Source organism: Solanum dulcamara, chromosome 12, assembly GCF_947179165.1.
Source record: "Solanum dulcamara chromosome 12, daSolDulc1.2, whole genome shotgun sequence".
NCBI classification, from domain to species: domain Eukaryota; kingdom Viridiplantae; phylum Streptophyta; class Magnoliopsida; order Solanales; family Solanaceae; genus Solanum; species Solanum dulcamara.
The window spans coordinates 3,887,603-3,938,377 of record NC_077248.1 but is presented as its reverse complement, the minus strand read 5'-3'; the positions used below and the strand labels follow the sequence as shown (position 1 = coordinate 3,938,377).

At 33.4% G+C, this 50,775-nt stretch overlaps 5 protein-coding genes and 1 pseudogene across 8 annotated transcripts; 2 read left to right on the top strand and 4 right to left on the bottom strand.

Moving 5' to 3' along the window:
• Positions 1-5,250: 5,250 nt before the first annotated feature.
• Positions 5,251-13,172, bottom strand: LOC129877202 (rhomboid-like protein 15). Of its 2 annotated transcripts, XM_055952687.1 has the most exons (13): positions 12,991-13,155; positions 10,690-10,855; positions 8,997-9,300; positions 8,714-8,746; positions 8,528-8,619; positions 8,291-8,364; positions 7,211-7,305; positions 7,050-7,128; positions 6,452-6,621; positions 5,940-5,991; positions 5,806-5,862; positions 5,598-5,672; positions 5,251-5,515 (listed from the first exon to the last, which is right to left on the bottom strand). In XM_055952687.1, exons 1-13 carry the CDS (start codon positions 13,012-13,014, stop codon positions 5,510-5,512), a joined length of 1,227 nt encoding a protein of 408 aa, XP_055808662.1. In that variant the 5' UTR covers positions 13,015-13,155; the 3' UTR covers positions 5,251-5,509. The 2 variants fall into 2 exon arrangements, with proteins under 2 accessions (XP_055808662.1, XP_055808663.1); XM_055952688.1 differs by lacking the exons at positions 5,251-5,515; positions 5,598-5,672 and having other exon boundaries at positions 5,800-5,862; positions 5,940-6,020; positions 12,991-13,172.
• A 926-nt stretch (positions 13,173-14,098) lies between these two features.
• LOC129876300 (uncharacterized) lies at positions 14,099-17,408 on the bottom strand. The gene is made up of 4 exons (XM_055951698.1): positions 17,046-17,408; positions 15,685-15,843; positions 14,766-14,847; positions 14,099-14,428 (listed from the first exon to the last, which is right to left on the bottom strand). Exons 1-4 carry the CDS (start codon positions 17,358-17,360, stop codon positions 14,280-14,282), a joined length of 705 nt encoding a protein of 234 aa, XP_055807673.1. The 5' UTR covers positions 17,361-17,408; the 3' UTR covers positions 14,099-14,279.
• A 723-nt stretch (positions 17,409-18,131) lies between these two features.
• On the bottom strand, positions 18,132-27,803 carry LOC129876512 (syntaxin-132). The gene is made up of 13 exons (XM_055951966.1): positions 27,560-27,803; positions 24,658-24,777; positions 24,448-24,504; positions 22,519-22,567; positions 21,707-21,795; positions 21,552-21,625; positions 20,867-20,909; positions 20,728-20,788; positions 20,597-20,622; positions 20,417-20,494; positions 19,199-19,279; positions 18,685-18,750; positions 18,132-18,597 (listed from the first exon to the last, which is right to left on the bottom strand). The coding sequence occupies exons 1-13, from the start codon at positions 27,575-27,577 to the stop codon at positions 18,424-18,426; spliced, it is 936 nt and encodes a 311-aa protein (XP_055807941.1). The 5' UTR covers positions 27,578-27,803; the 3' UTR covers positions 18,132-18,423.
• Positions 27,804-29,040: 1,237 nt separating this feature from the next.
• Positions 29,041-33,376, top strand: LOC129875899 (uncharacterized). 3 transcript variants are annotated; one of them, XM_055951133.1, is made up of 2 exons: positions 29,041-29,341; positions 31,751-33,376. In XM_055951133.1, the coding sequence occupies exon 2, from the start codon at positions 31,843-31,845 to the stop codon at positions 33,187-33,189; it is 1,347 nt and encodes a 448-aa protein (XP_055807108.1). In that variant the 5' UTR covers positions 29,041-29,341; positions 31,751-31,842; the 3' UTR covers positions 33,190-33,376. The 3 variants fall into 3 exon arrangements, with proteins under 3 accessions (XP_055807108.1, XP_055807109.1, XP_055807110.1); XM_055951134.1 differs by having other exon boundaries at positions 29,325-29,455; XM_055951135.1 differs by lacking the exon at positions 29,041-29,341 and adding an exon at positions 29,879-31,012.
• Positions 33,377-35,645: 2,269 nt separating this feature from the next.
• Positions 35,646-38,339, top strand: LOC129877643 (tropinone reductase 1). Its single transcript, XM_055953165.1, has 5 exons — positions 35,646-35,856; positions 36,147-36,354; positions 36,460-36,676; positions 37,382-37,494; positions 38,015-38,339. Exons 1-5 carry the CDS (start codon positions 35,783-35,785, stop codon positions 38,192-38,194), a joined length of 792 nt encoding a protein of 263 aa, XP_055809140.1. The 5' UTR covers positions 35,646-35,782; the 3' UTR covers positions 38,195-38,339.
• Positions 38,340-43,032: 4,693 nt separating this feature from the next.
• Positions 43,033-48,100, bottom strand: LOC129876844 (CENP-B homolog protein 2-like; annotated as a pseudogene).
• Between the last annotated feature and the right edge of the window lie 2,675 nt (positions 48,101-50,775).

Below are 50,775 nucleotides of genomic sequence, written 5' to 3'. Positions count from 1 at the left end.
ACTCAGGTGTTATCTGCATAGGGAGCAACTCAATGCGACGAAAAGACTACTTGCACTTATTTGTGTTGGATTGGGTACTGTATTTGGGACGATTGTGGTTTGTGGACATTGAAGATAGTTTGACGACCTATCTTGCCTTCTGTTTTCTGATTCGAGTAGGGGTTGTGGTTACCCCTTAAATGGGCTCTATGAACGTACTTTGAATTTGTCGCGGTTGGGTGTGGGGTGGGGTTATCTATTCGACTCCAATGAGATCATTAGATGATTGGGTAGCTAGGAGATAATGGGGGACTTGCATAAATATCATCAAGGGATGTGTGGGATCCTTCCATTTTTAATTAGAGGTCACGGGTACTTGGTCTGGCTTGTTTGCCCTACGCAATTGGCGTTTCAAAAGATGAAATACTCTCTTGTAGTAAGATGAGGTCCTTTCATTTAATTGCACCTATAGTTAGTACTATTTTCTATTTTTTGATGGGGAGTAAAAACCCTCATCATCATAGAAATAAACAGACCATTAACTTATTATAAAGCTTCCATTGCGAATAGCACATCCGGTTTGCATTTCCTTTCCCATGTGATTTGCATATTCTATTCTAATTTTATTTTCTAAATATGATTTGGCATCGATCCCTTTCCAACCAAGTGGATTATTCTCTCCTTGTGGAGTCCAAGAATCAATTTATAATATACACGTATGGTCATTGAACTTTACATATTTTATCAACAAACTCACAAAACTGAATAATGAAGTAAAAGATTCCTTATTCCAAGTTGAACATATCATAATTCTGTTTTTCTTTAAATACGTTAAACTGTACATTATATAACAACTAATTAATACATCTCCAATATATTGTCTGATAAAATAATTATCAATAAGCAAATAATTGAATATCTTGAGATGCTTGTAAGCCCCGTTCAGTCAGTTAGTCTAGTTAACTAGACCACGTGAATAACTGTTTTATCAGCAAACTGGGCTTTTCTGGGTTTTATCCTCGGGACGTCCCGTAGACCCACAGGATGACTGCCTGGATGATTTAGGGGCTTCTTACTTTATACATGCATTGGTCACATATGCATTGCATCACCCTGTCTTATATGTCTGTCTGTGATTGATTTGGATTAGTATGCCGAGTATCCTTTATTATTATTTTACCATCTGTAGTGACCGGTATATTATATTTTAGCTGTTAAATTGTATTTTAGCCATATGGTGTTATATATATATATTGTCTTTTAGCTGATCTCGATTGACCTATAATGTTTATTGGGTGTTTTGGTACTCATACTACAATTCTACATCTTGTTATGATGTAATTCCTAGTATGAGCCACCCTCGTTGAGCACCAGATCTCCTGTGGTTGTTGCAGACTAGGATGGTGGTGAGTTCTTGGCGTCCAAAGACTTGCTTCTTTTTCCTCTTTTGTACTGTCTTGTATTTTGTATTTTGATTAGACAGTTATGTTGTATATAGTCCTTTCTGTACTTAGATGCTCTTGTATCAGTGACATTAGGTTCGGAGTTAGATTTTCTTGTATAGTTTTGTCTTTATCGATTATTTTTGGGTTAGTTTTTTATATTTTGTATAGTATTGCCTATCTATGTTTTGGGTGCTACCCTATATCTCAATTTATGCTTTAGCTTATTTCTTTCTTGTTGCTTTTTGTCTTCCGCTTTGGATTTTCTCTTGCCCAGTGGAGGTTTAAAGTAGGCGTCATCATGGCCGATTTTGAATTATGACACGCTTTTTTTTCAAAATCTTTACAGGAACCCTCCGTAATGATTTGAGGGGACAATAGTATAGCCACACCATTTTTTAGCATTTAGGAGTCACTCAACAAGAATTAGGCGATTTTCTCAATTTTTCGTGTGTGTTAGTCAATAAATCTTTTGGTGATATGATTTTCGGGTACTTTTTTTTCCAAAATCCTTACAAGGCCCTCCGTAATGGCCTCGAGAACAATACATATAGCCTCACTATGATCCACTTTTATTAGAATTTAGGAGCCATTCAACAAAAAATAGGCGATTTTCTCATTTTTTTCATGTGTTAGTCATTGAATTTTTTGGTGATATGATTTTCTAACATTGTTTTTCAAAAACTTTTATAAGATCCTCTATAATGACCTAAAGGAACAATATTTATAGTCTCACCATTATCCACACCTTTTTTAGCATTTAGGGGCTACTCAACAAGAGTTAGGCGATTTTCTCAGTTTTTCATATGTGTTAGTCAATGAATATTTTGGTTATATGATTTTTAGATCTTTTTTTCCCAAAATTTTAAAAGACCCTCTGTGATGACCTAGGAAATAATACGTATAGCCTTACCATGATCCACGTCTTCTTTTAGTATTTAAGGGCAACTCAAAAGAAATTAGATGATTTTCTCAATTTTTCATGTATGTTAGCCAATGAATTTTTTGGTAACATGATTTTCGGACACTTTTTTTTCAAAATATTTAGAGGACCCTCTGTAATGACCTAGTGGAATAGCACGTATAGCCTCACCATGATCCACGCCATATTTTAGCATTTAGGGGCCACTCAACAAGAGGCCACTCAACAAGAATTAAGTGATTTTCTCAATTTTCGTGTGTTAGTTAATGAATTTTTTTGGTGATATGGTTTTTGAACCTTTTTTTTTCAAAATTTTTACAAGACCCTCGTAATTACTTGAGGGAACAGAACGGATAGCTTCACCATGATCCACGTCATTCTTTTTGCATTAAAGGGTCACTCAACATGAATGAGACAATTTTCTTTGTTTTTCGTATATATTAGTAAATGAAATTTCGGTAATATATTTTTTGAGAACTTTTTTTTCAAAATTCTTACGATACCCTCCGTAATGATCTGGTGAACAGTACGTATAACCTCACCATGATACACACCATTATTTTTAGTATTTAGAGGGCCACTCAATATATATTAAGCGATTTTCTCAATTTTTCGTCTGTGTTAATCAATGAATTTTCTAGTGATGTGATTTTTGAATACTTTTTTTTCAAAATATTTACAATACCCTCTGTAATTACCTAAGGAAAAAATACGTATAGCCTCACCATGATCCACATAGTTTTTTTGCATTTACGGACCTCTCAACATGAATTAAACGATTTTCATAATTTATTTTGTGTGTTAGTCGATGAATTTTTTGGTGACATGATTTTCAAACACTTTTTTTATCAAAACTTTTACAGGACCCTCTATAATGACCTGGGAGAATAATATGTATAGCTTCACCATAATCCACATCATTTTATTTAGCATTTAGGGCCACTCAAAAGGAATTAGGCGATTTTCTCAGTTTTTTATGTTTATTAATCATGAATTTTTTGGTGATATAATTTTCGAATGCTTTTTTTCAAAAACATATACATGACAATTCGTAATAATCTAGGGTAATAATATGTATGACCTCATCATGATCCAAACCAATATTTAAGCATTTAAGGGTTATTCTAGAGGAATTAGGTGTTTTCTTAATTTTTAGTCTATGTTATCAATTTTTTGGTGATGTAGTTTTCAGGTATTTTTTAATCAAAACTTTTACAAAACCCTCTATAATGACTCAGGAGAACAGTACGTATAGCCATACTATAATTCATGCCATTTTATTTAGCATTTAGGGTCACTCAACAAGAATTAGGCGATTTCTCAATTTTTCGTGTGTATTAGTTAATGAATTTTTTGATGATATAATTTTCAGACACTTTATTTCAAAAACATATACATGACTCTTCGTAATAACCCAGGGTAACAATACGTATGACCTCATCATGATTCAAGCCATTTTTTAAGTTTAAGGACCACTCAACAGGAATTAAGCGATTTTCTCAATTTTTTGTGTGTTAAGTCAATAAATTTTTCGGTGATATAATTTTCGGGCATTTTTTTCCGAAACCTTTACATGACCCTCCATAATGACCTTCGAACAATCTGTATAGCATCACCAGGTCATTATGAAAGGTCCTGTAAAGTTTTTGAAAAAAATTGTCTGAAAGTCGATCTACCAAAAAAATTCATTGATTAACACACAAAATAACTGATAAAATTGCCTAATTACTTAAAAGTGCCCCCTAAATGCTAAAAAAATAGTGTAGATCATGGCAAAGCTATAGTACTATTTTTCAGTTCATTAAGGAGGGTTCTGTAAAAGTTTTAGAATAAAAGAGCCTGAAATGTGTAATAAAAAAATATGTTATTAACAAAGTCGCAAAACTAAATGTGTAATCAAAAAATAATGAAGTAAAAGATTCCTTATTCCAATTTTAAAATCTCGTAATTCTGTTTTTCTCCAAATATGTTAAACACAAGTATATTATATAACAACTAATTAATATATCTCCAATATATATAGTCTATCAAAATAATTATGAATAAGCAAATAATTGACATGTGCTAAAAAAAATAACCACATGATTGTAAGCCCCGTTCTGTTAGACCACGTGAATAACTGTTTTATCGGCCAATTGAGCTTCTTCTGGGCTGGAATCATAGGGGCTCCACCTCGTCTCAGCCCAATCCCACAGACTCCCAAAGCCCATGAAGCATAACTCATTTCTGAGCCCGCATCTCTGCGGATATGGGCCCGGGGACTTTCCTGGGCCTTACCCATCCAGAAGATGTGTAACAGCCCATTCACGACATCATGTGATCCAATTGTTTAGACTAAACACGAGATTTACATATTAAGAGCAGGAAAATAGTTTAACACACGATGTGGGAGGGAAACATGAGATTATGTTTAATTTCAACATTTGCTCAAGAATTTATCGAAAACGGCCTCTTTTATCTTCAGATGGTAGGAGAAAGACTGAATAAACGCCACCCTATACATGTGGATATGTTATTGTATACATGGTAAAGTGAGAAGCTAGGATTTAGGAAGAGAATCCACCAACACAGAAATTTTCTTTGCATTAAGTATTTATTCTCTTCTCAATAAATCCGTCATTTACAGGTTCAAAACTCGTGATGTAGGATCTATATAATCTTACAATAACAACATACTCAGTATACAGTAGACAGTATCTTTTGCTGCGTGGAACCAAAACCCCGAGGGCTCATTTAGCAGTGGTTTTAGTCTACTACTATAACTCCTAGTCAGTGACAACATTAAAGCATCTTATTCTCGGACAAGATAAAATTGCTCTTGTAATGTACAACTAGCAGCGTTGAAACTGCTTTCTAGACCAAAAACTTGAGGAAACGAGAATAACTACAGGTCAAGGAGGGAAAGAATGATAAAATGATTCATTGATATTGCAGCATCTAAGATCACAAAGGTAGTTATACAATTAATCTGTTTTACGTGGTTCAGGCTTAACACACAAAGGCTTTCTTTCTCTCTAAAAATTGTGTAAATTTGCTGTCAAAATATATACAACGAAAAAGAAGAAGAAAACAACCAAGGCTCAAGCAGTCAGATCATTAGTGTTTGCAGAGCCTCGGCTTTTTGAGTCAAATGTTGATCATGTATATCCGATGATTGCATTATATATTAACCCTGCATATTAGGCATTTGAAAAAACCGTTAAGAACAATTAGCCCCTTTATGACTGGAGGTGATAACACCCGAAAAGAAGTACCTGTTGGCTCATTAAAATTTCCACAGCAACATTCAAGTCTCCTTCAGCTGCTGCTAATGCAACTTCTACTTGTGTCTGAGAAATCAAAATTGTTAGCACATCCATGAGCCAGAAGTCAATTTGCAAGCTAAATCTCAGAAAGCTGTGATAACTGATAAGAATTGTGTTCCTCGAATTATAAGGACATGATGCATTCAAACAACTGTACCTTCTCAAAACCCATTGCAACAAGTTTCTGAATCTCTTCATCTGAGGGAATGGAAGCCTATATTCAAAGATAATTTTAGCATTAACGATGGTAAACATAAACACTTAGCAAGTGTCAAAGTTCAGGTCATATACCTGCTGTCCTAGTGGTCTGGTAGCTGTGGTAGTAGTATCTACTTCTGATAGTCTGAGTTGTCACACAGAATCAAAATATAACTGTGTTTAGAGCAAATCACAGACATCAAGCTCTTAAGTTTTAACAATAAAGTTGAGCTATCAAGCTCGACTCACAATAAGAATGCCTGGTAAATATGGTAATTGGAGGCTCTACTTTGATCAAAATAGAAATCAGAAAATCAAGAAGAAACTATACAGTGTAAAAAAGAATTGTAATTCCGTGAACGCATGAATAAAATCCAGCTTTTCCTATCTGTAGCGATATAACTTAAATTTGGTTACTGGATCAACCAATTTAAACACCTTGTTTTCCAGCTAATCATTCAATTGGAAAGCAGTCTATGTAAGGCAGCAGCACGTGAAAATGTAATTAGAAACAGATCTTAGTGCACTGACCAATGATTTAGACAAATACAAAATCGATATGATTATCAACAATTTAGCATGTAACAAGAGTCAGTTTCTAGCACCTTCCAGCTAAGCTCCGCTCTCCACCTATTGTAGCTGTAGGTGAAATACGCTCAGGGCTGCTGCTACCATCCAGGAGCCTAGCCTGTAACGTTGAATCATGATTTCCGGTGGTGGTCTGGGAACTCAGAGTTCTTCCTCTCCCAGGAAACCTGCTATCATCTGTCACCGGCTGCAATTTGAACGAATTAACAACTTAAGAGACTTTTAACTACTTCATTATAATCCATGATTTTTGTTCTTATTTATACATTAGGCCACACAGACAAGAGAACTAGGTAAGTAGCGACTATTAAGCAGTTGTGTAGTTGGGAATTCTTCAATACATATGCGAGACTCATCAATACACAGATATAAAATGACAGTAATTTCCCCTTGTTCACAACCCATTGTAGATCAAGCTCAATTGCAGCTTTATCTACTCTACTTGAGAAGAAAAGAAATTTCTTTTTTTTGATAAGGTAATAAATTGCATTGAAGGCATCAAGGAGATGCAAAACTTGCAGAGCAATACTAAAAGAAAAGACGATGTTAGCTCTGCTGACAAGAAAAGGAAGACATGATAGCCTCTCAACTCTTTCTAGGTAAGATCAGTCATACCTGAGCAGAGAGAGAGCTCTCTCTCTGTGGCATCCACGAAGAAAGGTTCTCCCAAATATTTCCAGAAAGCACTCCACTTCTGAAAGGAAGAACCGTCACTATTTTTTCACATGCTCAGATTAAATCAGTAAGATTTGACTAAAGTAAAGAACAAGATCCACCTGGAGGTCACTGTTTGATTTGAATGTGTGGGTAGGTATCCTGCACCATTACCACCAGTGCACATAATAAACTTTGGTCTCCTCACACAAGTTGACTGCCCAGAAGATAGGAATATATAAGTATTTTGCAAATTTCACTATGTTATTCAAACCAAACATATGAAATTGAGAGGTGGGCAAGGGTTTTGATGTGCCTTAGAGAAAGCATGGCTCAACCACTAAAAATGTATTATATGATGATCTGAACTTACAATATTAAAATACGATGAACAAAAACAATTTCTCTTTTGTTCAAGTTAAATGCACATAACCCAAAGGGCGCAGAGTTACACAATTCATCAAAAGGGAGCAAAGATACACCATTCAATTTTTGGTTAATGGGCACATGCAAATGCCTTAAAAATTTTATTTCTTTTCTACAGCTATAAAATGTACTGCTTGCGCAGTTTGTTATTTTCTGGTCTTCTCTTATCAACTTATAGGGTTCTTGTACACTCTTGGGTGTTATTCCAGTCAGAGTTTACACTTACCAATTGAGAAAAGAATGAACCAGAGAAATAATATGGCCTATTTAAACACTTGCTTTGGGGATTTCAGAGTAGAGAACATATAGCATCAGTATAAGGACTTTTAAAAGAAGCAGAATCTACTTAACGATGTAGTCATCTCCTAGGACAAATAACCCGGGGCAGCAGCAGAAAAGAGAGGCGATGATTTCTTGTATTAACTAAAACACAACCGCTTTATCCTTTCTCTTGGTTAACACCACAGACCAGTTTGGATTAAAACATTCATCCCCTCCCCATGATGCCTATTAGTGGTGTCTCTGTTTGTGACCATTACGATGCGAATGCCTTGATCATAAGCTTAACTTGTTCTTTGTCCTCTTTAAGAATTAATTGTCTACAAAATGCCAACAAAACAAGGTGGGAAGTTGACATCAATGAAAAGAAGCAAACACGCAAGCCAGGTCAATCAGAAGGGTGATGCTCACGTCACTTTATACCTCAAAGTTGAACACATAAGTGGTCCAATAAGAAATATCGGAATATCTTGATATCGTTTCTTAGGAGAACTTACTAGCCAAGTGGAAGATTCAATAGCCGAGAAGAAAGAAGTCCCAGGTATTAAGACATTGAACAATCCATATGTATCTGGTACCATCAAGAAAAGAGAAGGAAAAAAGAATAAAATTATAAATTGGCGATCACAAATAAAGATATAAAGATCGTGCGCATAATTATCATGATACCACAAATGACATGGAATAGAATTTAGGAAACTTCAAGAGGGTCCAGCATGGTGGAAGTAACTTACATGCAAATCCAGACAAAATACCACAAAGATGTCCAAGTAAGGAGACATTAGTCATAACAAGCTGAAATACCACCAGTAAGATCAATGCATACCTAGTGAAAAAATAATCAAAACATTATAGCATAAGATGCACACAATACAAAACATAAAAAAAAACTTACAATTATTGGAACGAAAAATAGTTACCATTTAGCAGGCACATTAAAAAGCCCAAACACACTGCAAAAAGAACAGGTAAACTCACATTAGCAAACACATGATTCCAACAACTAATAATTGATCTAATGTAACCATTCACATCTAATGTCAAACAGTTTTTTTGCGAATCTATCTGTGCTCATATATGACATACATATACAAGATCATTGATTTATAAAAGGAATTCCAAAACTGTACAAAGGGAAGGGAATGAGGAAAAATAATAATTTAAGAAGAGGAAATCAGATCCAAAAACAGGAAAGCAACAAACCTTCTAGTTTGGGCCCCACTTAGACTTGTCTCCATCACAATCATTGAAAATAAGATCCCTGAGAAACCTATAGCACACTCATCCATAAAGTATGGATAAAAATGAAAGGGATTATGGGCAACCAACAATGCTATAAGAAGATGGAGTAAGGCATTGCTAACGGCCAACAGAACAATTATATATAACAGGCGCACAGATCCCATAATCCTCTCCAGCTCTGAACCCAAAGGGACCAAAGCCAACATATTAAATAGAACATGCAGTAGAGAACCATGAAACAGAATTGAGGTGAAAATCCTGTAAACTGCAACAGAAACACAAAATTAAAATCAGTGTCAACAAAAAAAGGAGTGCAAAGTTATGCTACATATGACAAGGAAAGAAATGATATCAAAATTATAGCCCCACAAAAGATTTTAATGCACTACAGAGAAAGCAAATCAAAGTTGAATTATATGATTCATCAATAATGGATGACAAATAAGAGAGTCATTACAATGGTTATGTATCATGAGTTGGAAACTGAGAAAGAAAGATAGCTCTTTCCATAGGACAAGATTTTCAATCGGATGCTAATCAGCTCAAGGCAATGTGTGCTATGTGGACCCAAACATGTCATTGAGATGCTATAAGAAAGTCTTAAACTATGCATAGTAAGTCAAAAAAGTTATACGGTTCATCCCAAACGAATAAAGAAAGTAAACCTCGCATCATAATCCCATCTGATCAATTGTTCAAATATAGTTGTTCTTCTTCTTTTTTGACAAATGTTCAAATATAGCTGTTCTTTACAAACTTAACAATGCTTCTTAAATTGTTGATAAAAAAATGCTTCTTAAATTACTCTACATAGTTTATGTAGTAGTATATAATTTGTGTCTAGCCTAGACTGCTACACAATTTTAAACATCATGTTTTAACAGCAATTCTCTCAAGCACAACTGACGAGACCTAAGAGTAAGAACTTGAAACGAACTTTAACTCCCATTTAACTTTAGTGACGAGCATAACTAGATATATTCCAAATCCTCATATGAATACCCAAGTTCCTCACTTCCTCTGCTATATATATTCTAAATATTTAATTCCCATTTTTGTGCCTCGTCCTGGGAAACGTACTAGGTCCCTTCTCATAGTCATAGAACTAACAAATAGCACCCATAAAATTTACAAGTTAGGGTACCCTAGAAGGATACCAGTTAAAACTAGGTGCAACTAGCCTTAAATAGTATCTAACTCCTCAATCAGTGTTTGCCAATTAACCTATCAAAAGTATGCTGCAAAGGTTTAATGGTGTCTTTCTGAAATTGAAGTATGCACGTGGCAAATGCATGAGAAGAGATGAGTAAAATTACATGAAAGAGTAAGGTGCCAAAGTCTTTAACAGAAAGTGAATAACTAAAGAAATTGATCAATTGATAGGAAGAAAGTTAATCCTACTCAAATAACCACCCGAGCCCCATTGCTTCCCCCCACCCCATAAAGAACTCATCAATGATACTAAGCAATAACAATGTATAATTATCCTCAAATAGTTGATAAGATTCCATCAAATTTATATTTCAGCTAAGAATAGATTAGTTTGAGTGCAGGAAGAATTTCTTCTTAACAGGCACATTTTAATGTATGAGAGACTATATAGTACACCTTGTTTTTTTAGGGAGAAAAAACAGCACTATAATTGAACCTATACCTTGAAATCGAGAAATTACAGCAAATGGCCAGAAGCATACTTCAGCAAACGAGTCATACCCAACCAAAAGGCAAACCAAGTAAATTATCCCACAAACAGCCACTACTGCAGATGTAAGGATAGGAATTCCTTCCCACCACTGTCCCATTCTTGTCTGTAATCCCGCCTACAAACAAATTGGAACAAGTGAGAGTCAACATAAAAGCTACTTTTCCCAGAGATTCTTGTCTTGCTTTTAATGTCTAAGCTAGACATTATGCAGCATTAAGAAATATGTGCCATTTAAATTGTTTGATACGGATTTAAGCCTTGGAAACAGTCTCTGGCAGAAATACAAGGTAAGGTTGCGCACAATAGGCCCTTGTGGTCGGGCCCTTCCCCATACCCTGCGCATAGCGGGAGCTAGTGCACCGGGATGTAGGAATTTGTAGAGTACAAGTTCTTTTTTTTCTCTCCCTTCATCATAGAAAGACCCTTCAAATGGCTAAACTAAGAAAACAATCTCTTTATTTGCTTCTTATCGGAAGAATATAAAACTAAAACGGTGTTTCTGATAACTCGGGTAGTCCTAGATCTTAATATCACTCTTTGCTTCAGAATGACACTTAAAAACAGAGAGCTAAAAGGCAGTTTTGAACAAAGGAAAAGATAGGCAACTCGTAATTAAAAGAACAGACTGAATGGAAAAGAAAATTATCACTGGCGAATCTATTACTATAATGAATCACTTACAGGAATAAATGTAAACAAATACAAGAGGAATAACAATTCTCCAAAAGAGATATAAAGCTCATTGTTGTTACAGCCTTGCAGTGACATAATCATTTATATCACTACAAGAAAATAAAGAACAGTGCAGTTATTTAATAAAATTTTCAGGAGAACTTTTGTAACAACATCTGAAATTGATCGTACTAGCTGAGGTGTAAGTTTAAAAGCTTTATGCAATAGAAGGAGAGGAACTTTTCTGCTTTTCCACAATCATTACAGATCTTCCTTACTGGAAATCAATACATATTCATTCAAAAATCACAATAATTTCCAACAGTATCATCATACTACATGGCATGTGTTGCAGTTGCATACAAGTCAACAGAATACTCCCATTTCCCAAATATAGTCCCTCAAATAAATGACATGACCAAAGATTCAGATTTCAAAAATCAAGCATTTTCACTAAATCTTTAAAACCCCAATACTTCTCTAACTTTCCCATCATGAAAATCCCATATAATTTCCAAATGAAGCTTAAAAATAACCTCAATTTACTCTATTTCTCCAAAAATGCATGATCAGAGTTCAGAATACAAAAAACAAGCATTTTCACAATATCTTTAAACCCCCCCTACTTTTCTAACTTTCCCATCATGAAAATCCCATGCAGTTTCCAAATGAAGCTTAAAAAAAACCTCAAATTACTCAATTTCTCCATAAATGACATGATCAGAGAATCAGAATTAAAAAAATCAAGCATTTCCACTACACCCACTACTTTTCTAACTTTCCCATCACGAAAATCCCATACAATTTTCAAATGAAGCTTAAAATACCACTTCAATTTCCTCTATTTCTCCATAAATGACATGATCAGAGAATCAGAATAAAAAATCAAGCATTTCCACTACACCCACTACTTTTCTAACTTCCCCATCGTGAAAATCCCTCTAATTTTCAAACGAAGCTAAAAAAATAACCTCAGTTTACTCTATATCTCCATAAGTGACATGATCAGAGATTCAGAATCAAAGATCAAGCAATTCCACTACACCCACTACTTTTCTAACTTTCCCATCATGAAAATTCCATATAATTTCCAAATGAAGCTAAAAAAAAAACCTCAATTTACTCTATTTCTCCATAAACAACATGATCAGAGATTCAGAATAAAAAATCAAGCATTTCCACTACACCCACTACTTTTCTAACTTTCCCATCATGAACATCCCATATAATTTCCAAATGAAGCTAAAAGACAACCTCAATTTACTCTATTTCTCCAAAAATGACATGATCAAAGATTCAGAATTCAACGCATTTTCACTACTTTTCTAACTTTCCCATCATGGAAATCCCCATAATTTCCAAATGAAGCTAAAAAATTACCTCAATTTACTCTATTTATCAATAAACAACATGATCAAAGATTCAGAATTCAAAAATCAAGCATTTTCACAACATCTTTAAAACCTCACTAAATTTCCAACTTCAATCAGAACCCTAGCATCTACATTTGCATTTCGATACACACAATATGAACAATTTGTAGATCTAAGTATAGTAATGATTAGCAAAAAACAATACCTCAGAAACAATATTTGGTCTCATTTTCGCTAAATTTTCTCTTTTCTTTCGAGATTTCCAATTTGAACGTTTTTTTTCCTTCTTCTTCAGGTAGAGTGTGGAAAACTCAAGACTCCTGGTTTCCGGATCGGGTCTTTTGATAAAATGTCCGGCCCGGATGCATTTATAGCAACCCGTTACTAAAAAATGTTATTATTGAAAAATATTTCAAGATAATCAGACATGACTATTATTTTTATATGGTTAATTTTCACTACTAGATTTTTGTGAGGCCGCTAGAATATTGGTAATTTTATCTTTTTTGAATATTGTGTTTATAATATTTTGAAGTCAAATATGATTATCATCTACTGAAGCTTTTCATTATTTTTGCAATAATTTAGATACGAAAACTTGTATATGTTGTACTCTATTATGTCCTTATTTCTTAATTATATTTTCTTTTGAGAAAATAAAGTAAATCACCTTCCCTTTAAGTTTTCTATTTACTTAAAATTTGGGAATAAAGATATATCGACTTGCAGAAACATGATGATTTGAAGCTGTTATTTGTATATTGTCGAAATTTTGCAAAAAAACAATAGATTTGGCGTTAGACAAGCGGAACAATTGAAGAGTCATACTTGTTTAATTGTTTGCAAATTTTACCTTAATGAAAAATCATAGTTGTGTTGTTCAAATGTCTACAAATTTTGCTGGAAGGGCAAGCCTTGCATGTGATTTTCCATTATTCACATTGTATGGGTGAAAGAAAATGTGTATATGTGGCGGAACGAAGGATTAACACATGGCACATGTGATGAACCAAAGGATGTATTCACGAAGGACTAACTTTGAGCCAGGTCTTGATTGTTTATTCCATTTTGTCAGTTTAAGTATTGGAATGGGAGTTCAGATATTCAGTTTAAGTATTGAAATGAGAGTTACAGATATTTTATGGAATGGTCGGTTCAAAAGTGTGTCCAGTAAAGCTCAATCTCGCTTTGTTATCGGGATCACAGGGTGGTCATGATCAGAAAAAAGGCAGGAGCTTATAGCTCGAAGACAGGAAAGAACTCGTGTCTTGATGATACTGCAAAAGGAAGAAACGAGTAACTCAACGCGAAACTAGAATACATACAACAATATAATCATTCTAATAATATTTTTTGCTCTTTTAGGTATGTTTAGGTAACTGAAGAGGGATTAGAGATAATATTTCATGAAAGGATGAATAACTTTGAAGTATGTTCGAAAAAACTTCAATCACAAACCAATGTCAACCTACAGATTCTTTGGAGAAGCATTTGTTACGCTTGCTCCCAGCCACCTAGCCTTGTCCCTGGGTCATAGTTTGTAAACAGTCGAAATTCATTGCCTAGTTTGCTGGAGTGATCTGGCCTAAAAGCGCATGGACGCAAACCCAAGAGCTCTGAAGCCCTACGACTTTGCACTTCACCTGCATGTACAAAAAAGAAAGTGAAATAACATTCAAGGCATATTTACTGTGGTTATTTTCAAGACAGGATATCCTTCTTCACTTTCTCCACTCTCCTTTCTTTTCTTCAGTAGATTTTTCTTTTAATAAAAAAACTCCTTGTTTTGCTTAGGAGGCGGCTGAAAGTCGATAAAACTTGCTGCTAACTCATTTGATAGTTTCGACTTAAATAAAATTAGAAAGCAGCTTCATGTAAACCATGAAGAATGAAGACAGGCAGAGATAACTGGATTCAATGACCCATTAACACGATGAACGACCGGAGAGAAGGTCGTAAAGGATAAAATTCAGTATGTACCTGTGAGTAAAAGCAAGTATGCTTGTCCTGGTCTCGTGAGAAAAGAAATTGTTTTAGTAACTTTCTCTAAGCATTCCTGACTCTGAAATTATTAAAAAAAAAGAAAAGAGAGAAGATATTTGAATAAATCATAGCATAAATGTCAAAGTTGCACAAGACAATTAATGACAATGATGTGATTGAATCACTTTCATAGCATTCCCGACTCTGAAACATAAAAGAAAAAAAGCGTTTCTTTTATCCTCAGCATAAGAGAGAGAGAGAAACCTTAATGCTTAGAGGTAATCCACGCAGACATTTGAAATTCAGATTAAAAAACACAAAACAAAGTCTCATAAAGATAACAATAATGTTAATGGGCATTTATTTTTTATAACGAATGTTTATGAGCATTTTTCAACTAAATATTAAGATATCCCCATTGCACTGTAGAATAACAAACCAGAAAAATGAACAATCAAGGCTGCATAGAAGTTTCTCATTAATAGAAACCCATGGAAACTCGAAAGAACACATGAGGTTAATAGGTTAATTCTTATGATAGAAGAGAGAGTAACATTTGAAATTAAGATGACCAAATTTCGAGAAGGAAAGGAAAGGGCAAGAATAAGGTTCACTTAAAAACTTGCATGCCAGACTATGAAACAGTCGAGATTTGGGATACTTTCATGCAAACTGTGCATTTTTTCCATATATCATCCCATCCAAAGGTGAGAAGCCCATAATTAAGCAATGGATGATCTAAGCCTATAGGCAAAATTCTGAATATAAGAGGAAAATTTATTTTTAGATATCTCTCAAGTATATGGGGAACTTCAGAAATCAAAATAGTCACAAGTAAAAATGAAATATAGCAAAAAAGTATACTCCTTAATAATCATAGAACCAACTTCAGTATACAGCATATATCAGCTCTCACCAGGTAAGGAGGATCTGCAACAATTATTGGATATGAGTGTTTCATTGAAGAAGGAAGATCTTCTGGTAGGTTGTAGTCATAGAATGTGAACTCACTTCCATACTGTTTAAACCGTTTGTCATACTCAAGAATTTGTGCTGGTACATTAGGGTCAATTTTCTGAGACCGCATGCACAAAACAAAGTATTAGAAGTTGGAAAATATAGTTCACCATGAATAACTAAAGAACAGATAAACAATTGAGTACACTTTAAGTTCCAAACTAAAGCGACAACCTGGCAATGGGCTTTGAACCTACTAACTAACTTTGAAAAAGAAGAACAACATAAAATTGGAGACAGAAGCTACCATAGAGAAAAGTGATGAATTGTGCTATGCTTTAGTCTTGCTAACTTTCCAAGTTTAAGTTTAAAATTACGTTATCAGAACAAAACAAAAGTTACTTAAAGTAGCCCTTGAGGAGAGGAAAATGTAAGAAAAATGTTGCTTCACAAGTACTTTTAGTAGTGCAATAACCTGTTTGAAAGAATATGACACAAATCATAAATTTCTTATATAATCCGCAATTGAACTTGCAAATAATTTACAGACACACATGAAGATGAAATAGAGATACAAATAGAACCCCAAGGGAATATAGAAGAATGTACACAGAATAATTCAACGAAAGCTTTTGAAAAGAATTTGCGTTTCTCATGTGGTTATTGCTTTTGCATGCTACCTCCCTGCAGCGGTGAAATAATTTAACAACCGTGATTGGTTTTAAAACAAACCAACTGCTTTTGGAACCGGCTAAACTCAGACAAATGCACAAATCCACATCGAGAGAATAAAACACACAACATAGGACATTTATAGATGACATGACAGCTCCGCCTACCATGACTCTTTTCTGGACAACAAATAGGCAAAACAAAGATAATGAACACGCTCTGATACTACAAATATTAATGAACTCTCTACCTAGAAATATCTCTGATGCTATATATGTTGGGTAACAAACTATCTCTCTCTCTTTTCGTCAAATTTATTCCCTGTTAACATCTTTTTCTCATATTGAAAATCCAGCTTATTGTAACCTTCCATCAGACAGAAATCCAATCAATTTCTCACAGTTCCCTCACTCAATCAATTAAGCATATGTTAGTACCTCTGTTTCAACAACTAATTTAATCTGAAATGGTAAGTGTAAAGCTTCAACAACTAATTTTCGATTATCATTATAAGGATAAAAGGATGCAATTTTTGTTAGTTTTTGAAGGAAACAAAAGTAATTTGTTTTAACATCTATACATAAGGAACAGAAAGTTCTAAATTATACAAGTTTGACAACTAAAATACACTCAATTAAAACAGCTTACCTTGAGGTAAGCGTAAAGTGTAGGGCAGGCAATGCAAGCAACCGCCGGCGAATCAATCGACCGGCAGAGATTAAGGACTTCATTAGCGACGGTTTCAGCTGTTTCGCGGTTATACCAGAACTGGCTTAGCCGCCAATCCTCCGACACCAGGGCCACGTCATCCTCCGCCGCAGCTGACGTAGCTTCCTCTACTGCTCGGTTCTGCTCGGCGAGGAACTCTTTCAGTGCTTCAAGAGCGTTAGAGCTTAGCGTCGGAGTTTCGTCGTCGGCCGGCAAAACGACGTCGTGATGTACGGTGTCTTTCACTGTCTCCATTTTGGTGTGAAAAAGTGTAGCGTTTGTTAAACCCTCGCGAAATCGCGGTTTACGACATTTTTCCCACTTCACAGAAATTGGAAATTACACATAACCCCTCGAAGTATGAATACTATACATTTAAACCCTCTTGAATTGAAACTAATCACTTCAATTACATCCAAACAATAACAACATACTCAATGTATTTCCACAAGTGCAGTATGGAGAGGATGGGTGTACGTAGACTTTGCGTGTATAGACGCTCAAGAAAATCAATTTTTTTTCGGGAAAAGTAGACTTCAATTACAACCAAAGTTACATAAATTTGAAAAATACACATTCTAGGTGAAGGGTAGAATAAAGAGAAGGTATAATTGGAATTTCATTCCACTTTTTTGTTTGCCGAGGGAGATATAGAATGGAGTTCTTCATGATGTTTGAAATAGAGGAATAAAAAAGAACTTTCTCTATGCCCTCCTTTTTTATAGTCAAGTGACTTTCAGCTCCTCATTTTGAGACACTATGGTTTAGGGATCGATCCCGATAACAAAACATTTTGGTTTTTTTTCCTTTTCTCTGACGATTTCACTTCTATAACATTTGATAACATGTTTTTTTATTTGATAGATCAACAAATATTATATTAATAATTACTAAGGCGGTGTCAGTACATATAACTCTGTTAATAACACACGGGATGTTTATACAACTCTGTTTAAACTTTAAATCTTGAATAGTCATCTACCAAGTTTGGTTACATTGTATATACCACAATATATTCTTGGTACATTTGAAAAGAAAACAAGTCAAATAAAAAAAACATTTCAAAAACATTGGAGTCCATTACAATATGCGACAATTGTATTTTTCCAGTCCAAAGAAGTGTTCTCCCAATTCCAACCAGGTAAACATCTAGATTATAAAGAACAGATTACATATTTCAATCACACTTCAAACTATATATAGAGGCAAGTCCCAAGGTTCAACATGTACAAAGCCAAGAAATATCATAATGAATAGCATGTGCAGTGATAGTATACATTATGTATCTATGCATTGCTCATGGGGGAGTATTAATAAGCTAAGCACCCTTGTTACTATTCCATGGCTTAAGCACGCCAACGACGATGATTGCAACAATTATGAGGAGAATCATGATGGCAAAGCACATCCATTTTCTTGAATTCCTTTGTAGTTTCTTTGCCTTTTGTAGAGCAGTATTCCCTGATTGCACATGGTCTACAGCAGTTGAAACCTGAAAATTCGGGTTGTTGACGATGAGGGAAACGTAAACATAACCATACCCAAATGCCAATTTTATATCTTAAGAACATATCAGTACCTGTGATTCTATATTATCAAGCATGTCTCCTTGAGCATCAACCAACACTGCTATGTCCATGAATATCTGCATTACAGAATAGAACAAAATTTATAACCACACATCATTGTGTCTCTTTTCCTCTTCTCTACCAGGAACTCATTCAATCATGGTATCGTTACTTATGCATGTCCCCCTCCCCAAAGAACTCTATATGCACGTGCAGAGACACATAAGAGCACACAAACACACACAAATATGCAGAGAGAGAGAGACCCTTTATTTGTCATATTTTCAGTTGGCATCAGGTTAGAGGTGATTAAGCCAAAGTCATCAACATACCTAGGACGAACCAGATTATGTTTAGTTCTCTGAACTTAAATCTAGTCCACGATTAGAAGATAAAAACGAAGGGAAAATTCTTTATGTTGTTGTCAATGAATTTTTTGTCCTTTCTCTCCACTTCTTCCATTGATATTTTCCAAGGAAATCTTGGCTACTACTTCCTTTCCCAGTCGAACGGAGTATATAGTACCTGTTGCAACTCAAGAAGCTTCCTCTCTAATTCTCTGACTGCATCATGGCGCTCTTGAATTTCAGCTAGTGTGCCCATTATCTGCAAGACGCCAACATTGAGAAACAACATATTATATTGCTGATTACTAAAGTTTCAAGTGCCACACTAGCAGCTAGCAATATTATAAATGTACATGAGCTGATTTATCTCACAAAAGGAAAGTTTGCATGTAATATTATTTAATTGAAAATGAAGAGAGAGAAACAAAAGATCAGGTGATGAGGGATAATTTTCGTTCTATATTTCTCTTCTGAGCTAATTCCCCTGCTATTTGCTCTCTTCTGAACACGATTCCAATATGTTGCGTAATTCACTTTTTCTGATGGGTCATCGTATGCTACACTACTTCAAGGGCAAGCCACTGCTCAAGCATTAGCAGTAGCAGCTTGCGGATTATAGAGATCTTTGTCAACTTGGCCACATCCAGCTAACAACAGTAAGGATTACAATGAATCTCAATTATTTGATGGTGGTTTCTAACGAGTGGGAAGGAGCTGAGAACTTCTACTATTGTGTTGATAAAAGCAGGGATATGGCATTGGCATTTGAAAGAAAGGGAATATATAATGGAATAAAAACAACACAACGTTAAACAAGAGCTGTTTGCAAGATGTTATAATGGTCACAAGATACTACAGCCACCTAACATAGGCAAGAGGCTTCCTTTAGCTCTATCTTTTACCTATTCGTAAACCCTCGACAGTGCCTAGGAGCTTGAAATATAAGTCTCACTCATCTGGAATAGTCATTTCCCACCTTCCATTCCATTTAGATCTATAAATGTATCGAAAACTCAAGTATATGCAAGCAACAACTTCTGACATGGTCAAAAATGTCGCGAGGAGACAAAGATAAGGCACCATGGGCTTCAATGTATGTGATTAAAACAAACCTATCAAAATATTGAGTTGCATGTTAAAGAACTGAAATAAAACAACACTAAGGGGAATAGGATGGCCAGTGGCCCAAATTCATGTTAAGGGGCCAGGGGGAATGCCAAATTGTCCACAGAAATTTAAACTGTATACAAGAATGGATTTTTAAATCTAAGAAAAAATAACTCAAGCATTGAGATTTGATCCTATGAGCTATGCGAAAAGGCTATAACCTAGTACTAGGACATAAGGTTATTCAACGTTAATGAAAGGAAGAAGTTGTGAAAATCGTTGAGCATACCTGTCCTCGCCCTTGTTGCTGAATAGCTTTCTGGAATATCTGTTCACTGTCCCCTGTCTCTATCAACCTATCAATTGTCTGAAGGCGAAAATAGAGGGAAACCAGAAAACAGATGAACAGTTAGAAGATATCCAAATGAATCTTAAGTTTCAATAATTCACAAGAACTACCAAGCTTTACCTCTTCATCAGCTCGATTACCCGTCACTGTCAACCACATAAAAGAGATATAAGAAAAAAGGAATAGCAATTAGAATCTGTTTTATAACATTACACTCCACATAGAAATTTCAAACTCAAAAGCTTTGGCACCTGTGAATACTCGCCTTTCAACAACCTCACGATATTCATGGTGGATGTTTTCTCTTAAAGTCTGCAAGCATTTTAATCAACTGAACCTAAGAGCAACCAAAACCTAGAGAAAAAATCATTCTTAATGCAGCTGATGTACCTGAAACTCAGCCATTTTATCTTTGAACTTCTTTTTCAAGGAACTGCAAGCATAGATAACAAGTCAAGTGAGGACTATAGGTATATCAAGATAAGTATTAAGAATGCACAACAATGAATGAGGGGAAGACTAAGGAGAGATCAATAAACCCTTCATCTATCAACTTCTCTGATACATTAAGCATTGACAAATCAGAAGCTACTAACTCTAAAGTTTTCCACATGTGTGCTTATAATAACTAAGTAAAGGTTAGTATAATTTTAATACCTTCATGATTTGATAAGGTGGTGTTTATACAAGGAACGGGGATTAAAGCACTCCTCCGCTAATGTATTACTAAGAGGAGGCAACACACTAACAATATTCTGCTGCCCACAATCAAGTTCACCAGAAACCATACAACCCCTAGCAGAATCATTATTTACTCTCTTAATCGGTACAAAATTCGAGAATTCAAACTTCATTTACTAGGAAGACATAATACCAACTCTAATTTTGATTCAACCACGCTATCCCAAATTCTTCTGCTTTGCCTGCCACAGCATAGTGTCCATATACGCCATAGCCAACCAGTATGAGCATCTCTTTTAAATAAGTTATTTTGAGATCTCAAAATAACAATTGTGTGACAAAATTACAAAAAAATAACTATCAGAGGAACAAAGGAGAAAAATGAGAAAATTACACTGTTGTTGCTGTTCTTGATCTGTCAACAGCTGATCCTTTACCACATCCTGGTTTGTTTCTATTGGCTAGATTCTGCAGGAGAACAAACAATACATCAAAAACAGAGAGATAACAGAAGGACTGACTGTAAGAGACGCATTTAATATTACTCACTTCTTTATCAAGTTCCTCAATTTTTGATTTGATTAATCGAGCTATTTTCCCGACTTCATCAACATCTTTTTCCATTCGCTGCTTAATTGCTGCAGGTTACAATTTTATCATTAACAAATACCTACTTAGAAATAATAGCAAACACATTATGAAAATCAACAGCAACAATCAACCAAAAAATGACTTCTCCAAGGAAAGAGAAATCTTACTCAGTGCAACATACTCCTATTTCACTTGTTATCTTTAATTTGCTACATTTGTAAAATAAAAAATAAACAAATAATAATGTGTTTGCTAAAGTTTTACGCCAACATTCTACATGCTTCTTCATTTCTTTCAACATTCCAAATTTAAGGTTTGAGCACTAATCCACTATCAAATTGCTTTAGGACATGCTCTTATCAGATTATTCATCTGTCCACTACATGTTAAAAGTCCGCATGTTATTTCACACAGACTTCTGATGAGAGTTTAGACAATATATTGTTTAAACTAGCTGGCAAACATTCAGAGAATACACGTTACTTTCTGTTTTGGTAAGAGTAGAAAAGATAAATTGTGCATTTATAGTAGACCAAGGATAATTGACCTATTTCTACAAAATTCTGGAAATCTACCTGCAGGATACCGTAAGAACATATAATACTCTCTCTTACATAATCTGATTATCTTGCAGTGCCTTTTTTCCGAAAGACAAGGTTTCATAACATGGTTAGAGTGAGTATCTACTATGAATCCACAATACCATAATCATGCAAATCAAGTGGCTACATCACTTGCTAAAGGATTATAACTGCAAGAAGATGGATTACCTTTCATAGCAGCAGCTTTTGTAACAGCCTTTGATTCCTCATGAGCATCCTGTGAAAAGAACGGGAAAAGCTATTCAGTATTTACGTATTACCTAGAACTTCAAGAAACAAATGGTTGTGCAGATTTTCTAAGCTCATTTGGCTTAGGTATATTGTGCTAAATAACCTAAAAAATGTGCTATAGTTCTTAAATAAACCACATGAACCCCTAAGTTAGGGTGGCCCTGGAGATCAGGAGAACAGAAATTCCCTACAAGGTGAATTACTTCACATGGCTTTTGGCAAAGAAGGCAGTCTTGACACATGAGAACTTGAACAAGAGGAAATTCAATCTATGTTCCAGATGCTATCTATGTGAAGAACAGGTGGAGACTGTCAACCATCTCTTTTTACACTGCAAATGGACAGATCAATTGTGGCAGATGTTCATCTACAAGAGGAAGATCAAGTGGACAAAGCCTGGGAGAATTATAGAAGTCCTACAATGCTGGAACATGGATGGAAATGCAGGAAAAAAGGAGAAGAGATGGAGGATTGTCCCAGCTTGCATTGGTGGCCAATTTGGAAGGAAAGGAATCAAAGATGTTTTGAAGGAAAACAGGACAATATTCAGAAGATAAAGATAAACTGCCTGGGGATTTACTATTTTTGGTTTAAGCAAATAGTGATAGGAGATACTGAAAACGTGTTTAATGTTATTGACTGGCTGTAACCAGAAGATCTTAGGAATGATGTAAGTAAAACTTTTTGAATGGGGACTACACTTTGATGTAGTTTACCTGTGGATATATAGAAGTAAATGTTAACTTTCTCAAAAAATATGAACCCCTAAGTTAGTTGAAGTACACATATTGAGAGAAAAATATAAACTATAGAGGGGACATATGGAAGAGCATTCTAGTAACGTAGAGGAACACAAATTGTCTCTCAGAACTTCACTATATTACTAAACAGTTAAAAGGTCAAAATGATGGGCAACCAATTATCTCTTTAGACAAAATGCTGTTACTAAATCTAAACATAGTGAACTAGTGGAAATGATGTTGTGAGAGTCTGAGAGATGACAACTAATATCTGCTAAAACATCGCATGAAACTATGCAAGACATGCACTTCAAAATATCGATTCTTCAAACTGTAGAAGTTTGTTGGAATACTAATCCAAAAAAAAAAAGGAAGATCATCAGAATTGAAATCGGGTGGTCAATAGGAAGGAAGTGACACATTAAGCACATTAGAACTTCACTGACTCTGATATAGATATGTAAATCCGAAAGCCCCTAAACTGAAAGGGAAAACTTAAAATTTTTAGAATGTAACACATTTGCGCACTTGGTCATCACATCGAGAACTGCAAATTTTAAAACGAAATCTCTGCATGTGAAAGTCGGACCTTGTAGCAGAAAGACGTGAAATTAAACCAAGAGGTTTGTACACAAAGTGAAGAATAAAATAAGTCACTTTAGAACTGCATAGATATCGAAACATATCCCATAAAACATAGAAATAAACCAAACTCATAAAAGAGACAGGGGCATGTGTTGCTCAAAGAATGAGCAAGTTGTAAGAGATAGAAGTAGTATCTCTGAGACACTAAAGAAAAAGAAAAATCAACCTCACACAGTTCCCCATTTAGAGCCCTGAATCATATACCAACATCATAATAAGAAAATTTCCCCATATTTTTAGACCCCATCCCTATGTAGAATTGGCAAAAGAAAGACAAAAAGTCTGGGCGAACAATCTTTTTCTATTTGTCCTTGTATATCCATCATCTAGGTGAAGATCGGGAGGTAAAAAGGGAAAATCTGAAGTACTCTAATACACTTTCAAGGAAAATAGGTGCCACTCCGTTGCAGATTTCTAATGGAAACTGAACCTTCCTAAGAAAAAAGGGTTGTCCAGAAGAAAAAAAGAAAGACATTTTTACCTGAAGCTTCTGGAGTAGTTCGTTCAGTCTTTCATACTGTTTCTCAATTTGTTGAACCTAGCAAACAAAGAAAGTAGGGGCAAGAAATGGAGGAAGTGAGAAACCTTCATGAGATCAACTTCAGAACATGCAGCGAAAGTAATTGAAGGAGAGGGACAATCATGGTATTATTATTCCAATGCAAAAAAAGTATAAAGATTATCCAAAAACCTTTTTAAAGAAATCATCGAGGCCTAGCTCCCCAGAATTCATTGGTATTTGTGTTCCCATTTCAACATCTCCATTTCTATCATTTTGATGCCTTGGGGCATCAAAATTATCAAAATCATCCTACAAGAGAAATCAAGTTATTGTCAAATGAAAAATGATTTTTTTTGCTTTTCAACAAGTGCAGCAACATCCTTAAAGGATTTACTAACACCGATATAAGTCAGAGAAATTAAAAACCTGGTAACACTAAATATAGCACTAATAATATACTAAACTCTTCGAGAAGTCAAGCAATACAGACATTGAATATCTTCTGAAATCATTAGTAAAGAAACAAAAGTACTCCCAGGATAATCAGTTTAGTAGATAAATGGCAAGACAAAGGCCAATTGTACATACATCTTATATTACATGAAGAAACTCCAGGTCCAAAGACAGTTGGCCCATGACAAGCAATACTCATCGGCCGTAGCTATTAGAGTTTTACATACTTAATTGAGAAGGATAAGAATTATATCATGTTGCCATACCAAACAATCATAAAGAACATACTATTTCTTAAGTGACAATTTCAACAATAAATCACATAACCATATCAGCTATTTGATTCAAGTTTCCAGCACAAAGGAGGATCTGAGTAGTGCTTGCCGCAAACGTTAGCACTTCTGCACAAGTTCCCTTAACACTCTTTCATCTATTATGATGGAGATTGAGATAGTAATAATGACACCCTATAAGCATTTTTCTCTTTTTTACTTTAGCAAAGGTGTTTGACTAAGCACCAATTTGTTAGAGACCACAATGGCAAGCTAAATGTTGCTAACAACAACAACATACCCAGTGAAATTCCACAAGTGGTGTCTGAGGAGGGTAGGATGTACGCAAACTAAATGTTGCTAAAAGGTGTAAAAACAGCTTATAGTGTGGAAATTCTTGGGTGGAAAATATGCCATGGAGAGGAGTCTGTTTAGCCGGCTCCAATGCATACTTCAAGTGTGGCAAGACAGGCCACCATGCTAGAGATTGTAGAGGAGGTGGTGGCATTAGGCCTCAAGGCCAAATTGCTCATCGTCAACAAGTTCAAGGTGGTGTTACCTCCTAATATCTAAGCATACCAAGAAAATCTGTTAAATATTTGCATGGAGAAAGTATGGACACTTAACAGGGAAACGATTGAGAGCAGTGGTTCCTGAAGGAGAAGATCATGCTAAAGTTTGAGCCTTTTCCCCACTCCATAACAGGGACAATGACAACACTCAGACATCATCTTTGACAGTGAAGCCTAAGATCATTTCTCACCTTGTTGTATTGTTTTGAAACAGCATGTAATAAATGAGCTATTTATATAAAGTTTTTCTCTTTCTTATGAAAATATTTATGAATATTTTTTGCATACAAATCCTTAATAAGCAATAAAAATTCCAGGAACTTGGTCTCCTTCACTTCCTCTTACCCTTACAGCAGTAGTTTTAAAACCACCTTCATCATATAAGCAAAGGAAGACCAAGATGCAGTTTATTTAAAAACACCTGTCATGATCCAAATGTCATTTTCTGCATCTCGTTTTCATTCCTATCTTATCCTTACAGCAGTAGTTTTAAAACCACATTCATTATAGTGGCAAAGGAAGACCAAGAATGCAGTTTTTCTTTAAACATCTGTCATGATCCAAATGTCATTTTCTGCATTTCCTTTTCATTCCTATCATATCCATCATCTAGAAGGTGTCAAGAATACTCAATAATATACAACTATACACTGCAAAAACCTTCTTTTTCTTAATCAAATGAAGAAGAGACATGGAAAATTGGATAATGACATACAAATATTTGACCAGTTGAGCTATGAAAGCAGTGAAATTAGGGAAAACACAAAAAAGCTCAACAAGTTTTTTTCTTTTTCCATTACTTTGTAATTATCAGCTGCTGCGCAGTAAAAAATGTTAAATTGGATACAATGATAAATAAAAGTTGATCCGTTCAGCTATGAAATCAGGTATATACGGGAAAATCCAGAAAATGGTCAACTAGGTTTGCTCTTTCCTCATTTCAGCTGTCATACGGATTAACAAAAAGGTAAATTGGTTATAGTGACCAAAAAAATATGGCCCATTGAGCTGTGAAAGTAGTGAAACATTGAAAATACAAAAAGAGTCAACAAGTTTTGTTCTTTTCCAATTTTTTTGAGTACCTATCGACATTTTTAAAAAGTCGGAGCAATATAGATCTCAGCAATGAAAGCAGTGAGCCATGAAAAAATCCAAAAGGGGAGCAAGTTTTATCCTTTTTCCCATTTCTGTGTATTTCTCAGCTTCCATCCAGATAATAAAAAATGGTAAAGTGGTCATCATGACAACTAAAATTTGACTCTTTAAGCAATGAAAGCAGTAAAACATGGAAAAAAAACAAAAGGGGTCGACAAGTTTCGTTCTTTTTTGCCGTTCTTTTGTATTTCTCAGCTGCCATCCAGATTAAAAAAACATGGTAAAGTGGTTATCATAAAAATTCAAATTTGACCCTTTGAGCAGTGAAACATGAAGAAATCCAAAAGGGGTCAGCAAGTTTTATTCTTTTTCCCATTTCTTTGTATTTCTCAGCTGCCATCCAGATCAAAAAAATGAAAGCAGTAAAACACGGAAAAATCCAAAAGGGGTCGGCAGGTTTCATTCTTTTCCCCATTTCTTTGAATATCTCAGCTGCCATCCAGATCAAGAAAATGGTAAAGCAGCCATCATGACAACTAAAAATCGACTCTTTAAGCAATGAAAGCAGTAAAACAAGGGGAAAAAATCCTAAAGGGTCGACAAGTTCTGTTCTTTTTTCCCCCATTTCTTTGTAATTTTCAGCTGCCAAATACAGATCAAGAAAATGTAGATATACAAAGAAGAGGAAGGGAAACTTACATTTAAAAGGTCGTTCATTTTGGAGAAAAATGAGAGATCTTATGGATTCTTGGCGCTCTCTCTCTCTTCTCCCCGTCGTTTTTGTTTCTCTGTAAGTTTCTGCTTCGATCCCTTGAAGAATTTTTAGAGAGAGAGAGGCAGGCAGAGAGGAAGAGAGAGAAAGAGACAGCAATATGAAAGAATGTGCTTTGCTGTTGCAACAGCGTGTGAGAGAGAGAGAGAGAAATCAGTGACACAGCGTGAAGGGAGGTTTCTTTTCTTCAAACTTTAATTCAAACATTCTTTTATTATTTCTTCTCAATAAATTATGAATTAAAACTATCTTTCAATTTTTTATTATAATTTGATCTAAAAAGAATTATTATTATTTTAAATAAATAATATTAAAATACAACATTCATAATATCATTAAGAATATTTTTCATTTCTTTTCTTCAAATAAGAACTTTTATTCCTATAGATAAAATATGATTTACGTATAGCGTGCTTAATTAAATTCAAAAAATTAATTGATAGTTAATTCATAAGGGATGAATTATCAAATTCGTATAAGTAAATTATCAATTCGTTTCTTAATTTAATGTGGAATTTTAGTCCATTATAAATTTCTCTTTCGTGTTTGGTCAGATTAGAAGTGATATTACTTGATTCGGTTTGTTTTTGTTTAGTTCAAATTGGGAGTGCTTATGGATTGATTCGGTATAATTTTATACATTATCGATTTTTAATTTATAAACAAGCTATAATAATAATCAAATCAATAAAATATTTGTTATTGAATTTTTTTATTTAGTTTTTAATCAGTTTTTTATTTAGCTGATAAGACAAATACTCCTTTATTTTATTATTTATTTATTTATTTTGTTTTCCATTCTCGGAGTTTAAAATAGTTTTGGTTTTAAAAAGAAAGAGCATTTTCATATTTTATCTGTTGCACTACAACCTTTACACCTTATTCTTAGGAGTGTTGTTATTCATTATATTGTATTGTATTTTTTATTTAAATATAATTTTTTTATTGTTATTAAATTATATTATATTATATTATTTAAATTCATTATTAGATAATGATAAAAAATCTTATTTTATATAACGATCAATTTAATGTTATCACGTCGTTATTTTAATATTTCTCTTATTTTGTCTTTACTTATTATTTATTAATTTTATTTTATAATTTATTTTATTTTTTTATAGTAGCTCTACTCATATCTTATTATTTATTTTTTATAAATTTATCATTTAAATTATGAATATAAAATATTATATAATAATAAAAAATAATATAATCTATCTAAAAATTATATAATACTATATAATAGAATACCATACTATATAAGCGAAGATTTTTTCCATACCCAATTTAAACCAACCCTATAGTGTATTCATTTTTTAGTGTAAAATGCAATGGTGAATCGCAATTTTCTCTAATCAAATCAACACACGGTCACCACGTGTCCACACACAGATAACATTGATGACACTTGTAGCAGCTTCTTCTTCCCCTCTCTTTCTTACAGTACATCCCCTTTGATCCCTTTAACCAAAAGAAATTCCTTTTTTTTTTCAAACGAAATTTATCTCTCACATCTACCGACACTTTAAAGTCTATATTCAATTTCCCCGTGTTACGTTCAATACGCGGTTTATAGATCCTATTTTTTTCTATAAATAAATTCTCAAATTTCTGGATTTGTTCTAATATCCAGAACATATCTATTTCTTCATTGTTCATATTGGGCACAGAGGTTCTTGGAGTTTTTTTGCTGTTTACTGAAAAGGGTAAGTTTTATTTTTTGATTATCTCACTTGGGTGTTGTTTAGATTGTGTAAAAGTTGGTTCCTTTATAATCTTTTATTGGGTCTCTTGGAGTTTTTTGCTGTTTACTGAAAAGGGTGAGTTTTATTTTTTGATTATCTCATTTGGGTGTAGTTTATATTGTGTAAAAGTTGGTTCTTTTTTGCTAAGTACATCTTTTATTGGGTTTCTTGGAGTTTTTTTGATGCTTATTGAAAAGTGTAAGTTTTATTTTTTGATGATCTCACTTGGGTGTTGTTTATATTGTGTAAAAGTTGGTTCCTTTTGCTGCGTTTATATCATATTTTGTTGGGTGTCTTGTTTATTCTTCTAATTTGTGATTGATAGTTTTGTTCTATTAAAGAGTTTGAGATTGTTGTATGGAAATATACATTGGGTGGGGGTGGGGGTGGGGGTGGGGGTGGGATTTCAATCAATTTTGAGGATTCATTTTGTTGTTTATGTGATGTTAATTTGGGATTAATAATCTATATTAGAATTCTAATCCCTCCTCACTTCCCCTTTTAAATAAAGAATGAAATCTGTATTGGGTATATTGTTTGTCATGTCAGTATCGCTTTCCTCTTTCTATGCAAGAATTTTAAGTACCATTTTGATTGATTGTGATCATACAGTAAGTCAACTCCCTTATTATCCTATTCTTTGATTGTATCAGTATCTGACTACCTGTTACTTCCTTTGTTTCAGTCTTCATAGTATTTGTTGTGCTATTGTTCTTTTCTCCAGTTCTGTTTTTTCATCATGGCTCTTCATTACTGTATTCCATCCTCTCGCTTTGATATGTTTTACTTGAGCCGAGGGTCTATGGAAACCTCTCTACCTGCACAGGGTAGGGATAAGGTTTGCGTGCACACCACTCTCCCCAGATTTCCTTGTGGGATTATACTGGGTACGATGTCGTTGTTGTTGTTGTTGTGATCATCCATTGAGTTTCTGTATCCTCATGAAGAGTACATGAAAAAGAAAAAAGAAATTAGGAAACAAAAAAGCCTACTTTTTTCTTGTTTCTGCCTTGTGATAAAATTGGGGTAGTTGTGATTGTATTCTATATTGTGTGGATTCATCATAAATTTACTAGTTATGCACTGACTGTCAACCTACCGCAACCCTCTTCCTTTATACGGGCTTGGAATTGGCAATGTTAGCAATCTCACAGGCCGAGTGTGTTCCTGTTGTTGCGGTCCTGTGGATTAGAATAAATGGTAATCTATATTGTCGCTACCTTGTGTGTAATAACAGTTTAAAGTGGAATGAGGTTCCTAAATAATCAGTGACATCTCTGAGTTAGAATCTTACAGTTGCTATTATGGCTTCTCTGCATCTGAATTTGGTGTTAGGGGAAACATGCTATGTAGTGATTTAAATCATAGTCTTTTTATAGCTAATGAAGTTCACTGATTATCTCTAGTATGGTACGGAAAGAGTGAAAAAGTAGATAAACTACAGTTAGGTGCGGCTTGGGGAGAACAAGAAATGCTCAAAATGAATTAGAAGCTGAAAGTCTAAAGTGGCGCGGAATTTATAAATGCAGGAAAAGGATAGAGAAAGTGTTCCACTGAAGTAATATTTTTGGAGTCAGGTTTACAGAAAAAGATGGGGTCTATATCCACCATCATGGTTCTTTTCTTTTATAAGTATGTGTTAGTTTCATCTAGTGGATCACTACTGCCTATTTACTGTAATTTCATTTGGTCGACTTCCCTTCGATATTTGGCGTTGATCTAAATATGATTTGACAAATTTTAATAGTTCAGTTGCCTTCCCATGTGATTGTAACTCATAGGTAGTGTGTCTATACACAAAACTGCCATTGAATTGGGTGAACATCCTTACGAGAGACGATGTTGTGTTTCATTAGGTTTAAACGGGATCTTAAATTGAGTTGGGGGGAATCTGTCTTATGTAGTGAATCAAACCATAGTTTCTTTACAGCCTACAGGTAATAAAGTTCGCTGGTTATATCTTAGTATGATACGAGAAGAACGAAAAAGAAGAAAAATACAGTTTAAGTGGGGTTATGTAGTAGAAATGCTGAAAAATAGTAAGAAGCTGAAAGTATAAAATGGCTTGAAATAAGAATAGAGGATATGTTTCAGCGAGATCTTTTTTCGAGTCAAGTTATGGAGTCCTTATCCTCCACCATGGTTCTTTTCTTCTGTAGATGTGTGGAAGTTAACCATATATGAATTTATTTGGTTATGTCACCCAACTTCCGCCGGTACCTTGTTCACTGCAGCCTGTGAAAACATTGTTCTACATTAATTTTAGGAAAATCTTCCGTGCTGGCGATATTGTCTTTCTACCTAATGTTTTTTTATTTAACATTAAAATAATGACTTATTGTTTTCTTAATTTTGATATCTCCTTCTCAGATATCTCAGAGAAATTGAAGGCACATTGACACGCGGACAATTTTGGATAGGAAGCAGAAACAACTGTTATTACCAGGAAAGAAGAAGAAAAGATGGAAAAGGAAGAACAACATCTCAAAGTCGAGAAAGACAGAGAAAAGTCTGGTGATTTGGAGGAGAAAAAGAAGAAAGACAAAAAGGATAAAGAACAAAATAATGAGAGCGAGGAGTTGGAGGATGAAAAAGAAGATGAAACAAAAAATGTAAAAGAGAAGAAAGACAAGAAGGAAAAAAAAGAGAAGAAGGATAAAGAAAAGAAAGACAAGAGCAAAGAGAAGTCGGAGGAAGAAACCAAGGAAGAGAAGGATGATGAAGATGGGGAGAGGAAGGCTCTCAAGACGGTTAAGAAAGAGAAAAAGGGAAAAGTGAAGAGTGAAGAGGAGTCGGAGGAAGAAAAGGGTGATGAAAAAGTTGAGAAGAAACTCAAGATAGTTAAGATTGAGAAAAAAGAAAAAGAGAAGAAAGACAAGAGCAAAGAGGTGTCAGAGGAAGAAAAAGTGGAGAAGATAGTTAAGATAGATAAAAAGGAAAAAGAGAAGAAAGACAAGAGAAAAGAGGAGTCGGAGAAAGAAACGGATGACGAAAAAGGGGACAAGAAACACAAGAAGGAAAAGAAAGAGAAAAAGAACAAAGAAGAGAAAGAGAAGATCAAAGAGGAGTCGGAAGAAGAAATAGAGGAAGAGAAGGATAACGAAAAAGGAAAGAAGGAGGATAAAGAGAAGAAATACAAGAAAAAAGAGGTGTCGGATAAAGAAAATGAGAGCCAAGAAGATGAAGAAGAGAACGATGAAAAAGGTGTAAGGAAAGATAAAGAGAAGAAACACAATAAGGAAAAGAAAGATAAAAAGGATAAAGGAAAGAAAGATAAGAGCAAACAGTCGGAGAAAGAAGACAAGAAAGAGAAGAAAAAGGATAAAGAGAAGAAAGACAAGAGCAAAGAGGTATCAGACGAAGAGAAGGATGATGAAGGAGGCAAGAAGAAGGATAAAGAAAAGAAAGTCCAGAGCAAAGAGGAGTCACATGAAGAAGACAAGAAAGACAAGGTAAATGCAGCTGAAGTCACCACACGAGAGATAAAAGTTGAGGAACACAAGAAAGTATCCGATGATGAAGCAAAAGAGAAAAGTAAAAGCAAGGAGAAGAAGGGGAAGGAAGGTAAAGATGAGAAACAAAAGGATTCAAAAAAAGATAAAGCTGAGAAGAAGAGAAAACTTGAGGACAAGTATAAAAGCAAAGATTTAGGTAAGTTGAAATCCCAGTTGGATAAGATCAATGCCAAACTGGAAGCACTTCAGCAGAAAAAAGCAGACATCCTGAAGACAATAAAAGAAACAGAGGATAAGAACCTAGCAGTGGTTGAGAGTCCCAAAGATGCAGAACCGAAGGCACACAGCGTGTAGTGGCTCAACAGTGCGGTATATTTTCATAATAGCCTTACCTATACTTATAAATCGGTTATGTATCCTTTTTCTCCCACTGTCATGTAGAAATGTATCATCTTTGTCTCAAATAAGTTAAAACTAGAGATGATATTTGTATTAAGTTTTCATAAATTTTGACATTTTTGCAAATAATCTTTCTTAACAATTTCTCACTTTCTTCTCCTATCTTTGCTCATTCTCTACATTCACTGGGCAAGGTTAAGGCTACGTGCACACCATCCTCTCTAAACTTTACTTGTGCGATTACATCCAGATGTTGTTATTGTTGTCCTCGGATCTTGCTTTATGGTCGTTGGTCCCATTGCAGCTACAAACTAAGCAAGTAAAGTGTTGATGAGTCTGTCTCATTCCCAAGTAAAATTGTATTAAATGGTGGCACGTATGGGGTGGCTTAGTGGTCAATGTAGGTGGTATATAGTAGATTTGAGAATAATGAGGTTTTAAGATCAAATTTCAGTAGGAATAAAAAATACTAGGCGATTTTTTCTTATATATTCTAGCTTTGGTGGACAGGGTTCTGGCAGGAGCTGATGAAAGGTGGTAAGTATTACGTGGAATTAGTCGAGCTCGAATGCCACAGTTATTAAAATGAAATAGTATTAAATGTTAAAATTGGAAATTAGTGAACTATGTTTAAGAAGGTTTGCTCTTCAGCTACCAAAAGAAATGCTTTCTGCAAGTTTTCTAGGTGAAGAAGTTGAAAGAGGAATTGTTGTGGCAGCAGTAATAGTTCACTAAAAGATGGGACTTGGGAGTTCGGTTGCACGAACTTTTTAAAAATATTGCCGTATTCATATTGGATTCTATAAAAAATGCATTACTTATTCGATAATTGGGAGAAACGATAATTGGGAGAAATAAAAGTAGATATAAACAAACGCAGTGAGATCCTAATTTTAACTGCAAACACAAAAATATGGATTTATAGTTTCACTGTACTGTGAAGTCTCAGGAGATTATTTTTGATCCAGCTACCATTCTGCTTATGGAACATTTGGTGCGCTCACAGTAAAAATAATTTTTTATTTTTTTAAATTTCATATCAAATTAAAATAAGCCAAATAAATAAATTAATATATATATTGAAGATGATTTTTTTCCTAACCAAATTATTCCAACGGGCTATTGAAAGATTCATGCCTTTAAGTTACGTGCATAGACAGTTTATTGATTTTTTATCAAGGTAAATTGACTTATAATAATAATAATAATAATAATAATAATAATAATAATAATAAACAACGTGATATAATAACCTAAAAATAAAGTATTAACTTGTCATATACATATATCTAATTAAATTAAATTGATGATATAAAAAAAAATTATACTGTCGATGCATATAATACCTTAAATCCTTTGAAAACCTACAACATTCAAAATAGTTCTTAATCACCACGTATGTTTTCCATTACAAATTGCAACTTAACATTTAACATGGTTCTAAATCACCACTTGTAGTCATTCAATCTAAATTATTAAATTTTTGAAACGTACTTCACCTTCCAAGTTTAATTACGCAATTGAATTGACATCCATGAAGAAAGATTGTATGTCAAAGACGTAGTAAAATTCTTGTGGTATACCATTTAAGTCTTTGATTTATAGCCACCACATATTGTTTTCGTTTTGGTTTTCCCTTCGTTGTCCGGAATCCGTGGAGTCCTGACTAAATTCGGATCGTGCACTATAGAGCCTATTCGAGGTGGCGCTCCCATCAGATTTTTTGTCATACACAGAGTTCAAACCGAGACCTTTGGTTAAGGGCAGAACATTCCTATTACTGCATCATAGAACTAGGCTCTCTTCACAACCCCTAAAGGCGTTAGGAAGAGATTTAATCAACCGGCATAATAACTTCAATCGATAGAAAAATTTATTAAGACCTAAAACAAAGAATACCATCTCCTAGGGAGTCTTTTTATTTTACATATCTAGAGTTTCGAATTCTTCTTACGCTTTTCCATCACGATTTTTTTGAAGTGAATGAATTATAAAGAAATAAGGAAATGAGACGACTCTTTCTTGAACTATATCATAAACAGATCTTCCCCAATGCCACCACATATTGTGACTTAAATTGAACAAATACATTGAATCTTATATAACATGCAAGCTAAATTTAAAAATTGCCAGTATATGAATTTTTGTGAATTATAAAATACAAATTCTCAATACCATTAAAGGTTATTAACATGTTTTTCCTATGTTTATGCTAGAGTTTAGGAAAGTACGCAAGTTATTAATTCACCTAATACAAATCGAAACAGGTTGAACGGATCATGATTTTGTGTACTGATTTTCCTCCATACATATATTCATTAAATTGATGTAAAGATATAAATCAATGTGAACATCCACGAACACTATGAAACCATTTTCTCTTCCTATATATATTTGACAAAGTGACTCCAAACCTTACCTAACTTTTAAGCTTTTTCCTATTCAATACGCAATCAAAAGATTTTTTCCAAAAAAAGAATTTCCCTTGCTTTCTTTTGCTCTGCTTGTGCGTGGTGACAAAATTAAAAATAAAATAAAACAACCAAAAATGGCAGGATTGAGAGAAAAATGGAGTCTCAAAGGCACCACTGCCCTTGTCACTGGTGGCTCCAAAGGCATAGGGTGAGTTTTAATTTTTTTCCCCTTAAATCTTTCGGAATTAGCTATGAAATTTATCAGTAATCCCTAGCTATTTCGTTGTTAAAAAACTCGTAGTTAGTCGAATTTTCTTATAATTTATTGGCTATTCATAGCTAAATTGGGATTAGCATGAAAATTTCATTGTTTAGCTATGCAATTTTGTCTGTCACTAATTTGTGATATGTAGGCCAATTGACCAATTCACATTAAAATATTATATTTTTTAAGTATTACATAGTTGTCTCTGTCATTTGATTTATAATTATTTTTAGGTATGCTATAGTGGAAGAATTGGCAAATTTTGGAGCAAGAGTATATACATGTTCCCGTAATGAAAAAGAACTTCAAGAATGCCTTGAAATTTGGAGAAAAAATGGACTTAAAGTTGAAGGTTCTGTTTGTGACTTATTATCACACACTGAACGTGAAAAGCTTATGAAGAATGTTACAAATGTATTTGATGGAAAGCTTAATATTCTGGTAAGACTAATTATTTTCGCCGTTTTTTAAAGTAATCTGATAATATAAAAGTTATTAATACACGTATGTATATATGATGTGTAACTTTTGTTTATGATTAATTAGGTGAATAATGCAGGGGTGGCGATACATAAGGATGCTAAAGATTTCACAAAAGAAGATTATGACATAATTATGGGAACTAATTTTGAAGCTGCTTATCATTTATCTCAAATTGCTTATCCTTTATTGAAGGCTTCTCAAAATGGAAATATTATTTTTGTTTCTTCTATTGCTGGATTTTCAGCATTGCCCTCTCTTTCTCTTTATTCTGCTTCCAAAGGTAACACTTTTGTAATTTACGGCGAATTCAGAATTTAAAATTGATACTTTATGTTAAGTTGATTGAATCGATGAGTCAAGCGTTATTCTTTTTATATGATTTTAGTTAATCTTAACCTCTTATTTAGTTTTTGGTTTTAAATTATGTTCAACATTGTCACATCAAAAGTTTTGCCCACACAAATTCATTCATTCGTCTTTTTTGTTTTTTTATTGTACTTCGAGTATTCCTGTTATGATTATTGTTTAGAATGATTGTTAAGTTGTCTATAGTATCTTGCCATGACTTTTTCATTTTTGTTATTTTTTTTCTTTACTGCTTTGAACTATTTTTCCTTGAGATGAGGATCTGTCGTAACTCGTAAACAACCTCTCTACTTTCAGTGGTGTAGCCACATATAAGCCAGGTTGACCAATTGGACAACCTTCATCAAATAATTATACTATATATATATATAGAAAATTGTATGAAATATATAGGTCAAAAATTATTTTTCACAGATACATATTAAATCTTGGACATCCTTGATGAAATTTCTGACTTCGTCACTGTCTACTTCAAAGGTAAGAGTAAGGGTTACTTACACTTTAACCTTCCTCCATAAACCCCATTTTGTGGAATTACACTGGATATCTTGTTGAATTTGTCGTCTTTTTTTTGGTGACAACCAATTTATTTTTTTAACTTATAGTATTAATTATATAGGTGCTATAAATCAAATGACAAAGAACTTGGCATGTGAATGGGCCAAAGACAACATTCGGGTCAATTCAGTTGCTCCAGCAGTCATTTTAACCCCAGTCGTTGAAACTGCAATGGTATAGTAGTAATTTTCTTTATTATATTTTAGTTTTTATACAGAAGTTCACTGATATTAACAAAATAGAAGGTGTTAAACATGTTGCTAAGAGCGCCACCGTTGCGATTTGAATTTAGTCGAAGTTTCATGGATTTCAAATACCAGATAAAAAATTTTAAAAAAAAAACACAAAATAGAAGGAGGAATTTGGTCACTTTTTGAATGTAAGGTATATTTATAATCTGTACAATCATAAAATGTCTTTTTCTATCCCAATTTAGAAACTCTCACCCTTTTTACTTTTGACTCGAATTCACAATCTTATAATTAGAGGTGGAGAGTGTTTAATGTCCGAGCAATCCTTTCTTGTCCAATCATAAAATATCATTAGATCAAATTAAAATAAAAATATATAGTTAATAAAAATTGATATAGTCAACTCCAACTTAAGTATGATCGGAACTTATAAGTTATTATCAAATAAAAGATTTATGTGTCCATGTCTTTTGTTTTTAAAATTGTGTTGTTGTTTTTTCCAGAAAAATCCTCAACAAAAAGAAGAAATAAACAGTTTTATTTTCAAGACTCCTATGGGCCGAGCCGGAAAGCCCGAAGAAGTCTCTGCAGTAATAGCTTTTCTTTGCTTCCCTGCTGCTTCTTATATTACGGGCCAAATCATATGGGCCGATGGTGGATTCACAGCTAATGGTGCATTTTAATGGGAAAAGTTATTAGGAAAAATACTTTTTAATAAATAATTACTGATTTTAGCGATGTTTTTTATTTATTATCATTTATAGTAATATATAGTAATATTATGATATATCTGTCATGTATTAAAAGTGAATTATGCATGCAATATATATGTATTATAAGTGTTTTAAAATATATTATACTTGTTTAGTAAGAAATTGATACAATGTATTATAAGTGTATTAAAGTATGTGATAAATAAAGTATCCATGAATAAAACTTGTATTATATAAGTTTTATAAATTATTCTCGCTAATATGTATTAAAATTGTATTATAAGTGTTCAGTAAAAAAAATATTATTGATATAAATAGTAATATTTTTTTAATATAGTATATTTATGTAAATTTCCCCATTTTAATTGATTAATTACTTGAGTGAATACTTTTTAATAAATTATTATTATTTTTCAGTATATTTTTTAATTATTAATATTTATAGTGATATATAAAAATACTATGTATTTTATTAAATTGCAATTCTCTCTCTCTCTCTTTCTTTTCTCTCTCTTGCGCTCTTTCTCCCTTTCTTTCTCTCTACACTCTCTCTTTATGAGGCCTCTTTAGATCTCTCGATACCATGAATACAATTTGATTTCTATCAAAGGCCGAAGAATTAAGATTTACATTGTCATCTGTAAAGAAGTTAGTGCTATTTAATTTTATAGCCCAAAGAACTTGCTTAGTTTATTGGAGAAGTCAGGCAATTTTTCATTTGTTGCTTTGACGCCGACAACGATTCTATTATAATCATCTTGTATTAAAATCTTGAACAATACATTTATAATACATATTGCAGCTTCTCCTTTTCTCAGTGTATTGTATTTGTATTATAAATGTATCATAAGTGATGAAGTCTGTAATATGTATTATAAATGTATTGTTCATGATTTTAATATAATTCTAATTCAATTATGAAACAAATCTAATACAATTTTAATACAATTCTGAAAACTCCGTCTTCTTCGAGCCTTGATCAAATATTTCTCCTAAAATCAATTCTAAACATAACCAATTCCCCTTAAAATTGAGATATAAACTTCAAACGATTATTTTCAATTATTTGTAAGAACAACCAATCCAAACTATTCACAAATTCGTAAAATCCAAATAATGAATTCAAAGCTTGAAGCTTTTTAATGGCCATGAATAATGGTGAATCCTTGCTCCTGTATTAGAAATTTGGAATCCCTGCTTGAACACGTGATTTTATATCAATTTGCGGTTTTTCTATTCTTTTTCTCGTCGTGTTTTGGATGAAAATCGTGAAATATGGGTGAAAAATGATTTGAAGATAGTTCTTTGGATGATGAAGAAGAAGAATCATGAGACTGACACCTTGTTTAGATGGTTGTTACTCGTTGTATTATTTGTTTAAATGCAGTGTTTGTTTTGATTATTGCTTAAATTCTATTGTATCGTATCGTTGAAATTCATCGTTAGGTAACAACGAAAAGACTCATTTTATGTAACGATCGATTTGGTGTGATCGCGTCATTACCTTAATATTTTTTTCTCATTTTGTCTTTATTTTTTATTTAATAATTATATTTAATCTTTTACCCTACCTTTTCATAGAATCTCTATCCCATACTCTACTTTTCTTGTAAGTTTATCATTCAAATCATGAATGTGTGACATTATATAACGACAAAGAATGATACAATCTATCCAAATACTGTATTCATTAAAATAATACAATACGCTACAATATAACACAATACAATATAATACGATACATTATGAAACAATACGTAACAACCATCCAAACAAAGTGTCGAGAGAAAATAGCAGAGAAAGAGGCGACAAATAGAGATGGAGATGGCCTTTTTGGAATCAATTTGCAATTTTTAATTTCAAAAAATTGCTATGTTTAATTTTTTAAAATTATTGTCATAGAAAGTAAATATTTTCTTATTATAGTATACCTAGGTGATTTACCCTTTGTCATTTGTATCTTCGGCCAGTTATTGGCCCATTATGCTTTGAACCATTTCCACATCCACGGACTTGTGTTCTTAAGCTACACACTTTCATTTTCATGTGTTTGTTATTTTGGGAAGTGGGGGTTTGGAGGTAGCGAGAGTGGGATGGTTAAGGGTTGGGAGTCCGAGGTGTTGGGTTGGTGGGTCGGGGGCACAATTGAATGTAGATATCATAATCGCAAGGTGCATGACATTAGGCCGAAGAGGGGGGGGGTATGAGATAATTAACTTAAAATGTCAGATATTCAACTTGTTTTCTCTACTTTCCTTAGAGAGGTTATTTTTTCAAAATATTTTGATCGATCAAACATGAAAAAAATGAAAAATATTTCTTCCATTACCAAGTATATTCATAGTGCCCATTGAACACTGTTCGCTTCAACCTTTGAAAAATAGTATTGTTATGAAGATTTAAATTTCAAGATATTATTAAAACTTCATGATAGTGATTATTTTTCAACTAGAGAAAACTAAAAATAGTTACATATAAATCATATCCAATATAAGGTTGCCAAAATTCGTATGGATTATGGACAAGTTCTTCAATTACTGAGCTTCTTTGAGTGGTGAAAGACGATTCGAGTGAGTAACAGTAAGGGTCTATTTGGAAAATCATCTGATAATTGGAGTTGGTGTAATTACTAGGGTAGTAATTAATGACTTGTTTGTTTGCCACAATATAATTACAGTGTAATTACAATTATATTATTTGGTTGCACAAGTCTAATTACAATGTTATATTAAATTTTAAAAATAAACTTGAAATTTATATTAGACAAATGAAGACCTTTATAAATGATATTAAATTAAATATTTAATATATAAATTATCTTTTGAAAATATATTAGTTAATAAACATACGTTCTTACTAATATTATAAAAAATTAATTGATTTATATATTTTAAAATTAGTATATTTTAATTAATTAATAATAAAAACTAAAAATACAAGATTTTTTTGAACATTATGAAATACATGTTTGACAAAAAATATTAATATTATAAATATAATGTCATAAAATTATTAAAACATTTGACAAAAAGATGATCTATCAAGATGATCTATTAAGTCTAACTAAAAAATAAATGGCTTGCAACGTGAAATATCAAGTCAATACTACTAAAATACATGAAATTGAAAATATAACATAACTTCTAAATTCAAAATAAAATTTTAAACACAATACTATTCTTATGTCAAATTTCAATATAATGTACATAAATATAATTTAAAAGAAAAGGAAAACATAAATTTACAGCTTTATTCAATAATGACTTCTTTTTAATTTAAAAATTTGAATACTGACAAAATTATGTTAATGAAAATAATAAACATAGAATAAAAAAAAGTAATAAGAAAAATTGCATGGAATCACATGAAGTAAAGGTGGAGAATGAGAAGGAAATGAAATTTAAATAATAAAAAATATATTTTTAGAAAATATTAAAATAAATAATAATAAGAAGAAGAAGTTAAAAAAAATTAATAAAAAAATAAATTAAAACGAAAAAAGGTAAAAATAAAAATAAAATGAAGAAATTTATAAGTAATCAGCTTGTAATTACACCAATTTACAACCCCCCCACCCCGCCCTCCCCCGGGAATTGTAGAGTGTTATTACCCCCTGCCAATTACACTCAATTACCTGCTGACCAAGTAATTACATGGTCAACCAAACATGCCAAACAATGTAATTACATCCAATTATACCAAATTCAATTACCAAGGTGACTTTCCAAATAGGCCCTAAGTATTCTTTTTATTCTTAATCAGAAGTTTGAGTCTAATTTATAGGATGCAAAGAGTATTACAAAAAAATAACAATTTATTGTATAATACAATATCATATATAATCTGCCACATATGATTAAATTAAACTAATTAATGATATAATTCTTTATATGAGAAATTATGTGAAATGGCAAACATTTAAACATTATTATGTACTTAACCTATAGTTATGATTAATTATTAAACTAGGCTACAGTTTAATCAATTTTGTTATATCCTAATTGTATAAATCTAGAAGTTGTATAATTCAATATCTAATTGAATGAATCCAGAATTTTTATTTACTTACCCTAGTTATTTATATACTATTTGTTGATGCATTTGATTTGTATAGGTTATAAAAAATTCATAATTGTATAAATTCAAATTTTGTATATAATTATCCTATTTGTATACGATTTGTTGATATATTTGATTTGTATAAGTTCTAAAAAACTCTTAAATGTATAAATATATAATTTGTATATACTTACCATGTTTGCATATTAGCAAGCGAAATATACAAATGGAGTTCTGAAAAAATTCCTAAATGTATAAATACATAATTTGTATATACTTATCATGTTTGTATATTGGCAAATGAAATATACAAACGGAAATACCCATAGCAAACAAAAATATAGCTATGAAGCGTAATATATGAAGCGTAATTACAAACTACAGTAAAACCTCGATAAAGTAATAATCTCGCTAAATGAATATTTTTCTCCGATTTCGACTTGGGCCAATTATATTAAAGTAATATTCTCGCTAAATGCATTAGATAATAATTATAAATAAAGTATTAAAGGCCCAGAAAAAATATAAAGTAATAATTAATAGAATGCATATATATATATATATATATATAATCAGTCAATAATACTAGACCAATAACTATTTTTTTTAAAATATGATTCTATAGTTGATTATTTTTTCTTCTCAACAAATCCAAAATTAATCTCATCCTTAACTTTTTGAAAAGCGAACACAATTTCCAGAATATTTTATTCGTGTTGTACCAAATAGTTTGACAATGTAGTCATTGCTTAAAATACCTCATTTGATGATACATGTGGGACAATGCTACTATCATCTTGTTCAGGATCATTCTCATCATCATTATTTATTATAGATTGAATAATCTCTTCCTCTGTAGGTGATTTCATAACTGTATCATTCTCGTTAGGGTAGTTCAAAAGATGTTCAACATCCATCACATTTCTGTAGGATAAATTAGATATGACATCATTTAATTCATGGATACCTTCATCTAATTCACCGACTTCTCGGATAACTTCATCTAATTCACCAACTTGTGGTTCGGAAACATTTTTTTCTTTCGATCGGATCTTGCAATGTCGAAAATAATTTGCAATTGTTATTTCTTTCACATTAAAATTCCAAGGCAAGTTAGCAAAATTAATAGCATTCAAAATATTAATTTTTTCAGTATTTGGTGCTTCAACCTCAATGCCTTGTATGATACGGAAATAAAGACGACGATAATGAGTTTTGAATGCTCGAATAATCCCAACATCACATGGTTGAATCTTAGACGTTGTGTTAGGGGGTAAGAAAAATAACTCTCCATTTCTTAGGCCTTCAACTATCTTTGGATGAGCTGGGCAATTGTCTACTATTAACAAAACATTCCTGCCATTCATTCTCTTATCAAACCAGCCAACATATTTTTGAAAAAACAATCCAGTCATCCAAGCTTTCTTGTTGGATCTATACATGCAATTAAGATTTTTCATGTTCACATTTTTAAAGCATCTAGGATTTGCAAATTTATCAATAATCCACAATGGTATTTTGTCAGATCCATCACCATTGCAACAGAGAGCAAAAGTAATTCTCTCTTTGTCTTTTTTGCGACCTTCAAGCTGCTTGGTAGCAAGTGAATGATTAGCTTGCAATCGGTAAAATAATCCAGTTTCATCCATATTATAAATATCCTTCAATTCAAACTGATCTAATTTTGACCGTATGCTAGGCAATTCGTTTTCAATGTTCTCCATGATAACTAAACCACTTTCAGCAAAACGTATGTAGGACTTGATTCCGTGTCTTGACTTGAAACGTTCTAACCTGTCACGACCCAATTCCTTAGGTCATGATGGCACCTACTATAACCCTCTAGTAGGTAAGCCAATCCGTCAACCCGGAACTTCAAGTAATGGATTTGAGGGCAGAAACTATATAAGAGTATTGAATTATAAAAGTAAACAAAATGAATAAGCGGGAGTAAACCAAAACATATTTTAAACAACTAATGATCCTTCCCAGAACCTCGAAGTCACAAATACAGAGTTGCTACAAAATAAAATATGAGTACAAGTCCTGAAAGTGGACCGAAAATATATATAACAACTGGCTAGTCTCAGAAGGCAAAAGACGGGCCATCCATGCTGAAAGAGACAGGAATGATCCAAAAACGCCAAGTACTCACCCTAGTCTCCGAAGTTGGCTGCAACAGGCTCGATTTATTCACGTCGATAGCTGGTGCTCGATCCTGCATCACAAAAGTAGATGCAGAGTGTAGTATGAATACTAAGACAACAGGTACCCATTAAGCATCATAGGCCGACTGAGCAGAGAAGGTAAAAAAAATATGAAATAGGAGAATAGCCTAAATAAGAGTCAACATAAGCATCAAAAGGGGAAAGGGTACTATCTATGAGAACTACAACTAACTATACCTAACTGGGTCCCCATAAGTCCAGCCAGGACACTAGTGCGCAAGTTAAATAAAAACCCGGACGAACCCCCATAAGCCCACCGAGTACACAGAATAGCTAAAACTACCAAGGCTAAGAACCAGTTAGGAGCCGAAGTACTATATCATTTCCAAACCCTGAATCTCCAAGGGTCAATCGATCTAGTGGTGACTTAGGAGTCAAGACCGGGACTGGGACCCAAATGCTCACCTGAATATTCAAAGTGGCCAAGGCTGGGACTAGGTACCCGGATGCTTGCCATAATACATAAGTGCGGTCGAGGCCGGGACTGGGTACCCGAATGCTCGCCGTATTACATCGATGCGATCGAGGCCTGGACTGGTACCAGGATGCTCGCTGTAACACATCAATATGATCGAGGCCAGGACTGGATACCTGGATGCTCGTCATACTAGCAAGTCGACGAAGGCCGGGACTGGGTACCCGGATGCTCCCCGATAATTCAGAATGGAGTCAGGGACTGGGTACCCGGATGCTCACAGATATTTTATCCTATGGTGCCGAATATTCTCCTTTCCAACTAAACAATAATAGTACTGAGAATCTCCATCCCAATTAGTCAACCAATATACCGCCAAAACTGAAACCGAAGCCAAAGTCAACGATCACAAAATCTAGTATCGCCGACGCATCACGAAAGTCATGATTATACCGAGTTATGGATAATGGTATTTTTAAGAGCAAGAGTAACGCCTAGCTAAGGCCAAACTACCAGGCACTAGCCCGCTACACCATTCTACAAGGATCTAAGTCTATCGGGCGACGCTGGGACATCTAAAGCAAGTTTACATCCTATACTAAGGCCAACATACCCCACCGTATCAACAACATGCTCATTCAACTCTCCTTGTAATACTAACAAATAACGACAAGATACACATACTTCTAAATATCCAAAAACCCGATAATAAGCCTAAAGCATGATTTCTAACACCTAAGATATTCAATCAAACTACCCAACCCAAATTCCAACTATTTCAACATGCTTTCACACATTTCAGCTCAATCTAAAGAAAGGTAAAATCGTAGCCTACCTGTAGGTTAAACACGCGAGCTTCAATTCACTGTGCTGGAGCTTTTTCCTTTCGAATGGCCTCGAAACACTGCCAAGCTATCAAAATAGAGCCACAACGTCGATATGGTCGTTTAGACACTAATTTCATAATTTTTAGAGATGGACCAATTTTGGGGTCAAAAACGGGAATTGTGGGACCCACATACGAAATTCTAGATTTGACACTCAAAACAGGTTCTAAATGTCACCCCAAGATCATAAATCAGATTTATTACACAATTCGGGGTGGGAAATTACGTAAGACGATCAAACAATCAATTTCCACATTTTCAAACTAAGAAAATAATATAAGGCAGCCTCTTTACACATCGATTTCTCAAAAACAAAAATTTATCAATCAAAACAAATTATACCATGACGTTCCTTATGAAACCCCCCATAATTTAGCCTTAAGAATCACTCAAAATGGAGTTATATTGACCAAGATACACTCTTTCAAAATTTCACAAAATTTCATTCTGAAAATGACTAAATCAGTAACATAAAATGCATTTTTACCTCGAATGAAGCTTTTCCTCGTGTTTCTGAGATTACCACGAGATTCCTCACGAAATGCTCTTGAATTTAGACCCTTAAATCACCAAAATCGGGTTTATATAGGTCAAGAAACAATTACTCAAAGTTCTTCAAAAATTCAATCCGAAAATGTACCGAGCTGCAATTAAAATCGCGATTTTTACCTGAATCGAATGCTCCAAATCAGTTTTCAATCTCCCTAATGCGTTCTCCACGAAAAATCTCACAATTGTTCCTTTGAATCACCCAATTTGGAGCCGTAATGCTCAAGTTATGAGATTTTAAAGTTGAGTGAAAAACCCCAAAATGATTTTTTTTGCTGCATCAGCTTTTTGCTGCAATATATGATTTTGGAAAATTCCAAAATCTCCAACGGTGTGCTTAGAATTCGTTCGGATTCCGATAAAAATAAACCAAATATGCTACCCCACTAAATTCGATATTCTGGACTCAATGGCGTATTCAGAATTTCCATACGAGATTATTTTAATAAAAAGTGGATCTCACACCCAAGAGCCATTTTAAGCCTCATTGCACAATGGGTCTCGATATTAGTCCGGAAGCCTCGAAAAGCGAATGAAGGGTCGTTCTAGACCAAAATCAACATTCCAGAACTAACCGCGCTATCATAATTTTCATTGAAGCGCGTTTTCCAAGAATGTTGACCAAAGTCAACCATAGGCTAAGTTTCAAAGTCAAAAGCGTCAAATGTCCCCAAACTCGTATCGATTGCCTCGATAGTCATTCTAATAGTGCTACTAGCATAATTTGGTCATTCCGGAGCTGATGGAATCATTAGAATTTGAATTCGAGATCTCGTTGACCCAAAATTCGAAAAGTCGCAACTAAATCAACTTAGGCCTTCAAAATACCAAAACGAAGTCGAGACCTCTAAAAATTCAACCAACACTTTTTCTAGACCAAAATCCATCTCTCGAATCCAACGGAGTCGTCAAAATTTCATTTCGAGCATCAGAACTCCAAAAGTTGACCAAAGTCAAACCTTGGCTTAAAGTTCCTCAAATTCTCAACTCAAGGCCTCAAATCTTTGTTACAACTCCAAAACTGATTCCGTAAAGTCTTCTAAGCCTATTTTGACATTTTGGAGCGACTGAAATCGACGGAATTCCATTCTGAGACCCGTAGCTCCAATTGACGCCAAATACCACTTTTTAATACTTAAAGCTTACGAAAACTCAAAATTTACCAGTTTTTAATACTTAAAGCTTATGAAAACTCAAAATTTCCAAGGACTTAACTTTTAATGGGATTTTCTAAAAATCAACACCCGATAACAATTAAAAATGACTCGGAGCATCTAAAGGGAGGGGTAAAATGATCATTTTACAAAAATTCCAAAAAAATGACCTTTAGGGTCATTACATAACCAATCAGAATAGAAGCTGAATTCTGAATTAGTTTTACCATACATTTTCAGGAAAAGATCTTTTGCTTTTCCTTGGATAATTTTTCCTGACATGTTCACTTTCTCTTGCATTTGAAGAAATCACTCGTACAAAACTTTCTCTAAATCAAGGTATTTTGCCGGTTTATGCCTCTTGGCATCGCTGTTTTTTCATCTCATTTGACAAATACTCTGCCAACCTTTTGAGAGTGTGATATTGTTGATTGACTAATAGTTAAATCAAATTTTTATTTCACCCATGCTTGTAAATCTTTTTGGCTAATAGTTGTATTCTCTCTGTTATGCTCACATATTGCGTTTCTTATTTTATTTGTTAAAGATGATTTTTGTACGTCTTTCAAATAATAAGAAGACATTATACTTGGATTATGATTTTTAAACATCTACCTTTTTTCTTTTATAGTTGAAATAAAATCTCTTCATATTCTATATACATGAATACAATTAGAAACATTAAACTTCACCAAATTCGCTTAGCTTTCCTAGATTTAAATAATAAATATGCAAAGACTACATTTTTTAGTTTTCTAGATTTAAACTTTTGAAATTCTTAATTCAATTTTTTTTTCTTTCTTATGACACATACTGCAAAATACTCTCTAAAATAAGAAAATATTTATTTATCGATCAATAAATATTTTATGCATTTATCGATAAGCTAATAATCTCGATAAATGAATATTTTTTTCGGTCTCAAGCATATGCATTTATAAAAGTTTACTATATAGCTAAAAAGCATAATTAAGATATTTATACTAACTATTTGTGAAATTTCCGTTTTTAAAACCATCAATACATATAGACTATAGTACCTTGAATCCTTCCAACACCTGCCACATTTACTATAGTTAAAGACCACCATGTATGTTTTTACAATTTGCAACTTAATTATAGCCATTCAATCTAAACTATTGAATTATTGAAAGGAAATTAAAGCTCATGGTCAGCAAAAAGAAGTGGTAAAGTGGATATGAAAAAATCCTTGGCAAAAAGAAGAGGTTGCTCATTTCTTAATTTGAGCTCTCGCGTTCAAATTTTGGATATGAAAAAAATCCTTGGTAGGAACCCCTTCCCCCCAAAAGAGGCCCTATGCTGCGCAAATCCAAATTAATTGAGCTCCAATGTAAATATCAAATTACCGGATGAAAAAAAAAAACTTATGGTCCCGTTATGACATATTTTATCACAATGAATATTTTGCGGTTGAAGAAAATTTTGATTTTCATTTTTATTGTAATCCTATTTTATAGCCACCACATATTGTTATTTAAGTTCAATACGCACATTGCATATAAAAAAGGGCAGATCATTAATGTTACTTGTAGTGAAAGTGCTTCAAATATGAGCTAATTTGTATGAGTGGTAGAAGTGCAAATTAATTTTTCCTTTTGATGAAATTTACTTGCAGTTGTTTTAAAAGCAATGGCCTGGAATGACATTGCTTTGCTTTTGGTGCAATTCATATTTCATCTACTTGTGCTTTGCCTCATGCTTTAAGCATATACAACTCTTACTTTTTTTCTAAAGTTTTTTTACTTTTAGTAGGGTTAGATTATTAGTTTCACTTCCTTGTCCTATAACTTCAATTCAAGTGAAAATAGGAAAAAGTACAAGCACACATAAAACACATGGTCAAAGAGTGCAGCCTAGTGGTTAATTAGGTGTGAAAGAATTACTAAGTGGTCTTAGTTTCAAATTTTAACTGAGAAAGAGCATATAAGGTTATTTTGTCACCTCTAATATATCTATAAGTTTTGGCAAACAGAATTACCTTATATATACCAACTCTACTTTTTTTTTCGATTTAACGCATTGCGGGATCCATTTGGGGGTGGCTCTTCCAATAACATTTTTTCCATACCCAAGACCTCTGATTAAAATTGAAACAGTCCCACCAATGCACCACAACCATGTTGGTATACCATCTCTACTGGTATAAGGTAGAATCTACCTTGAGAAATAGTTGAGCTAGGTACGTTCAAGCTGGTTTGGGTCCACTAGATCTCTTAAAAAGAATATATACACATTGAAATAATTTCTCTGATTCATATATCCTTTGACATACAAATCCATTATAAACCAAATACAATTGAAAATATGAAAAAAGACACTAATTTCATTAATTAGGTGTGAGTTACTTTAGACTGTCTTACTAGCACCTATGAATATTTAACTATTTTGTAATACTTTTGATTTTTTTCTTAATTCAAATGGTTAATGTTATTGCACAGTTGATTGTGAAAGCCCTTCAATTATTATTTGAGAGTTCGCCCTTTAGAAATAGGCTAAAAAAGTTATTGATTCAATCTGAGGAAGGACTTTTTTTTTTATTTCGCTTTCGCTACGATTAAGTGACTAGCATCTAGATCTCTGCTAATATACAAATTATGATAACTAGTATAGTATAAAAGGACGGCCTGGTGAACTGAACTCCTATAAACGTTAAGGAAAGGAACGGATCACATTGTTTATTATACACACGCAATTTTACTCTGCTTTTTTGCAAAAAGACTATTTTCATAACTCGAATCCATGCATAATTTCATGGTCACATAACAACAACTTTACACCGAGACTACCTTCATATAGTATAGTGTAGTAACAATTTTAAAAAAGGTGCATGAACTGCTATTAATTAAAAAAAATTAAAATTAATTTAAACTTATGAATACATGTATAGTTTTGGTCTTCTGGAGTTCTATTAAGAAAACCCTACAATGTAAAACTTCCTTTCCCTGCATTTGACCTAAAAAAATTAAATATCTTCACGAATATATATTCATGTAATACACATCAAACAAGTAAACAACTTTAATAAAAATTCTATGGTACACAAATTAGTGTTCTAAATTCTAATCAAACGTACGATTTACAATAATAATAACGTATTCAATATAATCTCACAAATAGAATCTTAAGAAAGTGATGTGTACACAATCTTATCCTTGTCTTACGAAGGTAGAGATCATTAATCAATGATATAACTTTAAAAACATAAAATTTTAACTAGATTTCTGCAAAGCCAAGTACT

Excerpts from the sequence above, each read along its gene's own strand:
- LOC129876300 (XM_055951698.1), bottom strand. The coding sequence starts at position 17,360 with ATGGAGACAGTGAAAGACACCGTACATCACGACGTCGTTTTGCCGGCC. Across the intron at positions 15,844-17,045 it reads CACTTTACGCTTACCTCAAG|AAAATTGACCCTAATGTACC; the intron begins GTAAGCTGTTTT and ends ATGCGGTCTCAG. Across the intron at positions 14,848-15,684 it reads TTGCAGATCCTCCTTACCTG|AGTCAGGAATGCTTAGAGAA; the intron begins GTGAGAGCTGAT and ends TAATAATTTCAG.
- LOC129875899 (XM_055951133.1), top strand. The coding sequence starts at position 31,843 with ATGGAAAAGGAAGAACAACATCTCAAAGTCGAGAAAGACAGAGAAAAG.
- LOC129877643 (XM_055953165.1), top strand. The coding sequence starts at position 35,783 with ATGGCAGGATTGAGAGAAAAATGGAGTCTCAAAGGCACCACTGCCCTT. Across the intron at positions 36,355-36,459 it reads ATGGAAAGCTTAATATTCTG|GTGAATAATGCAGGGGTGGC; the intron begins GTAAGACTAATT and ends ATGATTAATTAG. Across the intron at positions 37,495-38,014 it reads CAGTCGTTGAAACTGCAATG|AAAAATCCTCAACAAAAAGA; the intron begins GTATAGTAGTAA and ends TGTTTTTTCCAG.
- LOC129876512 (XM_055951966.1), bottom strand. Across the intron at positions 21,626-21,706 it reads TTGAGGAACTTGATAAAGAA|AATCTAGCCAATAGAAACAA; the intron begins GTGAGTAATATT and ends GTTCTCCTGCAG. Across the intron at positions 19,280-20,416 it reads AGCAACAAGGGCGAGGACAG|ATAATGGGCACACTAGCTGA; the intron begins GTATGCTCAACG and ends GGCGTCTTGCAG.
- LOC129877202 (XM_055952687.1), bottom strand. The coding sequence starts at position 13,014 with ATGAGACCAAATATTGTTTCTGAG. Across the intron at positions 9,301-10,689 it reads TGTAATTTCTCGATTTCAAG|TTTACAGGATTTTCACCTCA; the intron begins GTATAGGTTCAA and ends TTTCTGTTGCAG. Across the intron at positions 6,622-7,049 it reads AGAGCTCTCTCTCTGCTCAG|CCGGTGACAGATGATAGCAG; the intron begins GTATGACTGATC and ends TTCAAATTGCAG.